The sequence below is a fragment of the Bos mutus genome, chromosome 4 (assembly GCF_027580195.1).
Source record: "Bos mutus isolate GX-2022 chromosome 4, NWIPB_WYAK_1.1, whole genome shotgun sequence".
In the NCBI taxonomy this organism is placed as follows: domain Eukaryota; kingdom Metazoa; phylum Chordata; class Mammalia; order Artiodactyla; family Bovidae; genus Bos; species Bos mutus.
In genome coordinates this window covers 30069148-30141236 of record NC_091620.1, presented here as the reverse complement: position 1 = coordinate 30141236, position 72089 = coordinate 30069148, and the positions used below count along the sequence as shown (strand labels likewise).

The 72089-nt window shown below is 40.2% G+C and overlaps 1 protein-coding gene and 1 pseudogene across 1 annotated transcript; one reads left to right on the top strand and one right to left on the bottom strand.

Annotated features, from left to right (window-relative positions):
- The first annotated feature begins 5600 nt into the window (after positions 1-5600).
- Positions 5601-6622, top strand: LOC102276197 (large ribosomal subunit protein uL22-like; annotated as a pseudogene).
- Positions 6623-30484: 23862 nt separating this feature from the next.
- Positions 30485-49093, bottom strand: GPR37 (G protein-coupled receptor 37). The gene is made up of 2 exons (XM_005901121.3): positions 47064-49093; positions 30485-31832 (listed from the first exon to the last, which is right to left on the bottom strand). Exons 1-2 carry the CDS (start codon positions 48084-48086, stop codon positions 31014-31016), a joined length of 1842 nt encoding a protein of 613 aa, XP_005901183.1. The 5' UTR covers positions 48087-49093; the 3' UTR covers positions 30485-31013.
- Positions 49094-72089: the final 22996 nt, after the last annotated feature.

Sequence of the window (72089 nt, the reverse complement as noted above, 5' to 3'; positions counted from 1 at the left end):
AGCAGCCTTAGTCAGTTCATTCTGCCAGAACAAATAATCATAGACTGGGTTACTTAAACAAAGAACGTTTATTTCTCACAGTTCTGGAGGTTGTAAGTTTGGGATTATGGAGCCCACAAGGTCAGGTTCTGGTGAGTGTTCTCACCTACATTGCAGATGGCTGACTTCTCACTGTACCCTCACATAGCAGAAGGATAAGTGAGCTATATCTCTGGCCCCTTCATATGAGAACACTAGTTCCATTCATGAGAGCTTCACTCTCATGACCTAGGTATCTTGCAATGGCCCCCACCTCCAAACACCATCACACTGGGGTAAGGGTTGTGCTGTGCTGTGCTCAGTCGTGTCCAACTCTGTGACCCTATGGACTGTAGCCCTACAGGCTCCTCTGTCCATGGGATTTTCCAGGCAAGAATGGGTTGCCATTTCCTTCTCCAGAGGATCTTCCCCATCCAGGGATCGAACCCAAGTCTCTACACCTCCTGCATTGGCAGGCAGATTCTTTACCACTGAGCCACCTGGGAAGGGTTAGGGTGTAGATACGTGGTCTGTAACCCAACTGTCGATCCATGAGAGCAGCAGAGACAAAAATGTTCACAGAGAAAAAACAAAGGAAAAATGTGAGTTACAACAAAGCCACTGGAGCAAAAATGTTGACTTATGTTCCTACATACAGAGGATAAGAAGGAATTGAGTTAGCCAAGAAGGAAATGGAGAGATGGCTTTTAGAGTTGACCCTGGGTTGAAGGACAAGGGAAAAATGATTTGGAATGTTCTTTGTGTGGAATTCAGAGTGAGAAGCAATTAGTTCAGTTTTGTTTTGTTTTGCTTTTCATTGAAGCTGGGTTTGTAGGTGTACAATAATAGTTTTATTTCAAATTAGTTGTTTCACTGGGAACCCAGTCAGAAAAGGGCCTTTGCTTTCTATCAAACACTGGTTACTAAAGGAAGCAGACTAGTGGGATGAAAATGAAATTCATAACAACCAAGAATTCAGAAATCTAGTTTAACCTCTGCAACAGTACCATCAACCTACATGCATATACTTTGAATACCAACAGGTTCCCCACCGATTCATTCTTATTCATGAAAGGCTAAATATGTGATATTCTGAAGACACTCCTGGGAGTTGGTGAGAGGAAGTTGAGGGAAAATATGGAAAACTACTATTGTGCTGCTTCTCAAAATTTCCTATCTTCATTCTGGATACATGGGGGTAATTATACTCCTCAGGAGTATATTTAGCCTTTCATGAGTTCGATCCCTGGGTCAGGAAGATCCCCTGAAGAAGGGATTGGCTACCCACTCTAGTATTCTTGCCTAGAGAATCCTATGAACAGAGGAGCCTGGTGGGCTGCAGTCCATGGGGTGGCAAAGAGTTGGACATAACTGAGCAACTAACACTTTCACTTTCACCTTAAGCTTAGAAGCGGCCATATGACTTAGTTTTGAAAACAGAATATGAACACGGGTGATGTATTCAAGCCAGGGTACAACAATACGTGAAACATGAACTTACAGATGTGCAAGCTTGTTTTAGAAAAGGCAGAGGAACCAGAGATCAAATTGCCAACATCCGCTGGATCATTAAAAAAGCAAGAGAGTTCCTGGAAAACATCTATTTCTGCTTCATTGACTATGCCAAAGCCTTTGTGTGGATCACAATAAACTGTGAAGAATTCTGAAAGAGATGGGAATACCAGACCACCTGACCTGCCTCTTGAGAAATCTGTATGCAGGTCAGGAAGCAACAGTTAGAACTGGACATGGAACAACAGACTGGTTCCAGATAGGAAAAGGAGTCTGTCAAGGCTTTCTATTGTCACCTTGCTTATTTAACTTATATGCAGAGTACATCATGAGAAACCTGGGCTGGATGAATCACAAGCTGGAATCAAGATTGCCAGGAGAAATATCAATAACCTCAGATATGCAGATGACACCACCCTTATGGCAGAAAGTGAAGAAAAACTCAAGAGCCTCTTGATGAAAGTGAAAGAGGAGAGTGGAAAAGTTGGCTTAAAGCTCAACATTCAGAAAACAAAGATCATGGCATCCGGTCCCATCACTTCATGGCAAATAGATGGGGAAACAATGAAAACAATGAGAGACTTTATCTTTTTGGCTCCAAAATCACTGCAGATGGTGATTTAATTTCAATTACATGAAATTAAAAGATGCTTACTCCTTGGAAGGAAAGTTATGACCAAGTTAGATGGCATATTAAAAAGCAGAGACATTACTTTTCCAACAAAGGTCCGTCTAGTCAAAGCTATGGTTTTTCCAGTAGTCATGTATGGATGTTAGAGTTGGACTATAAAGAAAGCTGAGTGCCAAAGAATTGATGCTTTTGAACGGTGGTGTTGGAGAAGACTCTTGAGAGTCCCTTGGACTGCAAGAAGATCCAACCAGTCCATCCTAAAGGAGATCAGTCCTGAGTCTTCATTGGAAGGATTGATACTGAAGCTGAAACTCCAATACTTTGGCCACCTGATGCAAAGAGCTGACTTATTTGAAAAGACCCTAATGGTGGGAAAGATTGAAGGTGGGAGGAGAAGGGGACAACAGAGAATGAGATGGTTGGATGGCATCACCAACTCAATGGACGTGAATTTGAGTACACTCCTGGAGTTGGTGATGGACAGGGAGGCCTGGAGTACCACAGTCCATGGCGTCACAGAGTCGGACATGACTGAGCAATTGAACTGAACTGACAGGTGACATGTGTCTTCTTTGGGCAGACACATTTAATTGCCATTGGAGACATTTCAGAACTTTCTTCCTTGGCTGCTGTAATCATGGTAGCATGGGTTGATATGGAGATGGAACGCTGAACCATCACATGGAGGACAAGAACCTGGGTGGAGTCACGAGATGTATAGTGCACTTTGAACAGGGTTTAAACCTTTGTTTTGAGCCCACTAACATTTGGAAGTAAGTTGTTTATTGCTGCACCATAACCTAGTCTATCTTGACTAATACAAACTCCAACTTCCCTGAAGACTTGGAATAAACAAAACAAATGCCTTAATACATTGGTATCAAAATCAGTGGACAATTAAGTTAGCAGGGAGCTTTATGTTAGAATAAAGGAATTTGTAACTTTATCACCAAAGTTTACAATTTTTATTAGTTTAATATTTTCAGTAAAACATACCACTCCTTGAAACTATCGACTGAAAGATGAGTGTGTCCAGTAAGATTATTTATAAAGCAATGCTCTACTGACTGCATCATTTCATACACTCGCCCATTTCTTCTTAGCAATTTTCTTTGAATTGCAAATATTTTAAAAGAATGCCAGTTTAGCCATGACCTTAGGAAGATTTCTTACCTGCCTTTTAATTTAGATGTAAAATAGGGTTGCATCTTTATCTTCTGCCTTGAAGTCATTTCATAGGATTTCTTTTGAAATACTTTTGCTATAGATCTGGAGTTAAGAGGATAAATAGGTGAGATAGTAAATATTTTCAGCTTTGTGGCTCATATGATCTCTGTTGCAACTCAATTCTGTTGTAGCACGAAAGCTTCCATAGACAATACACACAAACCAATAAGTGTGTCTCTTTACAAATACAAGCAGCAGGCTGATTTTGGCCCATGAGCTGTAGTTTGCCAAATCTTGCTTTAGATGTTATTTCCAATTCAAGTCACATCCATGTAATTCCATATTATCAGCTATCATGATAGCATGACTATATTAATTTGGAAACTATATTAATGAAATCAACATTCCATCTGGCAACTTATCTGATGTTCTTACAATCATGAAATAAAATACGTACCCTATTTAGGCTCTGGGCTTAATATCCTTTAAAAAAAAATTTTATTTTAGTTTCTTATTTCTTTTTTTTACATCTAGCTCTGCAATACTAGTTCTGTCGGGCTAGATGTAAAAACGAAAGGAGAACTAAAATAAACGTTATATCTTTGTAGGATTTTCAAAAGCCTATTATTTCCTCATGTTACAGTTGAAATGAATTTTTTTAATGGAAACATTTATTTTTTGTTCCTTACAAATACCAAGAGATAAAAATCTTAGTGAGATAAAGGAAAGAAAATGATGATAGTAGCCACTGCAGAATAGAAATGGATCTGTAAAGTTGTTTTCAGAAAATGAAATCATGACTGACATGATCTAACATCTTTCCACCGGGGTGACACTAACCTGTGCCAAATTAGGTCTTTGTTTATTAGTTCAAAATAAAACAATCACTAAAATGCTGCATATACAGGAGACTGTTGGAAAGAAAAGGAAGAGAAAGAAATTATAATACATATATACCTGAATCTCCTAGGAGGAAAACAAAACAATTTTATTCTTTCTAATTTCAGTCTCAAATTAATTTATTTTAATATCATGCATTTTGAACTACTAGGGCAAAGAAGCAAACAAGGAAGGTGGCTATGGCAAATGAATTCAAACCTATAGTAAAATAAGGAAATGAATTATGATAAGACCCAAGGCTATTTTTGTTCCTTGCTTCAAATACCATGGCATAGTGGGGAGATATATGTATCATACAATAGTTCAATGTTTCGGTGAGCACATCTAGAACACTAATTAAAATCAATTTTATTGGCATATAAAAGATGTGTATATGAGCTCTGTCTTTTAATGGACTTGGTTAGTTTGCTCCTGTATATACTCCTTAATATACTAGTCAGTTAGTTTCTAAAGAAAGTGGGGTAAGTTCTCCTCTTGACTGCTTCATTGTTCACTCGGGATGTATAACCAAGGACAAGACCTTATTGAAAGGGAGGAAAATTGATTGATGCCGACTGGAGTGATTCAGGCATGAAATAGATTGCAGTGCATCCCTGTGTCCCACCAGAGCGTGCTTCTGTGTTCAGGTGCCTCTGACTGCGGTATAACTGCCAGGTAGCTGGAGCTGTCACGGAGACGCTGGACAGGACTGAACACTGAAAGTCGAATGGCCAAGAGAGGTGCACATAGACAAACTGGATCAAAGGGGGCTCTGTCAGTGCAAACTGTATGAGCTTGTATAAATCATTTAATCATTTGGAGTTTTGGCCTTCTCAACTCTTAGGCTGAGCTAGATGAAACTGCCAACACTTGACTGTCTAAATCTATGAAATTGACAATTTCATGACTCATGATCTGTGGCTACGTCATTCTATGGCTGTGATCGAATGAAACGTTTCTATAAACTTCTAGGTATAGTATAAATGCATTTATAATTTTTTATTCTTCTTCTGAGTAAAATTATTGACTATAAGGTATTATTTAATGATAATTACAATTTACCATTTTAATTCATTGATTTATTAGACAATTAATAATTGATCATTTAACATTTGTCATTAAAGAAATACAAATTGCACCAAACAGTAATTTATTCAGTCATGTGTATATATCTTGGGATCCTAAAGTTTACTTTGTCACTCATAGAGCATTTGCCAATAGTCATAACGTTGGGTTGGACATGTTCTGCCCAACAATATGCTCTGCTGACATACAGTCTTAGTGCACATATTTGATACGTGTCTTATTCCAGGCTACCTTTCATTTACAACTGTAGTATAATGATATTGGCAAATTCCATCAAGACGTTCCAACAGTCCCACTTGTGAGCTCCATGTCCATCAACGAGCATGCAGGTGTAGAGCAGAGCTCCACTGTGACTTGGAATAGACTTCTATCTTGTATCTCATACATGCGTATGCTCCAGTAAAACCCAATGGTGCAACTCTGAAATACTCAAAATATGTTTGCTTAAAAAATACACATCCAGAGCTTTTCCAGTAAGCAACCTGATAACATGTGCTAAGTCACTTCAGTTGTGTTCAACACTTTGCGAACCCACCAGACTCCTCTGTCCATGGGATTCTCCAGGCAAGAATACTGGAGTGGGATGCCATACCCTCCTTCACAGGATCTGCCCAACCCAGGAACTGAACCCACATCTCTATGTCTGACGCATTGGCAGGCAGGTTCTTTACCACTAGCGCCACCTGGGAAGCAGCCCGAGGTGACCTCTAAAAATAGTGTGCTATTCATTTGACCCAAAAACCCCCACCAAATCATGCAATTCAAGAGGTTCAATCTTCATGTTCACCTGAAGAACACTTGTGAAACCATCCTGGCCATTAAGGGTATGCATATCCAGAAAGCTACCAAGTATCTGAAGGATGTCACTTTAAAGAAGCAATGTGTACCATTTCATCATTGCAGTGGTGCAGTTGGTAGGTAAGCCAAGGCTAAACTGGTGCTGGATAAAGGGCTGGTGGCCCAAAGAGTGCTGAATTTTTACTGCACGTGCTCAAAAATGCAGACAGTAATGCTGAATTTAAGGGCTTAGATATCGATTCTCTGGGCACTGGGCACATCCTGGTGAACAAAGCTCTCGAGATGCACCGCAGGACTTACAGAGCTCATGGTCGGATCAGTCCCTACATGAGCTCTCCCTGCCACATTGAGACTTTCCTTATTGAAAAAGAACAGATTGTTCCTAAACCGGAAGAGGTTGAACAGAAGAAAAAGATACCCCAGAAGAAACTGGAGAAACAAAAACTTATGGCCCAGGAAAAAAATGCCACAAAGAATAAATGCAAATTAAAAAAAATGCACATCCAGAAAGTTATTGAACTCTTTAACTAAGTGTGTATGTTTACAGTATTATAAAACCTGTCAGTTTTGGTCAGTTAGTTATTCATTTGATTTGTTCTCAAGACAATAAACCCAGGGTGAGAGTTGAGCGTTCACACAGGGAGAAGACAGAAATCTAACAGCAGAAAATGGTCACTCTGGGGTTATTAAGGAACCTCAAATGGGTAATTTTAGAACTGGAGAAACAAAGCATAATTCATAATGAGATGTGACAGACGTGCTGATAATGTTTACGAGTACTATTAAACCACTTAAGCAATCAGCTTCCATTGCAATGTGACAAGTGTATTTATGTGGCTGCAGTGCACCTCCTACTCAGATTTCTCAAAATGTTATTTAGATACTCTATTAAATTAAGAACACTCAAGACACCCATTTAAAGTTGGAAGTACACTTGACCCTTTTCTTCTTTTATATGCGGAGTTTACTGAAGGTGACATCTGTGAAAGAGGCTGAAAACCTCAACAGTTTCAACCCTACACTGATTACAAACTAGAGGATGCAACATATATATATATATAATATATATTACACATATATATTACACTTTCTTTCTCATCTACCCTGTAGGTTGCAAATTGTTCTCCTTGAAGTAATTGGAGATATAACTCGGACCTTGGTAAATTTTCTGAAGCTTTGAGATCTACTGGAAACGATGTCATTGTTACTGTTCAGTCACTAAGTCATGTCTGACTCTTTGTGACCCCATGGGCTGCAGCATGCCAGGCTTCTCTGTTCTCCACTATCTGTCAGAGTTTACTCAAACTCATGTCCATTGAGTCGGTCCATGCTATCTAACCATCTCATCCTCTGTCGCCCCCCTCTCCTTTTGCCCTCAATCTTTCCCAGCACCAGTCTTTTCCAAAGAGTTGGCTCTTTGCATCAGGTGGCCAAAGTATTGGAGATTCAGTTTCAGCATCAGTCCTCCCAATGAATATTCAAGGTTGATTTCCTTTAGGACTGACTGGTTTGATCTCCTTGCAGCCCAAGGGACTCTCAAGAGTCTTCTCCAGCACCACAATTGGAAATTATGCTAAGACCAAAAATCATGACAAACATTCAATAGGAGAAAAATGTTCACCAGCACAACTTCCCCGCTGATAGCTTCGTCTTGTCTCTTGGTAAACACCACCTACCCTTTAGAGTCCCAGGGTCCTTCTCATGCCTTAAGCAGCCATTGTCCTGAGTGGGTCTTTGGTCTCCATTTTTAATTTTACTCATTATTTTACAATTATTTTATTGTTTTAAAGTAATGGTAACTAACAGAATAAAGCACGTTTCTCTTGGTGATAATTACACTGTGTCTTCAGAAGAAAGTCCATAAGGGTGACTAATGATGTAACTTTTAAGTACCTTAATAATTTGATGAGAAGATATTTACAGGTAGATATCTATGAATTTTCAAGGTACCCTGTTGACACGGTCTTATATTTCTGCTTTATTAAGGGTCACTCCTATTATAAATCAAGAAGCATTTATTCTGTGACCAGTAGTAAGCTAGGTTCTGTGAAGCAACGCAGCATAAGATAAAGCTCTGCTGAAAAAGATGTCTAATATTCTTTGACCCTTCTAGATACTGCAGTGTCATTTGGAAATGCCCAGCTATTGGCAGAAAATTGCCCAGAAGCTAAATCTTGCAGTTTGCAAAAATCTAAGCCTTGGGTGTTTATCACTGTATAAAAATCCAGCAGAGATCTTATTCAGAAAGCAGAAGTTCCCCAGAATAGCTTCACAGAGAGAAGCCCAACAAAGAAGGAAGGAAGGAAATGTCATAAAAGAAAAACCAAACATAATACTGTGTCTCTTATCCCAGCTGTCAACTCAACAAGTATTTTGTGGCGTGATCATGTGAAGAGTCTTGGGGAATGGGGACAGAGTTCTGGTTTTCTCCTTTTTCCAAGGGCCACGTGCAGGCACCCTCTTCAGCCTGGGTGTCCGGAGGTAGTTAAGCTTCGTAGTCTAAGCCTGAGGAATAGGTACAGTAATGTGTCATTGCCTGAATAAAATTCTTCCCAAAGCTCTTCTTGCCTTCTCCCCAACACCTCTCCTCTATAATTGAATCCATGCTAATATGAACAGCTATGAATGGTAGCATGGGTGAGAAGTTAATGTAGAAATTGCAGCAACCCATGTAGTGCACAACTATGAGCAAAGAGAACTTATTTACCGACCACGTAGTTATGGGCTGATAACCTTTTTGGAATAGAAATGGCAAACAGACCACCATGTGGCAAATTTAACCAACAAATGGGTTTTATTCGACCTGCCCAGTGTTAAATTACAAAGTATTTTTTTAAACCTTTTGTGGCCCTAGTGGTAAAGAACCCACCTGCCATGCAGGTAGACATAAGAGACCCAGGTTCGATCCCTAAATTGGGAAGATCCCCTGGAGATGGAAATGGCAACCACTCCAATATTGGAAATGGTGAAGGTCAGGGAAGCCTGGCATGCTGCAGTCCATGGGGTCTCAAAGGGTTAGACACAACTGAGCAAAAGAACAGGAACAACAACAACTCCAGTATTCTTGCCTGGATAATCCCATGGACAGAAAAGCCTGGTGGGCTGGAGTCCACAGGGTTATACAGAGTCAGACACGATTAAAATAACTTAGCACACACACAAACTTTTTGAGTTCTATGCAAACTAACTTCATCTAAGGATCAGGATTTCCAGTTCTTTCAAAAATCATGTGGTCTGATCAGCCAGGGCCTGCATTTCCCCTCCTTACTACATTGGCTGGAACAAAGTATCAGGTGCCCTCTGGGGTCAGTCACATTCTCCCCAAATTGCTGCCAGCAATTCTTATTGGTTTCATGACAATGGACCACTTTTCTAGCACTTGCAGGTATTTGAGATTACGCTGCCCAATGGGACTCTTATGTGCCTTTGAGCATCATCCAGTTCTAGTGTCTTGCTTGAGTATCTCGAAAGAACACTGGCTCTAAACCTATCATCACTGCCTACTTGGACTAGCCTCCCCAGTGGTAGGGCTGGTTCTTGTCTAGGCACTACTTTGGGAAGGAATGAGAGAGACGGTTACTGGTGTTTCTGCACATGATGGCTACCCATTCCAGTGTTCTTGCCTGGAGAATCCCACGGACAGAGGAGCCTGACAGGCTACAGTCCAGGGGCTCGAAAAGGGTAGAACACCACTGAGCGACTAACACTTTCACTTTAACTGCACATGAAGTGCTTAGCTGGTTGGCTTAAAACTCTGAATGTTCAGGCCTATGTGGATCAGCCTCCCATGGGGTAAATCTTTCTCCCATACAAAAGCTAGTTAATGTTTGATGTGTCAGGCACAGATGGTTGAGTTTTATTTAAGTGATGACTATTATAATAGCAATGACTACTTTTTGAACACTAGGTCCCAACCATCTCATACTTTTTATCTCATTTAATTTCCCCAACAAACCTAGAAGGTTATATAGTGAATATCTTTTATATTTAACTGCCCACCACCCTTCTACCTTCACTTGGTAATAATATCCTGCTTCCTTTGAGAAAATTGCCCACCATTTTCCAGAACCTATTACGGCAATCTTAGGAGGGCTGTATTAATGTGTATTCAGTTGCTCAGGCTTTTCTGACTCTTTTGACCCCATGGACAGTAGCCCACCAGTCTTCTCTGCCTTTGGAATTTTCCAGGCAAGAACACTTAAGTAGGTTGCCATTTCCTACTCCATGGAATCTTCCTGACCCAAGGAACCCCATGTTTTTTGCATCTTCTGAATTAGCAGGCAGTTTGTTTACCACTGTGCCACCTGGGAAGCCCCGTCAATCACAGTATTCTCCCATAAGCCACAAAGTGGGCATATTATCCAACCAGAGTCAGTAAGGCTGTCTTGAAGATTTTGAATCTTAGTAGAATGCTGCTAGTGCAGAAAGGAGTTTGCTCAGATTCATCTCGATGGTATTTCCCTTCAGAAAAGACCTTATATTAGTTCCTAATCTGGATCCCAAGCTTCCCAAATGAAACAGCAGTAAAACATCTGTCTGCCAATGCAGGAGGCACAAGTTTGGTTCCTGGGTCCTGAAGATTCCCTGGAAAAGGAAATGGCAGCCAATTCCAGTATTTTTGCCTGGGAAATCCCATGATTAGAGGAGCCTTGTGGGTTACCGTGCATGGAGTCTCAAAAGAGTTGGACACAACTTAGGGACTCAACAACAACAACAAATCTGGATCCCAGAGCTACCGTGGTACCTTTATTTTCAGATATAAGCACCTCTATTCTTTCAATAAATTTCTTTTTTCACTTAAATTAACTGGAGAATTCTTGCATCGCTGTAAGCCTTTGCGTTATTATGAGACAACTGATTTGCAAAAAAAACATCAGTTGCATTCTTCAGAAGGGCAAATCCGTGACATAGTTAGAAAGGTATACAATATACGATTAAAACTGTCAACAGTTGAATACCAAGTCGGGCCACTTACTAGCTGTTTTAATCATGAACAAGCTATTTCATTTCCTTAAAGCTCAGTTTTGTTAGTTGTAAAATGGGAAGAGTAATATTGTCTCAGTTATGTTAGTTGTAAAATGGGGATAGTAATACTGCAATGCTCATTGTTGCAAGAAATCATTTATGTAATACACACATGATGAGTATTTTTAAATTACTGTAGTATTAGTTATATATTCTTGCCACCTCTTCTTCATCTGTTCTGCTTCTGTTAGGTCCTTGCCATTTCTGTCCTTTAATGTGCCCATTGCATGAAGTGTTCCCTTGGTATCTCAATTTTCTTAAAGAGATCTCTACTCTTTCTCATTCTATTGTTTTCCTCTATTTCTTTGCGTTGTTTACTTAAGAAGGCTTTCTTATTTCTCCTTGCTATTCTCTGAAACTCTGCACTCAGTTGGGTATATTTTTCCTTTCCTCTTTTGCCTTTCACATCTTTTTTCTCAGCTATTTTCACTTATGTTCTTATCATTACTTTCATTATTCGAAGATTCATCCAAATAGGTCAAGCCCTGGTAGGCTTTTTCAAAAGGATTTAAACTAGTGTTTACTACTAAGTTTTCATTATGTATTTTCCTCCTTGAGTGACAGAATGCTTTTTTTCCCTTTTCTCACTGCTAATTTTCATGGCCATGAAGTTTTATATCTGCCATGTATATAGAACTGAGCCAGTAAGTATTTGAACTGAGAGAATGGTTTATTGAGAGAACAGTGTTATAATCTCATAAAGAAATTGATAGGCTAAATTAGTAAATTTTGTTCTAAATTTTATATAAAGAACATTTGCAGGAGAAAATAGTATTTGTTCACATTTTAAACTCAGGAAACAATGAATAAAGAGGAAAGAGAAGTAATGAAGGAATGAAGGAAGGGAAGAAGGAAGGAAGGAAGGGAGTGAAGAGAAAAAAATAAAATAGGAATCACTTAAGCTGAAACTTTCACAACAGAGTAGAATATGATTTAGTTAGCAATGTACCCAATTTAAGATAAGAGTGTGATTTACTTTAAAAAGCTAGTTCCTTTAGGCTACTTTAGTAGCTTCTCTGGTGGCTCAGTTGGTAAAGAATCTACCTACAATATAGGAGACCTAGGTTGATCCCTGGGTCAGGAAGATCCCCTTGAGAAGGAAATGGCAACCCAATCCAGTTTTCTTGCCTGGGAAATCCTATGGACAGAGGAGCCTGGTGGGCTACAGTCTATGGGTGGCAAGAGTCGGACATGACTTAGCGACTAAACCACCACCACACTATCTATGGTGTAAAATGTGAATTAAAAAGGCTTACAATTTATTTTATTTACTAAAACCTAGCCTGAAATGCTGGGATATTGTGTTCATTTTGGGATATCACATTTAAAGTACGTTGATAAGTCAGAGTGTATCCATAGGAATTTTAAATAAAGAAAAGAGGGCGTCAAAGTAACAGAGTTCAAGAGTATGAAGAGCTGTCATGTAACACTGTTTACACTATTCACATGCAGTGAGTAGTGTTAGAGTGAATGAATGGGCTTGCTCAAAGCAGGTTTATACTTTCTATGACAAAATAATTAAGTGATTAGATCTGCCTTTTTACACAGTGTGAAAGTTTGTATTTTCCAAAATAGCACAGGAATATTTCTGGTCTCATATATTCCCCAAACCCAAAACCTTTAGTTTCCCTAAAGCTGAAACTCCAGTACTTTGGCCACCTCATGCGAAGAGTTGACTCATTGGAAAAGACTCTGATGCTGGGAGGGATTGCAGGCAGGAGGAGAAGGGGACGACAGAGGATGAGATGGCTGGATGGCATCACTGACTCGATGGAAGTGAGTCTCAGTGAACTCCGGGAGTTGGTGATGGACAGGGAGGCCTGGCGTGCTGCGATTCATGGGGTCGCAAAAAGTCGGACACAACTGAGCGACTGATCTGATTCCCCAAACCCATATTCTGATGCAGAACTTCCACTCCCCATTAGGCTGTTGTTGCTGTTCAGTTGCTAAGTCCTGTCTGGTTCCTCTGTCCTCCACTATCTCCCGGAGTCTGCTCAAATTCATGTCCTTTGAGTCGGTGATGCTATCTAACCATCTCATCCTCCGCCACTCTCTTCTCCTTTTGCCTTCAATCTTTCCCAGCATCAGGGTCTTATCCAATGAATTGGCTCTTTGCATCAGGTGGCCAAAATATTGGAGCTTCAGCAAGAGTCCTTCCAATGAATGCTTAGGGTCGATTTCCCATCAGGAGATGGAGTCTATGTCCCCAGTCCTTGAATTTGGGCAGACTTGAGGCTGCTCCAGCCCAGAAAGTTACACTGATTTCTGAGGCTGGATTATAAAAAAGATGTATCTTCCATCAGGCTTCCCTGGTGACTCAGTGGTTAAAAGATAAAATCTGCCTGCAAAGCAGGAGACTTGGGTTCAATCCCTGGGTCATGAAGATCCCCTGGAGGAGGAAATGGCAACCCACTCCAGCATCTTTGCCTGGAAAATTCTATGGACAGAAGGGAGCCTGGCAGACTGCAGTCCATAAACAGTCCACAAACAGTTGGATGTGATGTGTGTATGCATGTGCACGCACACACCTTCCATCCAGCTCCACTTGGGACATTGGCCCTCAGAAACCAGACTCTCCATTGCGAAGAAGCTCAGATCACATAAAGAGGTCACAAGTCACAAGTCGGTGTTCAGCCCACAGCCCTAGCTGACATCTTAGCCAACAGCCAGCATCAACCACCTCATGTGTGAATGAGTGATCCTCCAGATCACTTCTGCCCCCACCCTTTGAGTCTTCCAGCTGAAGCTCAGACATCCTAGAACAGAGACAAGCCACATTTAAAAGAATACAGAGAAAGAAATTTCAACATTAAGGTGAGCCCTGATATTAAGTCTTCAGAAGCATCGAATTGCTCAGATTTGCAATTCTTTTCCTAACTCTTTTGTATCCATTTCAAACATAAATTTGTCCTGACCCCCTCCATTTCAGCTGCCCGAAGAAGTAATAGGAAGGCTAGAAAATGAATGAAGAATTGGAAATTACACATTGAAGCCCATTGCCTCTGTGAGCTCCACATGGGGTTCTGAAGAGCCAGGAGCTGTTTGGGAGCAACAACTCAAGCAGCAAAATTTTAGGTCATTCAATAAACTAGTCTCCTTTACAATGCCTGACAAGAGTGTTTCTAGAGAATTAGGACAAAATGGGACTCTTGTATACAGTTTCAATTTGATTTTAAATTTACCCAGACTTAATAAAATTCTATACTGAGGTTGCCCTGCTGTTCCTCCCATTTTTTAAGCAACACATTGAATTCCAATGGAAAAAAAATTATTCAGTTTGAGAGATTTGATGTTTATTCTCTTCTGTGTAATTGATATTGACTACTGTGGCAAGATTTACTTTCTTGTTAATAAATCAAAATAACACATAATTTTTCTCAGACATCTAATTAGAAGCTGCTGCTTCTAAGTCACTTCAGTCGTGTCCGACTCTGTACAACCCCATAGACGGCAGCCCACCAGGCTCCCCTGTCCCTGGGATTCTCCAGGCAAGAACACTGGAGTGGGTTGCCATTTCCTTCTCCAATGCATGAAAGTGAAAAGTGAAAGTGAAGTCGCTCAGTCGTGTCTGACTCTCAACGACCCCATGGACTGCAGCCTTCCAGGCTCCTCCATCCATGGGATTTTCCAGGCAAGAGCAGACATGTTATTCTAAGAGAACATAAAAAAAAAAAATGAACTTCCTGGACAACAGATTGAAGGTTTAAATGCCTACCTTTATGGTCATTATTTTCAGAATATTTATTTTTAAACTATCATACTTTGTTTTTTTGTGGGGAAAAACCATGAATTTAAAATATCAAGTGTTAAAATCTAATTTAACTCTAAGCATTATATAACTTCAATCTTGTTAAAATTTTGTTTGAATCATAAGGTAAGACTCCAGCCAGTAAAACTTTTGATAATTTTTAATCTTCCTCAGCCAGCTCACAAAAATATCAATATTGGATTGTAAGTAGCAAAAATAGTTTAAAATTAAGCTTAAAATCATAGTCAACAGAAAATTATTAGGGAACTTAGATGAATGGATAATTTGCATGAGGAAACAAAAACTACAGAAACTAATGAGTATTTTTTGCAATATTTTACTAGTGTGTTTTGTGAAATATGTTGGAGCTGATTATGTACTTTCATTATTAAAGATTTTTAAAATATCTGCACTTCCTCTTTACTCCTTTAAATATATGATTACAATTTCTATCCTCTCACTTGACTAAAAACGTTTGGAAACCAGTGATCTCTGATGTTAATAATAATCCCTTTTATTCCTAAGTAATGTTTTCCTCTCATTATTTCCTTACTGCCTTGTTAATTATCAGTTTTTGTGGTTTAAAAGTTTTTCCCTAAGGAAAATGAAACAAAGAGGAGGAAGAATTTAGCTGGAAAGTATAATTTTTTGGTTTTCTTTTACCAAATGATGTTGACCTAGTTTTATGATACCCACTTTGAAAATTATAGCAAAAACAAATTCCTTAGTTTCCTGAAATATCAGAAGGAAGCACACTGATACTTCTGTTTATGGTACTGCATTCTTTATATATTATATCTAATAATTTATTTGATTGCTTTACTTAAATCAAACATTAAAAATGGTTGTACAGTGCACCATTCATATCTGCAGGCTCTGCATCCATGATTTTGCAGATCAAAAAGATTTTTTTTTTAATTCCAGATGGTTCAAAAAAGCAAAACTTGAATTTGTCTCACACCAGTAACTGTTTACATAGCATTTATGCTGTATTTACAATTATTAACATAGCATTTGAGCTTCTCAGGTGACACAGTGATAAAGAATTTGCCTACCAATATAGGAGACACAAGAGATGTGGGTTCTATCCTTGTGTTGAGAAGATCTCCTGCAGTAAGAAATGGCAGCCCACCATGGTAATCTTGCCTGAAAAATTCCATAGCCAGAGGAGCCTAGCAGGCCACAGTCCATCGGGTCATGAAGAGTCGGACATGACTGAGCATAGCACAGCACACAGTAGTTACATTTTATTAGGTATTGTAAGGGGCCTTCTCTGGTAGGTCAGGTGGTAAAGAATCCGCCTACAAAGCAGGAGACTCCAGTTTGATTCCCGGGTCAGGAAAATCCCCTGGAGAAGGGAGAGACTACCCACTCGAGTATTCTTGGGCTTTCCTGGTGGCTCAGACAGTAAACAATCTGCCTGCAATGTGGGAGACCTGGGTTCGATCCCTGGGTTGGGAAGATCCCCTGGAGGAGGGCATGGCAACCCACTCCAGTATTCATGCCTGGAGAATCCCAGTGAAGAGAGGAGCCTGGAGGGCTACAGTCCATGGGGTCGCAAAGAGTCGGACACAACTGAGCAACTGAGCACAGCACAGTACAGGTATTGTAAGTAATCTAGCGATGATTTAAAGTATATGGTAGTATACACACAGGTTATAAGCAAATAATCCTTTATAATGATGTAGTATTTACATAAGGGACTTGAGCATTCTGAGATATTGATACCTGAGGGGTCCTGGAATCATCTCCTGTGGATACTGAGGGTGACTCTATGAAAAGAAACATAGTCACCATTCTTAGAAAAGTGTCTATGTCAATATCTTTTGTTTGATATCTATTTTTCTCTCCTTTGACTGGAAATGTGTTCTCTCTGGGGCTCTTTTAGTCTCATGCTAGTGGTGAAAAGAATATCCTTCTACCTGAGGTTATATAATATGACAAATACCACAGATTTTATTTAATCAACTCTCATTCTTCTGAGTTGGTCCTGGCAGAATTTTGATTTAAGTGTATTAAAAAGAAGAGACATCACTTTGCTGACAAAGGCCCATATAGTCAAAGCTATGGTTTTTCCAGTAGTCATGTACGGATGTGAGAGTTGGACCATAAAGAAGGCTGAGCACCAAAGAATTGATGCTTTTGAAATTGTGGTACTGGAGAAGAGTCTTGACAGTCCCTTGGACAGCAAGGAGATCAAGCCAGTCAATCCTAAAAGAAATCAACCCTGAATATTCATTGGAAGGACTGATGCTGAAGTTGAAGCTCCAATACTTTGACCACTTGATGTGAAGGGCTGACTCATTAGAAAAGACCCTGATGCTGGGAAAGACTGAGGGCAAAAGGAGAAGGGGGCGGCAGAGGATGAGATGGTTAGATGTCATCACTGACTCAATGGACCTGAGTTTAAGCAAGCTCCTGGAGATAGTGGAGGACAGGGAAGCTTGTTATGCTGCAGTTCATGTGGTCACAAAGAGTCAAACGTGACTTAGCAACTGGACAACAACAACAATGTTTATTTTGCTTTTGGTACCATTTCCTTACATTTGGAAATAAACTTCTCCTAATGTCTAAGTCTAGGAATTCACTATCTTTGTATTCATTTCCTCTCTTACCCAAATCTGTTTCTGAGAAAATATCTGTACACTTACTTAAATATTATATATTAACCTCTTCTGGAAGTAGTTCCCTGGTGGCTTAGATGGTAAAGCATCTGCCTACAATGTGGGAGACCCAGGTTTGATCCCTGGGTTTGGAAGATCCTCTGGAGAAGGAAATGGCAACCCACTCCAGTACTCTTGCCTGGAAAATCCCATGGACGGAGGAGTGTTGTGGGCTACAGTATATGGGGTCTCAAAGAGTCAGACATGACTGAGCGACTTTACTTCACTTCTGGAAGTATCTGCATTTTAAGATTTATAAAGATTTAAAAGTTTATAAAATTTTAAATTGCAGATAATAAAATAGGAGAAGTGAATAGGATGGTAAATGTGATGAAATATGTTTACTGGAACCCTTCTACCTAATCCAAAAGCTAGATTTATAAATAGCAATCATAGTCATGAGCCACTATGTAAACTTCGTTACGTTACAGGAATTGACTTAGGTGCTGTTACTCTAAAAAGAGAGAAGGTGGGAGAATGAGACCCTTTGGAACACAGAAGCATTTCACACTGAGTGTGGTCCATGCCAAGAGCAACAGTAAACCATCAATTTACATGAAAAGTCTTGAGACATGTGTTAGTGAGTTTTCTTACACTTATAAGTAAGAAAATGCAGTTAGATCACCTGTGAGGAGGGAAATTGATTGCATGTTGAGTTATGCAGGAAGATAGAACAGCTTCATGAGCCCAGAATTTTTCTGAGTATTGATGTTCACAAAAACTCTGATGGACAAAGAGCTTGTGCATTGATCTGAGCTTAAGTGACCAGATCATCGATTTATTTACCCAGAAAATACATAGCCCAAATGGAAGATTCGATTGGGTCCCAGTTGCCCTATTCAACTCTGGATTATCCTTCCTGGGAAAGTTTATGTTGGGCCAGTTCAGCGGGGATGTACTTCTGCTGCATCAATAATACTACTTAGGTTTGTCTTTGTGACAATCCTTCATGTTCTGCTAAAAAGTTGGACTAATATATTCCCTACATGTTTCAAAAATCATGGTATAACTTAAACTAAAATGAACCACCTGGATATATGTTGTTAGGATTCTTCAGGTAAAAATAATATAATATTCAACTGCAACCAGCTGATACACAAAGGGAGATATAATGGCTCAAGTTACTGCCAAGTCTAGAGAAAGTGTGTACACTTAAATGAGTATTACACAATTTCTCTGCTTTGTATCCCAGCCCTGCTGCTGTCTCATATTAACTTTGTACTCAGGTTGGCCTTCTTTAGGAGAGCTGCAGTAGGTTCTGGTCATAACTCACAAATAAAACTATCCAGAATAAAGTCATTTTACTCACAGTTGAACAAAAATCTGGGTGTCATAGGCAAAATACTGACCTTCTCCAATCATGTCTGTGTTCTCATCTTTAGAATCTGTGAATGTTATCTTATGTGGTAGAGAGACTTTGCAAATGTCTTTAAAGTTATGGATGTTAAAATGGGAAATTATCTTGGATTGATCAAATGGACCCAGTCTCATAAATTGTGTCCTTAAAAGCAGAGAATCTTTCCCAGCTGTACTCAGAGGAAGATATGACCACAGAAGAATGGTCAGAGTTCTGCAGGGCTCCTGTCTTTGAAGACTGAGGAAAGCATGTGTCATAAGCTGAAGAATACAGTCAGCCACCGGGAACTGGAAAAGACAAGGAAAGGAATTCTCCCTTAGAATCCCCAGAAAGGAGTTTACCCCTGCCAGCACTATGACCTTAGCCCAGTGATGCTGTTGTTCAGTTACCAAGTCATGACCTACTCTTCGCAACCCCATGGACTGCAGCACACCAGGCTTCCCTGTCCCTCACCATCTCGCAGACTTTGCCCAAGTTCATGTCCATTGCATCGATGATGCTATCCAACCATCTCATCCTCTGTTGCCCTCTTCTCCTTCTGCCATTCAATGGTATCCGCCAGCCCAATGATACAGGTGTCTGATTTCTGGCCTACAGACCTGTAACGGAATAAACTCATATTGCATAAGCTGTTAAATTCATGGTAATTTTGTTACAATAGCCGTAGAACTAACACACTGAGTTAGGACATGTAGATTGGACATGTTTAGATCCGCTGCTGAACAAGTGACAGGGATGAGGGAAATACCATTAGCTGATTGACTGAGGCATGAATTAAGTTACCAAAGTATTCTGGAGAGAAAGATAGGATAAGATTTAAAAAAGAATAAGAATCAATGAGCCTACTTTAAATGTCACGTTGCACTTGAAAATATGTGGGTTGTTTTCAAATATCTTTTGATATTGATTTCTAACATAATTCTACAGTGATAACACAACAAACTCTGTAGGATTTTAACACCTTTGGACCATGAAATTTTTACACCATGTTTTATGTCCCTGGATATGTTCCAGTGTATCCTAGTTTATAGTCTATGGGAACTTGAATAGGATTTGTATCCTACTGTTGTGTGAAAATTGTAGAAATCTTAATTATGTTGAATTGGTTCATAGTGCTTTTCAGGTCTACTATGTCCTTCTACTTCTCTGTATATTCATTTTACTAGTTTTTGAGAGTTTTATACTGAAACTCTAGCTAAAAATCTTATTTTTTTCTACTTAAAAAAGAATTGTAATATACAGTGGAACTATATGCAACTTTTTCTGTTTTTTCCAAGTCTCCTGTAATTGTGTTATCCTACTTTTATAATTTAAAAAAAGTAAAAAAATGAAAGAGACAATGAACCTTTAGAGCTGGGAGAAGTGATCCACATGATCCATAGCTGTCCCACAATGGAGAACAGAGTATGTGTGGGCTGTCTACAACATGTACAATAGTGCACTGACCTCAGATGGGATGTGAAACTGTGAGATTCCTTTAAGACTCCAAGGTCTGTTCAGCTCCAAGGTTACTCAAAAATGTGATTTCTTCTTTTCTTTCTAAGAGGGATATGGATTGATTTTTCTTCCATGTCTTACAACTCCTCTTGATCAATGTATTTTTAATGTCTAAGAAGATTGTAATTTGTCACAGGACCTGTCTGAAATTAGATGAGTGATGTTTAATGCTTGGAAAATGCTTGCTCAGTGCCTAATGGAGGAAAAAATGATTCAGTGGAAGAAAAATAAGGCCAGGGCAAAAGTATGACCAACTGTTTATGGAGGTATGATGTTTTTATTACCTAGCTAGATCATAATATAAAATCATAAACTCATGAAAAAGTATTGTAGCAACCCATTTAAATGAATCATATAATCCTTAGTTCACTGAGGTCTTTCAAGACTTCCTTACGTGTATTAACAAAGACCTGTTTTCCAACTTTTCCATTTCTGGAATACAGTAAATACTATACATATTTGCTGTTATTGATGCTATTTTTATCTCTATAATGAGTATCTACAGTATATGGGATGGCTCAGAGTTTCTTCCAGAGTAACCCTGAGGTATAGGGAAGACCTATATGCTGAAGGTAAAATTAATGTTAATCCTAAATAGAAAGTAATAGATGATTTCTTAGACATGCAGAACAGTAAGCTTGGCTAGAAACAGCATTCAATTGAATAAATGAAAACAGAAGTAAACTTTTGTAGATTATCTATCACTTTCCAAAGGAAAGAATCTGAGGGACATGGGCATCTCAGTTGTGAAAGGACTTTGCCCAGGCATTGCCATGACCGAGAGGGACTAGCCATCCAGACCTATCATTTCTCCTCACCTACCAAGCAGCCACACGGTGGTTACTAATGCAAATTCTCAGGTCTTTAATAGTAGGACACAGCATCAGGGACCTTGTGTATACATCCTGAAATATACAAAGTAACTGATACTCTATCACATCTCAACCCAGGTCACATTGTCCCTGGTTTATGGTGAGAGAGTCCAAGGCCATGAAACAGACTTTGCACTTTGGGAAATTCATCTCTATAGGGTCTCTTTCTGGATGGCACTCAAAAAAAAAAAAAAGTCTATAGTTTGCTACATAAATTATTTTGGAGATATAGCCTATGGGAAAATGTGTACAAAATTAGATAAATAACTAATTAAAATATACATACCCTATCAGGTGTAAGATGGATGAGAAGTTTTGTAGCACAGGGAGCCCAGTCTAGCCCTCCGTGATGACCTGGAGGGATGGGATGGGGGAGGAGGGAAGCGCCAGAGGGAGGGGATGTATGTATAATTATGGCTATATGCATTGTTGTATGACAGAAACCAACACAACCTTGTAAAAAATTTTTTTTAATTTTATAAAAACATTGAAAAAATAAAAACTCCCCTGGGATAATATTTTTAGTTGAGTTGTCTGTATGTATTCTGTAATTTTAGGATTGAATGTTTCTTTTTACATTCCAAACTTCACAAAACATGGTAAACTATGGAGAGTGACTATGCCTCTGTATTTTTCAAACTATTTCAGAAATAATGCCAGACTGGGGTTCTCAATCTGCTTATCTGGCATCACTCCAGAGCTTCCCTGGGACACTTGAAAGTATAGGGAGTGGGGATGACAAGAAAGGAGCGTTCTCTTGTCACAGCTACTAGGAGATATTACTGGTATCTAGGTCCTAAGGCGTCAGGTATACTACACACGCTGCAATATTGGGAAAGTCACACACAGCAAAGAACAAAGAGCTGTCTTGTCCTAAACGCCAATTCTATTTCTGTAGAGAAACAGTGCTCCTAGTCGCTTATGATGTAAGGACTGCTGCAGACCTTCTGAGATTACGATTTAAAACAAAAAGACACTAGGGGTTTAGGTGCATTTACTGCAGCTAGATCAGGAAACAGTATGACCAGTTTAAGTCTCCATTTCTGTATCATTGTATATAACTGTATGTTTGTGATGGGGTGGGGTGGGCTGGCTTTGTGTGAATTTCTTTACTCTCCAAAAGACCCTAACAATAAAAATTAGTTTTTCTCATTTTTCAGTGACTGGAGACTGATGACATAGTCCTTGGGTCTGGAGGAAATGAAGATCTTGTAAACTTTCTAGCTAGCTTTTTAAATTGTATTTATTTGTTAATTGGAGGACAATTGCTTTACAATGTTGTGTTGGTCTCTGCCTTACAACAACACAAATCAGCCATAATTATAGATACATCTCTTCCCTCCTGAGCCTACCTCCCCTCCACCCAACCCACCCTTCTTGGTCATCACAGTGTCAGGCTGGGCTGCCTGTGTTACACAATAACCTCTCATTACCTGTTTTACACCTGATACTGTATATATGCCAATGCTACTTTCTCAGTTTGTCCCACCCTCCCTCCCCAACTGTCCGCAGGTCCATTCTCTAATAGGTTCATCAGTACTATTTTTCTAGATTCCATATCTATGTGTTAATATACGATATTTGTTTTCTCTTTCTGACTGACTTCACTCTATTCTAGGTTCATCTACCTCAGTACAACTTTTGATAAATCAAAGCGGCCAAATCAGATAACTTGACCACAGGAAATTGCAGCCCTGCAAGCAAAGTCACGGTTCTAACTCAGCTTCATCCGAGTCAGTCATTCTGTGTTTCTCATTAATCACAGAACCCTTCTTTCCACTCGACTTAATCCTCCAGAGGTGACAGTTTAGGGGAAACCTCTGAACACCCATGCATTTTCTCAGCCAGATTACAAAGTCCAGCATTATATGCACACTTTGCGATGTAGAAATAGGTCACCGTACAAATAGGGGCTGATCAGATATCAGAGGGAGCTGACCATTGAAACAAAGGCATTCATTCCAGGACCGCTGCAGCTGCATCTCACAGGCCTACCCTACACAAAGACTCTTCAGCAAAAACCCTTTATGAGTGAGGTTTGAACAATCACACAATCAGTGGGCATGACAACATCCCATCTTTTTTTTAAACTCGGTGACCAAAGATCAGTTCCAACCAGTGAACTTTGTAATTGTTGCAAATGCCCTGTATATGCCTGGCTTGTCCTGCCCACAGGTTTTCAGGAGATAAAAGTTAAGTCAGAAACAAAGTTTTATGGAAGTCAATGAAGCCTTTTTAAGAAACATGAGTGAGATTTTTTCATCTCTTTCCAACAGAAAAAAAAAGAAAAAGTTAAATTTCTGTTCAGCAACCTCAAAATCAGCAAAACAAAGAAAAATATTCCATCCCCCAAACCTAACAAAAGGCCCATTTACTCTCTGACACCCTGGGTGGACTTTCAAGCACACTTCTCCAACAATCACTGTATTATGCCCATAGAATAATGCCAACCTGTGATGTGGGGTTTGTGCAATCAATTTGGAATTCAGAGTAAACCAAGACCAAATGATGCCCCAATACCAAGTCATTAAGGCTAAGCCAAACATAGGGAAACAAACCAAAAATAAGTCTTCTTTCCAGGAGTAGAAATTGTTGCTATTGTTTTTCAGTCGCTAAATCGTGTCCCACTCTTTGTGACCCCATGGATGGCAGCATACCCGGCTTCCCTGTCCTTCCCGTTCTCATGAAGTTTGCTCAAACTCATGTCCATCGAGTTGGTGATGCCATCCAACCATCTCATCCTTTGTCGCCCCTTTCTACTCTTGCCCTCAATCTTTCCCAGCATCAGGGTCTTTTCCAATGAGTCAGCTCTTCGCATCAGGTGGCCAAAGTAGTGAAGGCAGAATTAAAAGTTAATATAAGGGAATTCTGCCCACAGGACAAGAACATATTCTCAAAATGAAAGAAAACATGACCCACATGATTTTCAGCACTGTAAGTGTGATTCTTGATGTCCTTCCTGTTCATACATGGACAATTCACAAAAGAACATATTTGTCATCACAAACTGTTCTTAATAGCTTTGGGCTTCCCACATAGCTCAGTTGGTAGAGAATCTGCCTGCAATTCTGGAGACCTGGGTTCTATTCCTGGGTTGGGAAGATCCCCTGAAGAAGGAAATGGCAACACACTCCAGTATTCTTGCCTGGAGAATTCCATGGACAGAGGAGCCTGGCGGGCTACAGTCCTTGGGATCACATGAGTCGGACATGACTTAGCACTTTCTTTCGTAATAGCTTTAAACCTGAATCATGAAATGTCCATGTGATAGAAGCAAGCTTTAGAGAGTTTGTAAATGTATCTACATGTTTAGAACATGTTTTTAAACAAAACCATGGATGTGTTTTTGAATGACTAAAGCACATTATCATACCTCCCAACATAACTTCCCCATTATTGAAATGCCTCCTGATTTAGGTCACTGTTCCACTGCCTCAAAAGTATTGGTGATCAGAGCCTACTCTTCTCAGTGAACAGAATTAGAAACAATAACAAAATCAGGAATAAAGTCATTAGTGTAAGAAGAAGGATAAGAAAAATATGACTATGGTATTTTCATGAACTCCTTTGAAAGCGTCCCTCATAACCATCCCAATTTATTCTAGACATCCCAAATGTCCTCTGCTCTCTCTTTCTCTCACTCTTTTTCTCTCTCCCTTTCTTTTTCTCTTCAGAGTTACTGTTCCCTTAAATTTCCAAATTCTGTCTGTAGCAAACTTTCAAATTTTATCAAGTTCATCATATTTTATTTGATTAGGGAAAAGAAATCCTAATAGACCTAAGTGTCTAAACACAATATCAATTCAAAGACAAATAAAAGGAATAAAATTACAAAAGTTACCCCTTCCCAAGTGGTACAGTGGTGAAGAATCCACCTGCCAATGCAGGAGCCACTGGAGACCCAGGTTCTGTTCCTGGGTTGGGAAAATACCCTGGAGGAGGAAATGGCAACCTGCTCCAGGATTTCTGACTGGAATATTCCACGGACAGAAGAGCCTGACAGACTACAGTCATAGGGTCACAAAGAGTTGGACACAACCCAGCACACACACTACACACACACAAACACACCCATACTTAAATTTGGTGTAAATATCTAAAGAGTAAAACAAACCAGTCACATCTCTGTCTATATAGCAAGGCATTCAACTCAGAAGGTTTCTATGGATTTCACAGAATGTATTTCATATGAATTATTTATATCTCCTAAAACTTGAATAAAAATATTTAATTCAGTTTGTGGAATTGACAGCAGTTGAAGTAATAGGAAATGAAAATGTCATTTAACAGTTATGCAATTGATTAAAGTATTACTGGTTCAAGAGAATGATCACTTTGAGATTGATTACCATACTATTTTGTAAAATCAATCTTTAAATTCTGAGCACTGGAGCCAAAAGATTGCTAATTCTCTGTAAGTTTATAAATGCAATGGACAATTATTGATTTAACACCAGAGGAATCAAAGTGTTTCATTTGATCTTTGTAGGAATCAAAGATCTCATAACTTGATAATAATGATCTCCTACTTATACCAATATGATTTCTCCAATTAATGACTAATTATCCTATTTCATATTGCAATATTTGGGGTGAAAGTGTGGAAACACAATTCAGTGAAATATAATGAAAAATCAAGACTCAGAATTGTGAGGCTGTTATGTTAAATATAAAAGGAAGTCAGTTTTCTAATCACAATGATAAGTAGTCCCCCATGAACCACAGAAGGGCAGTCTCACATTGATGAAGTGAAGTTATTTTACCTACATATAACCAAAACCCTTTGTGGATGAACAGCAATTTGTTTCATACAAACTCTGGTCTCATACTTGCCTTTGCTTTCAGCACGCCAGGCTTCTTGGTCCATCTTGGTTCCTGGGCTTGCTCTGTCTGTGTCCGTGTATGTGTGTGTGTGTGTGTGTGTGTGTGTGTGTGTATGTGTGTGAGCTCACATGCACACTCAGTTGCTCAGTGGTGTCCAACTCTTTGCAACTCCATGGACTGTAGCCTGCCAGGCTCCTCTGCTGCACTCAATATGCCAGCAAATTTGGAGAACTCAGCAATGGCCACAGGACTGGAAAAGGTCAATTTTCATTCCAACCCCAAAGAAAGGCAATGCCAAAGAATGCTCAAACTACCACACAGTTGCACCCATCTCACATGCCAGTAAAGTAATGCTTAAAATTCTCCAAGCCAGGCTTCAGCAGTACGTAAACTATGAACTTCCAGATGTTCAAGCTGGTTTTAGAAAAGGCAGAGGAACCAGAGACCAAATTGCCAACATCCGCTGGATCATCAAAAAAGCAAGAGAGTTCCAGAAAAACATCTATTTCTGCTTTATTGACTATGCCAAAGACTTTGACTGTGTGGATCACAATAAACTGTGGAAAATTCTGAAAGAAATGGGAATACCAGACCACCTGACCTGCCTCTTGAGAAACCTATATGCAGGTCAGGAAGCAACAGTTAGAACTGGACATGGAACAACAGACTGGTTCCAAATAGGAAAAGGAATACATCAAGGCTGTATATTGTCTCCCTGCTTATTTAACTTATATGCAGAGTACATCATGAGAAACGCTGGGCTGGAAGAAGCACAAGCTGGAATTAAGATTGCCAGGAGAAATATCAATAACCTCAGATATGCAGATGATACCACCCTTGTGGCAGAAAGTGAAGAGGAACTAAAAAGCCTCTTGATGAAAGTGAAAGAGGATGGTGAAAAAGTTGGCTTAAAACTCAACATTCAGAAAATGAAGATCATGGCATCTGGTCCTATCACTTCATGGCAAATAGATGGGAAAACAGTGGAAACAGTGGCAGACTTTATTTTGGGGGCTCCAAAATCACTGCAGATGGTGATTGCAGCCATGAAATTAAAAGACGCTTACTCCTTGGAAGGAGAGTTATGACCAACCTAGATAGCATACTCAAAAGCAGAGACATTACTTTGCTAACAAAGGTCCGTCTAGTCAAGGCTATGGTTTTTCCAGTAGTCATGTATAGATGTGAGAGTTGGACGGTGAAGACAGCTGAGCGCTGAAGAATTGATGCTTTTGAATTGTGGTGTTGGAGAAGACTCTTGAGAGTCCATTGGACTGCAAGGAGGTCCAACCAGTCCATTCTAAAGGAGATCAGTCCTGGGTGTTCTTTGGAAGGTATGATGCTAAAGCTGAAACTCCAGTACTTTGGCCACCTCATGCAAAGAGTTGACTCATTGGAAAAGACTCTGATGCTGGGAGGGATTGGGGGCAGGAAGAGAAGGGGACAACAGAGGATGAGATGGCTGGATGGCATCACTGACTCGATGGACATGAGTTTGAATCAACTCCAGAAGTTGGTGAAGGACAGGGAGGCCTGGTGTGCTGCAATTCATGGGGTCGCAATGAGTCAGACACGACTGAGCGACTGAACTGAACTAAATGTACATATTGTATTAATATGAGAGTATGGGGAAGAGGGGCTTCCCTGGTGGCTCAGTGATAAAGAATACTCCTGCCAATGCAGGAGATGTGGCTTTGATCCCTGGGTTGGGAAGATCCCCAGAGAAAGAAATGGCAACCCACTCCAGCATTTCTGCCAGGGAAATCCCATGGACAGAGGAGCCTGGCAGGCTACAGTCCATAGGATCGCAAAAAAGCCGGACACAACTTAGGGACTGAAAAACAACATGGGGGAGGGGGAGGGCAAGGCCTCTCACGTGAACACAAAATATTTTGAATGCCAAAAACATAAAGCTAATACCCTTTAATAATATGTTTTAAACACAAATTTTCACCAGGATTTTCCATGAGGCTTCTGTTCACACATAGTATAGGAACCTAACGGGACTGTTTATTTGTTCTTCAGTCACAGGCCAGGATGCCTTCCTCTATTCCTCTGTTATCTCTCTCTTCCTGAAGTGTTCAATTCTCCCACTGTCTTTCATCAGGTCCTTCTGAAAGCCTACCCCTCCAGTCAAAGCCTACCCCTCCAGTCATCCTATAGAGTCATTTGTGATTTCCTCTCATCTGAGGCATTCTCTCTCAATTATCCTAGAACTTTACACCTTCCTAAAGGCAATGGCACCCCACTCTAGTACTCTTGCCTGGAAAATCCCATGGGCAGAGGAGCCTGGTAGGCTGCAGTCCATGGGGTCGCAAAGAGTCGGACACGACTGAGTGACTTCACTTTCACTTCTCACTTTCATGCATTGGAGAAGGAAATGGCAACCCACACCAGTGTTCTTGCCTGGAGAATCCCAGGGATGGGGAGCCTGGTAGGCTGCCATCTATGGGGTCACACAGAGTCAGACATGACTGAAGTGACTTAGCAGCAGCAGCAGCAACCAGTCCCAGCAGATATCATATCTGTTTATATATGTGTCTTATTCCTTTCTTCTCAGCCCACCCCTACCTGTTTTTATAAGGTCTGACACTAAGTTTTATTTATGTTTATTTATTGCAGATTATAGCACAGAATCTTTTCTATACCACATGCTCGATCAGTTTCTTGATTTATTGTTGTTGTTGTTCAGTCACTAAGTCATGTCCGACCCTTTGCAATCCCCTGGACTGCAGCATGCCAGGCTTCCCTGTCCTTCACCATCTCCAGGAGTCTGCTCAAACTCATGTCTGTGGAGTTGGTGATGTCATCCTACCATCTCATCCTCTGTCATCCCCTTCTCCTCCTGCCTTCAATCTTTTCCAGCATCAGGTCTTTTCCAGTGAGTCGGTTCTTCAACTAAATACCATGAGACACACTGTGGAATGATAATTGTTGATCTGCTCGGCAGCCAAAACCCAGTTCAGGCATCCTCATTTCCAAAGACCTATTACAGGGATCTGTAAGAGGAACAATGGTGCCTTGTTTTTATTCTTCCTCAAATTCTTTGAAATACAGACAGTAGGGGGGAAAATCCCTTTGTAGAGTCCTGGACTGGGGAAAAGGATATATTCTGGGCACTATCATTTAGTTAATCTGGGTTTCATGCAGAAAACGAGTGGACTGAACTAAGTACTTTTAATTTTACTAGCACTAAAGTTGAATGATTTAAATAGCATTTAGTCAAGAAGAAAAAATGTGCTACTCGGTTATATTAAATAGTACAGAAACTGACAAGCAGAAAACACACAGGGCAGTTTCCAGCCAGAAAGCTGGCTTCCCCTATATGACTTTTCTGAGGACAGCAACATGACAATCACACTGCGTCACTCAGGTCACTGCCTCTGCCATCTGACTAGGGATGTGTCCCATGTGGCAGGCATTTTACACAACTGCTTTTACTTCAACTCCTTCAGGCATTCATATAATTCAAATGGAGAGGACTAGTTTTTTTTGTTGGGAGTTTACAGAATATCAATTTAAAGGTAGTACTTGAATATTTAAGTGTTTTAATCAAGATGTATATTAATTTAATTATTCCACCATACTGTAATTTATTAAAGAAATTAAGCCACACAGATTTAACCAAGTTCATTTTTTAAAAGGGGAAAAATAAGAATTCAAAGTGCTTCACATAGAATTCATGGTGCTTCAGAGGTCAGTGTTTAGATGAAATAGATGACAAATACATTGTTTTTTCATCTTTGGTTCCACTTATAATTCCTCATGGGAAAACCTGTAGCTCTATATGCTGGTTAAGAGGTAATTTTTTTTTTTTAAGATAGTTTCTTTCTACTCTGCTGTCTATTTATTCATATTTTATAAATATTTGGATGTAATTTGCATCTCTATCTGAATATTAAAAATACTTTTTTGAAACATATAATATAGTTTTATGAATCATACATATAAATAGTACTGTTAGGAAAACTTCTTTGTAACATAATGGTTTCCAATCTTAAAGCAAAATAGTCAACTGAGTGAAAGTCATTCAGTCGTGCCCAATTCTTTGCAAGCCCATGGACTATACAGTCCAGGGAATTCTCTAGGTCAGGATACTGAAGTGGGTAGCCTTTTGCTTCTCCAGGGGATCTTCCCAACCCAGGGATCGAATCCAGGTCTCCCACATTGCAGGTGAATTCTTTACCAGCTGAGTCACGAGGGAAGCTCAAGAATACTGGAGTGGGTAGCCTATCCTTTCTCCAGGGGATCTTCCCGACCCAGGAATCAAACCGGGGTCTCCTGCATTGCAGGCGGATTCTTTATCAACTGAGCTATCAGAGAAGCCTTAAAGGAAAATAGAATTTATAAAACAATAAGGTCAATTTTAAATCGTGCATAAAACCAGTACTTGTGTATTTAAAGCAATTAAAATATTTATTGAACCTTGGTTAAAAGTAGATTGACAATGAGGTTAAAGAATAAAGTGTCATTTATTTGGTGCTACTTGGTGAGTGCTTCTTAACTACAACTCATCTCACAAAACCACATACAATATACTTTCAATCACAACTCAAACAGAAAATAGCCTACGAAATCACATGGCTATAACCAATATACAGTGATTATATTTTTTAAAAGAATGAAAGTAAGTTAGCAATTAATTAAGGTGCAGTCACTTTTTTTCAAATAAAATATTAGCACCATACCAGATAAAATGATCTAAAATTATGGGCCTCCCATACTTCTTAAATAACTAAATATAAACTTCTTTTTCAAAGCACAAATATTAATTTGCAAAATCAGTTCTACCAGTAGTTAATATTTCTCTCTTTTTTTTTCGTTTGCATTTTTTTCCCAGTAAGGAAAAATAGGAGTAAAAACTTTCACAGGGTATGAAAATCAAACAAACAAACAAAAAAGAAAGCTAAGCCAACCCAAGGCTGTGCTCACTCCTTCAGCAATGAGTTCCAACAGAAGCAAATGTGGACATTTCCCGGCGTATGGTACTGAAGGGTGAGAGCTCCAGTTCTGTGGTGTATTCGTTGTCATTGTCATCACTGGTCACCGTGGACGACTTCTGAATGCACTCGTCACAGCAGCAGCAGCAGCAGTCCATAAAGGCCCGACTGAAGGGTTTGCAGAGACAGAAGAGGAGGACAGGGGTGACACAGGACTTAAAGAACAGAAGGAACTGGCTGATGATATTTAGAAGGTCCATTGTCTGCTGGGAAACCCCTGTGGCCATGTAAGCAGTCACAATGTTGCAAATGTTTTCAGGAATAATGCAAAATCCATATAAAATGGTCAAAGCCACGACTGTACAGTTCATCTGGCTTTCTAGCTGAATCTGTCGCTTATTCCCCCGGGTACAGGCTTTCTCGGCTTTGCGGATTTTCCTTGCAGTCACTAGAGAGCAGGTGATGGTGAAAAGCGTGGGCAAACAGAAGTAACAGCCGAAATACCACCAGAGTCTAGCGCTGTCGTAGGTGAGGGCTAAGACATAGATGGTGTCGGGGAGGTCGGGGGAGATCTTGATGACGCAGCGCTCAGCAGGCGCTTGCCCGCTCAAGCCCAGGTCCTCCTTACTCAACTGGCGGAGCACCACTTCTGGCAGGGCTAGCAGGAGAGCGCCCACCCATATCACAGCAAGTTTGGCGGTTGTGGAAGAACAGTTTTCTATCATTTCATAGTACATCTGGACGTTGGTGGCCGCCCGGAAGCGGTCTATACACAGAGCGCATAAAGTGAAGGTAGTGACTCCCAGAGAAGCAACCTGCAGGAGGAACATAGAATATGTTTATCCTGGGTCATCTCTGAAAGATCAAAACATTAGGCAATAAATACAGATAGATGGGCGAAAAGTACCCCTCAAAAGAAAAGAACAATTTCCTGGAATCAGGCGTGGGTAACTGTTGTTGGTGACTTCTGATAAATCATGGTAAGGACAACAAATAAAAATAGAAGAAAAAAAAAGAAGAAATATAGTCGTTCTGGGTCATGGAGCCAAAAAATATTAAAGCTGGAAGGATGCATAAAGATCAGCTACGTTATAGACAACCAAAAGAGGTAAGGCGGTTCTCAAAGTCACAAGATAAGCAGAGTAATCATCTGAGAGCACCAAATTTACTCCACTGTTTGGGGTGAAATTAAAGTAATTTAATGTTTAATAAATGAAGTCATTATTTATATATTTAAACAAGGACAATGGATAGGAGGTAAAATGTTCCTGAAGGTTCAGATAAAACAGGAGACTAACAGAAAATCCCTTAAGTGAATGGGCTGCTTTGGGGTATACCCCAAATACCTACATTCAAATGGGCTTCCCAGGTGGCACTAATGGTAAAGAACCCACTGCCAATGCAGGAGATGTGGTTCCACCCCTGGGTTGGGAAGATCCCCTGGAGGTGGGCAAGGCAACCCCCTCTAGTATTGTATTCTTGCCTGGAGAACCCTATGGACAGAGCAGCCTAGAGGGCTACGATCTTCAGGGTCACAAAGAGTCAAACACAACTGAAGTGATTTAGCATGCACGCACACATGCACACACACACATGTGTGTGTGTATATATATATATAATTAATATACATTAATGTCTAAATTTTTAGGACTCTAAAGGACCATGTTGACAAAAGGAAAACCATTCGTCCTAACAATTTCAGCACTCAAAATATTAATTGTTTACTTACTACATTTAAGCTGTCATTCTCCCTAGAAAAATAGAAACTTGCCTTGTGGATTCTATGAATTCCAATGGCAAATAGCCTTCCTTCTTATACACCACATATTATTGTCTACTAGTTCTCATATGGAAAATAAGGATACTGCATGCATGTCCTGATTACTCTCATAACTATTGGTAGAGACAGTCTGAAAGTGAGATAAAATGAGGGGTTACCTGTATGAAAAGCAAAAATGAAAGAAAATAGGAATAATAAAGTCTACATCAGAGCAAATCAAGAGGTCATGGTTAAACTTATAACCACAGTTCTTTTACTACAAAATCTCCATGAAGTTTTCCATAAACATCAGCATAAACATCAATCTAATATGCCTGAGTCATCTCTACATTTACCTTTTTAAAATTAATTTTCAACTTAATGAGTTGTTCACCTTATTAGAAATATATTTTTCATTTATGCTAGAGACTCAAAATAATTCTAAAATTGAAGTCCACACTGTGCAACTGTCCTAAGAACAGATTGTATTTTATGTCAGTACTTTTTTTTAATATCACATTTTGGAAATCTAAGAAGAATGTGTCATTTTCTAAAGGAAGGTCTGCATCAAACAGTATTATTTGGAAATTGCTGTATTTTCTTGTACAGATTTTTGGAGGTTTTAATGTATATATTAGCTCTGCAAGTGTTTTGAGTCATCTCTCTATAAGATTGAGAGAGAAAATATATAAATTTTTTTGTAACAAAAAAACAAAAAAAATTCTCAGGCTATCAAATGTACAAGAGTCCTCAGCAAGACTTTCTGCACCATCTTCACTGAGGCAAAGCATGTGCATATTTCCTTGTCACCCTGTTTCCACGGTCAGTCCAAAAATACAAAGCTGCAAAAGTTTATGCTCGGCAGCCTTTTAAAATAATGAATAACATTTCTATTAAAAGGACAACTTGGCAATATGAAAATACTAGACTCTGAGAAGAAGCAGCCTCTTAGAGGCTCACAAAATCTATTTGCTTGGTAATTTTCTATCATTACTTACAGAGAATACACAATACACAAGAGACAGTATCTTCTCCCGATTGAGCTCCATCATTTTAAATCTAGAGATTTAAAATCTGAACCAATTACTACAGGAGCTATCATGTGCATACCTATCTCAAATCTGTTAGAAAGCATTTAATGTGCGGTAACAGCAAAGAGCAAATGAATGTAGGTGGACAGATACTAAAACAGGTGTGTTAAATTATCAGCTCCTTGGATACCGTAAACTTTGCTGCATTTTCATTCTTAATGAAAAGATGTTCACTGCTTCAAAAAGAAAAAAAAAGGGGGGGGGGTGTTTATAGATTCTGTATAACTCATCTAAAAAAGAAAAAATTAAGGCAAATTTTAAGCAGGATTTACATGTGCCTCGATTTTTTTTTCACTCAGGAATCCTTCCACATTTTATTTTATTTGAAGATGCTCAGTTCTTCCACCATACTCCTGAGAGCTGCAGTACTGAGTACTTCAAACATATTTGATGTGTAGTGCTCTTGACAAACCACGGATTATGGGAAACTTCTCAGTTGTCATACACAAATTTCAGGAAATTCCTGCATATAGCCTTCTACTTTCAAATTGTTCTTCTCTCTGATAAAATTCTCTGCAATTAGGATCCAGCTGAAATGAGGTAAACCATCCAGGAAGGTCACAAGAACTACAGAGAGTTGTTAAAAGAACCGCTGAGACAAACACCTCCCCAAATACAGACAGCACTTACTACGCAGTTGCCAAGAGCAACTGCATCCCAAATGCCAGTCCCAGATAGCTACTCTCTCCTGCTGCCACTGCCTGCAGTGTTATTACTCCAAATATTTTTCTATAAATTCACTTATGCACTTGAAACATGATGTGAAACAGCGAGAAAGGAGTACTTTCCCAAGTTATTTACAGGAGGCTGTAAACCTTTGTAGAGAACTAACTGCATGCCACAGAAATACATGGATAAAAATCAGTTGGAGAAGGAGTGGTGGGCTAATTTCTGTTTACTCAGATATGGAATCTATCCATGTAATTAGAATTGCTAAATGTTGGGGTAACATTTGGCCATGAAAAGATTTCTATCACAATTTTTAAATATACTTGTTTACATACAGCTCATTAGAAATTCTACCAAGATGAATGGTGCAATTATATACAATTATAAAACTGTATCATGAAGGCTGGATCTGTCTGAATTTAATGACCATATCTGATTGCTAAAATTCCATATCACTAGAAATATGCTCTTGGGAGTAAAGCTCTAAGCGTTAGCTTAGATGGTTAGTTCTTTGAAGCATATTCTGAGAGATGGAATGCATGAGATGCAATCTCTTATTAATTAAACTGCAACAGGAGGAATAATTAACATCAACAAAAGCAGAAATTTAAACACTTTGAATGGACAAGATGGTTAATTCCGAGAATCAAGATCAAAGGAAAGTTGGAAGCAGAAATCTTTAACTATTTGGGAAAATAATATGTCATTTTGAGGGGATTGGCATCAAAATACAGGCACTAGAGAATCGGAATAAACAACTCTGAAATCTTTTCACCAGCCATGTTCTGCTCTTCTTTGTGTCCTGGAAGAAGAACAACAGCAAATGTTGCTGCCCAGTCACCATCTAGAACAGTGAGGCTGTGGGCAGCTGTGGTCACCTGCGGTCACCTGCAGTGCTGCTTCAAGGGACCGTAGAGGCACAGGGCAAGTGGAGACCCTCATGTGGGAAAGCAGCAGTTCAATGCACAAGAGTTCTCCCTACCATTTAAGGGTCTAACTCAATACAAACAGCCAGCTGAGAGGAAACTACTGTCTTCAGCTAGTACTATTTTAAATCCCTGTTCATTCAAAATGATGTGAAGAAGGAGCACATGGATATGTTATGAAAAACAGTCATCTACGAAAATCCTGTGGTAGCTATAGCTCCACTTCTCAGAAGCTTCCTGCAAACAGGCAAAAAAGAAACCTTTATGAATGAGGTCAAGCTGCGAAAGTTTAACTCATACCAAATAAATAGTATATTTTGTTAAACCCTCTGATAGACATCAGTGATAACACTGATGGGGAAAGAAAAGACAGATGGACTTCCAAGCAAAAATTCTTTCATATGACATTGAACCCACATGTTTAACTATAGTGAAGCAACTGGAATACACTGATTTTTATAAAACAGGAACATTTCTAACCAAAGTCATGACACTGTACTCTCGCCTAACTTACATTTTACCTCAGAAAGACAAGTGCATCTATTTATGGGCTGTCCTTTGTACACAAGTAACCCTCAAAACAAGGGCATCATTGTTAAGAAAACCCATTCATTTGGGCCATGAATGATAACCCATTATAAGTCCATGGTTAGAGACCTAACAATCAGTCAGGAAAAAAAGCAGGAGCACAAGGTAGAGTTTCCTGTGAAACTCTAAATGGCTTGAGCTTGTGTCTCTGGCTTCCTCTTGGATTTTCCATAACGCATCTCCTCGAAACTCTCAGGGCAACTTCCCCACCAGAGACACTTTTTTGAGCAACAGTGTAGAAACCATGTTTTTCAAAGCCACTGTTTATCATCACTGTTTATCAAAGCCACTTTATTCATCACTATCAACGTGATGGCCTTTATCAAAAGGTCTTCATTTTGGAGCACATGCTAATCACGATCCTGCGGCAGCGACACACTTGTATTAGTGTTCCCAAACCAAAATACAGAGTGAGTAGGAGAGATGTGTCTCAGTCCTGGCAAGGACACATAGGCCTCTGAAATGAAACAAAGCCCTTCACAGGCACTCTTCCACAGTCAAAAAAAGGGCTTCTTACTTTTGTCAAAATCACTGAGATTTAATCTGATACAACTGCATATTATACGTATCTATTTATTTCAATTGTACCCAGCCTATTTCATCTTTACATGGTACCCAGTGTCAGGGAAAGAAGTTTCAAGGTATCAACTATCATTATTGCTGCATTCTCAACTTTACACCCTCATTTTTAAACTTGGTAACATGTTCTTACTAAGTTAAAAAAAAATGGAGACTATTTAAAAGTCAACATATCATCCTAAAATTCGTATTTATCCTTTTACTTTTATCATTCCCACCTTGACATTCCTAACAATTGCAACTTTTGACTTCTGTAGAAGTACATTCCTTTGCAGTTAGAAAAAAATCATTTTGCTACAACTTATCTAAAATGTTATAATTTAAATATAACTATACCAATGCTTATTGGTTAAAAAAAAAAATTGCAACTAAAGCAAGATTAACATCATTTGTCCTAAAATGTAAGCCATCTATTGGAATCAACAGTTCTTAAGGAATTTATGCATTCTAAATTTATTCTCAATAATTAGAAATTCATTTCAAAGTGTTTGCCACAAGCCCAAAGTCTAGATTTCAACTCTTAATATTATAATGTTCTTTCTAATCAATCTTAAAATGAACTGGAATTTCTGTTTTTCACCTAGGGGTTCTGATGAGTTTCCAAAGACCTATAACAAATTTTCACCTGTTTTTTCTTGTGAATAATGACATTGCACCATTGCATATGGTCCTGTTGTTGTTGTTCTGTTGCTAAGTGGTGTCTGACTCTTTGTGACCCCATGGACTGCAGAATGCCAGGATTCCCCTGCCCTTCACTATCTCTCAGAGTTTTCTCAAACTCATGTCCATTGAGTCTGTGATGCCATCCAACCATCTCATCCTCTGTTGCTCCCTTCTTCTCCTGCCCTCAATCTTTCCCAGCATCAGGATCTTTTCCAACGAGTCAGCTCTTTTGCATCAGGTGGCCAAAGTATTGGAGCTTCAGTTTCGGCATCAGTCCTTCCATTGAATAGTCAGGGTTGATTTCCTTTAGGATTGACTGGTTTGATCTCCTTGCTGTCCATGGGACTCCTTGGATAGCAAGCAGTCCCTGGCACATGGTGGTGAACCTAAACTAAAGACAAAATCAGAACTGGCCTCATCCATTTGTTGTTAGGTAATTATGATTTGAAGGACATTGAGAGACCATATTTAAAGACACAATTTCTCTGTTCCTAACCAAAATCCCATTCTGGGTAATAGGTTAAGGAAGTAGTACTCTTTCTTTATTCATCCTTCTTTTAAAAGACATGTATCTCTAAATGTCACATCTTACTGTGAATTAGTTAACAGATGCTTTTCCTATATGAGAGAAATTTGAACCAAGGAGAAGCATCAGAGGTAGGAGGAAAGTTCCCTGAAGGCAGGAAGTGATGAGAAGGGAGTGAAAAATGGCAGCCCCGAGTACAGTCATAGACCTAATTGAAATGACTCATTGTAGGCTAGGATCAAATCAGTGACCTTGGCCTCCTTCATGCTGTGAACCACTCAAGTGTGCTGATAGATCACATTGAAAACCATCATAAATTCACAAGCTGAAAGTATTCTATCTCAAGAATAAGTCTGGAACTGTGATTATATCCGGTTTTTATGGAAGTTTTATGGAAAGTGTCTGTACCGACTTTGCAAATAGAAAGAGCCCATATTTGAGGTTGTAGCAATTCCATTCTCCACTTCACCTTGAAATTTTCGAAGAGATCATCTCTTCTGGCACAAAGAATACCATTCTCATAAGGACACCTAAAAGTTAGTCTTGGCAACAAGGTTGAGTTAATTATGGGACTCTGGCAGGTCAATTCGTGGTAAGAAATATGACAGAAGATCTCTGGAGGATGGGTGCAGAAGTGCAGTGTCAGAGACAAACCTCAGTGCACAGCGGTGTACACATTCTTCTCCCTCCTTGGTCCACATCCCAGACTCAGAGCCCTGTGCTTCCAATGGGATACCATTAAACCTAGGACTGTAGCCTGCCAGGCTCATTTGTTCATGGGATTTCCCAAGCAAGAATACTGGAATGGGTTGCTGTTTCTTTCTCCAAGGGATCTTCCCAACCCAGGGATCTAACCCAAGTCTCCTGCCTTGGAGGTGGATTCATTACCACGGAGCCACCAGGGAAACCCTACAATTCACAGGAAGAGCATTAAAGGTGGGACTTCTCTCATGGCCCATGTAGTACAAGGGTGGAGGACAAGTCAGAGCCTTACTTGCTCAGTCTTGGGTAGACTCAGAAGCTCAGATCTATTTTGCTTTCACATAAATATTTACTTCTTTTTCGCTGTTGAGGGATATTTTGTTGATATAACCAGATACTTTGAAAGCCCTCAAAAACTGAGGGTAAGTCCTAAAGTTGATTGTGGGCTTGAGGGATGACTCCAGTTCTCCATGCTTCCATTTTCCCTGGCTCTATAATAAGGTGTAAAGTATCTCTCTTGTCAGACTTTCTTCCCAGGTCCTCTAAGGTCAAACTAAACAGTTGGTATGTTTAAGAGATTTTCGGAAGAAAAGGACATCATTTAACATTCTGCTATTGCACTGCTACATAAACCATTCATTTAAGTACAATTTTAAAAACTCGATTTACTTAATGTCTTTATGACTAATAAGGATGACTAATTCCAACTCGGAAATGGTTATCTCAGGCATTGTATTTCCAAATAATAATTTAACATTTAACAATATTTAGAATAATTCTGTATTCTAAATGAAATGTCTAGGACAGTCATATCTGCTGAAATATCTCATACACCTCATATCCTAAGACAAATTGAAAAAGCAAGAAAGCAAGAATTAATAGTTGTAGCTTTTCACCATGGCTCTGCTGCTGCTGCTGCTAAGTCACTTCAGTCGTGTCTGACTCTGTGCGACCCCATAGACGGCAGCCCACCAGGCTCCCCTGTCCCTGGGATTCTCCAGGCAAGAACACTGGAGTGGGTTGCCATTTCCTTCTCCAGTGCATGAAAGAGAAAAGTGAAGGTGAAGTCGCTCAGTCGTGTCTGACTCTCAGTGACCCCATGGAATGCAGCCCACCAGGCACCTCCATCCATGGATTTTCCAGGCAAGAGTACTGGGGTGCCAAAGAGTGGGGTGCCATTGCCTTCTCACCATGGCTCTAGGCTGTACATATGTATGAAAACTAACAGTAAGAATATGATTGAAAAGGAATGAAAGGGAACATAGTTTTCAGTTGAATTTTTTCATCTTTGGAGAGAGGAAGAGCAGTTGTGAGATGACTGATTCCAGGGCCATTCCTGAGCCTCCATGACAGCTTGTTTAAGCCCCTCTTATCGTATTATCATACTGTATAGCATGTGGTTTCACTTGTCTATAATAGCAGTAACACATCTATGTTACTGAACTCTGCAAACTTTTTCCTCTCTATCCCTCCTGTTCCCTCCTAATTTAGTGCCTAGCATAGAAGAAAAGCCCAATAAATGTTTAATGAATGAATGGATAGTAAATAAATGAATGAATAATGACATCTATGGAAGAGGACTATAGAAAATAATGAATTATTTAAGCTGCTCTTTAGTCCTTATTGGGTGCTAGTGTTTTGTGAATAATTATTAAAAGCTGAAAGCCAACTGATATCTCTAGGAGGCAAGTAAAAAAACCTATATTTTTGTTTCTACTTCATTGGCAAGCTTTACAAAAGGAAAGCATTCTTATAATCAATAGTTAAGGAAAGTATTTGAATTTCACATTTGATTATTATAAAACTTTCATTCCTCATGTGTATTAAAAAGCAGAAACATCACTTTGCCAACAAAGGTACATATAGTCAAAGCTGTGACATGTCATGTATGTAGTCATGTACAGATGTGAGAGTTGGACCATATAGAAGGTTGACACCTGAAGAATTGATGCTTTTGAACTGTGGTGCTAAAGACTCTTGAGAGTCCCTTGGACTGCAAGGAGATCCAACCAGTCAATCCTAAAGAAATCAACCTTGAATAGTCATTGGAAGGACTGATACTGAAGTTGAAGCTGAAGCTCCAATGCATTGGCTACCTGATGTGAAGAACTGACTTACTGGAAAAGACCCTGATGCTGGGAAAGATTGAAGGCAGGAGGAGAAGGGGACAACCAAGGATGAGATGGTTGGATGGCATCACAGACTCAATGGACATGAGTTTGAGCAAACTCTGGGAGACAGTGAAGGACAGGAAAGCCAGGAGTGCTGCAGTCCATGGGGTCACAAAGAGTCAGACATGACTTAGCAACTGAACAACAACATTTCTCAGGTGGAACCCAAGTTCAATAAACTTCATTGTACACCGTTCATGAATAGTTATACATAGGCGCACACTCTATTTTTTTTTTCTTTTCTGGTTAACTCTTTGGAGTTATCAGCCAAATATTTCTCTTGCATGGGAATGTGAAAATTATTATAAAGGATTAATAGGAAGTCATACAATATTTGTTAAGTACCATTCTCATTCAGTGTGTTTATTTTCCCTGAGAACATTATTAGTAACTTTCAAATGGCTCTCAAAACTGTGTTCTTCCACTTAAAAGTCCATTAGTATAACTAATTCTTCTCCAGGGGATTTTCCCTACCCAGAGATCTAACCTGTGTCTCCTGCCTTGGCAGGCAGATTCTTTACCTCTGAGCCACCACAGAAGCCCACTGGCAACCCACTCCAGTATTCTTACCTGGGAAATCCAGAGGACAGAGGAGCCTGGTGGGCTACAGTCCATGGGGTCGCAAAGAGTCAGAAATGACCTAGCGACTAAACAAACCAATGTCTAATGCACTCCTCAAGCAAAGTTACTATCTCCTGTGATCAGCATGTTAGTACTTTAATGTAGGAGTTCTAGGGAAATCTGTGTAGAATAGCATACCTGTATGGAGCCTGGTGGGCTGCCGTCTATGGGGTTGCACAGAGTCGGACACGACTGAAGTGACTTAGCAGTAGCAATGGCAATATAAGGGCTTCCCAGGTGGTGCTAGTGGTAAAGAACATGCCTGCCAATGCAGCAGACATAAGAGATGGGAGTTCGATCCCTGGGTCAGGAAGATCATCTGGATGAGGGCATAGCAACCCACTCTGTATTCTTGCCTGGAGAATTCCAAGGACAGAACAGCCTGGCAGGCTACAGTCCATGGGGTCACAAAGAGTCAGACAGGACTTAGCAACTGAACAACAACAACAAGGATTCTCTCATAGCTTCCCTGGTGGCTCAGTGGTAAAGAATCTGTCTGCCAGTGCAGAAGAGGAGGGTTCCATCCCCAGCTTGGGAAGATCCCCTGGAGGAGATGGCAACCCACGCTAGTACTCTAGTATTCTAGCCTGGGAAATCCCATGGACATAGAAGCCTGGCAAAAGAGTCAGACACAACTTAGCAACTAAAAAACAACATATTATTCAAAACCTCCAACTGACATCCAAAGAGAAATATACATTTAGCAGCAGATCTGGATCAGATGATATACTTCCATCTGGTCGGCTTTCATCAAGTAATGAGCAAAGGGCTGTTCCAGTTGCCACATTCAATGCCTGAGTTATTTGGCTTTAAGCACTTGTTATATCTTTTTTGCCTTTTCATAGTGTTCATGAGGTTTTCTCAAGGCAAGAATATTGGGGACGACAGAGGATGAGATGGTTGGATGGCATCACCGACTTCAATGGACATGAGTTTGAGCAAGCTTCATTGCTCAAACTCCATTGAGTTGGTGATGGACAGGGAAGCCTGGTGTGCTGCAGTCCATGGGGTCACAAAAAACTGGACACAACTGAGCGACTGAACTGAACTGAACTGAACTGAAGCATTTGTTAGATCCCTAGAAAATGGTACGGTAGGGATCTCTTCTGCCATCCTCCTACTGCAGTCCACACCCAGACCTCCATATGCAAGCAGCACATACATTCTCTCTCCACAAACAACTATTGCTTGGAGTATAGTGTTTTTTTGTTTTGTTTTGTTTTTTTCTGGTGACTTTCTGATAAACCAGTTTAAAATGATGTATGTGTTAGGATGGCCACCATCCACCCAGACTTCCTTCTCTCCTGTCCCCTTTTCCTACCATTCCATCTACCCTTGGTCTGTATGGGACTTATCACTAGACCACAAAGACTTCATAATCCTGGAACAGAAAGAGAGAAATTATCAACTACATATGTTCCCACTATGATCCCACTCACAGTAACATTAAATATAATAGAATTCCTTTTCTAGAGATAGACTCTGGAAGCTCAGTGTTCTCCTTACACTTTATGTCAACACTCTGAAATAAAGAAGAGTTGAATGCAAATTGCAAAGACCTATTCTTTCTGCTGAAGAAACACCTACTTTTCTATGCAAACAGAGTGAAGTCACTCAGTTGTGTCAGACTCTTTACGACCCCATGGACTGTAGCCTACCAGTCCCCTCTGTCCATGGGATTTTCCAGGCAATAGTATTGGAGTGGATTGCCATTTCTTTCTCCAGGGGATCTTTCCAACCCAGGGATCGAACCTGGGTCTCCCGCATTGTAGACAGATGCTTTACCGTCTGAACCACCAGGAAAGTCAAACAGAATTCTCCCCTAAATTCTTCTACCTCCTTCTGCTGCTACTGCTGCTAAGTCGCTTCAGTCGTGTCCGATTCTGTGAGACCCGAGACGGCAGCCCATCAGGCTCCCCCGTCCGTGGGATTCTCCAGGGCAAGAACACTGGAGTGGGTTGCCATTTCCTTCTCCAATGCATGAAAGTGAAAAGTGAAAGTGAAGTCGCTCAGTCATGTCCGACCCTCAGCAACCCCATGGACTGCAGCCTACCAGGCTCCTCAGTCCATGGGAGTTTCCAGGCAAGAGTACTGGAGTGGGGTGCCATTGCCTTCTCCAACTTAAGATGATGCTAATACTCAAGCTCAAGAAGAAAGAACTATAGTAGAGAAGGAAATGAAGGCAAAAGAGAAGGTAGAGAAAATCTGTAAAGATCAATCAAAATGAATTGTGGTTAAAATTTTAAAATAAACACATTGAAAAAGGCAAAAACAACTACTAGAAAAATGGTAGCTCAGACATTATAAATCAATAGAGAGTGTGTGATGGGAAAAGAATAGCCAACAAATAAGATAAATATAAAAAAGTAAAAAGTAAAGAAAGGATCAAATCTAGATAATAAAAGGAGATGAAATGTCAAATAATTTTCAGAGTCTTGCAGCCAAGAAGAAAAAGATTCATAATGAAGGCAAATTGTGGAAAAAGTTTTAAAAAATATTTGTAATGTGCTCCCCAATCTAAGACAATTTGTAGTTGTTAAGAACATAAAGTACAACCTATGTATATGTATTTGATTATTAAGATAATCATCTTTGGCACATTTAAAAGTGCAGTTGTCCCAAATTATTGCAACTTTAAAAAATTTAATGAGCTACCAACGAGGGAATTTACTGTCAGTTTATGGGAAGGAAGATGAAATTTAAAAATATAAAAAGCCATAAATTTCATCATAAAACAAATGATGTCAACTAGGTTTATTGTTTTTTTCCTGTCTGTTGGGTTCAAAAGTTTTTTTAAAAGATAACGAGGAGCAGAAAAAGAAAACAGTTACTGGACACTGTTTTGCCTCATAGATTTTTGCCTAATAACCAAATATCAACATTAAGGGTTGAGACGAAGGGTCTGCTTGCCATTGACTAGTGTATATATTTAGGAGGGTCATTTCTCTTCTCTGAGTGTCATGTTTCATCTTTAAAATGAGGGGATTCAGTTAGAATGTTACCTGGTTCTAATTCAACATGATAATTCAAAGGTCAATGTAGTGGATGCTATTGTTCCCACACACATTGCTTCTCCACCCCAGAGTCCTTTAAGGAATCAAATGCTGACTTCCCAGCTGCTGGGACTATTGGTAGTTGATGGCTCTTAGCTGCATTCCTCTATAGGATTGCCCTTGACCAAAGAGATGCACCCAGCTCAAGGTTATGCCCCCTGCCTGGGAGCAACTTGTATCCAGTGACAGGTCCATAAGGGCTGGGTCCTCTTGCCTACATTCAGGACATTCCTGTAGAACCATCCCAGCCTGTGGGGATGGTAGAGCCTGTAGAGCTCCTGTGTTGTCTGTTGAAGTCTTTGTGACATCTGCATCACAGTTCAACGTCCCTGTTTTTTCCCAGAAACCCAACATGGAATAGGCATTAGATCCCTCTTACTTCTGTGAAAAGAGCAATACCTCTTAGAGGCAGAAATGCTTTATTCTGAAATTTGGATTGTATTTCTTGCACTCATAATCAGGAACTGTGGAGCTAATACTACTGTCTGATCACAGTAGTGATCATTTTCATAGAAAATGATGAAATATTATAGAATTATTTCAGAAGAACAGGATTAAGTATGAGTATAGAAACGCTAAATCTTAAGGTCTTTATTCATTACTCTAACAGTGAAATGTATATTATAGTTTAATTTTTCAAGAAAAAAATGAATGAATCTTTACTTCAAGCCTTTGCTTCTCTAGAGGAAAAAAAAAAGCTCTGTACCAAAAACTAAAAAAACAGAAAGGGCTATGAAGAAGGAGAAAATACAAAGTAAAAAATAACAATAATTGCTATTCTTAAGGAGATGAGAATTAAATTTAAAAACTGAATACAAATGAAAAAATATGTATTTTCTAAAATCCTCAGAATTAGAAAGAGAAAGAAAATTAAAACACATACATAATAAATACCATCACTCGAAACTCATAGGTCTCATAAAACTCACCAAAATTTGATTATTCTTTTCTGATTTTGAATTAAATTATTTTAAAGTTTGTGTGTGTGTTTTTTTAAAGAACTTTAGTATTTTTTTTTTCTTTCCCAGTTTCTTTTTTCTGTCCTCTTTATTGTTTTCCCTCTTCTGTATGAAGATTTTATCCTGTCCAGTACATTTAAAACAAGCCAATATGCTTTCCTCTTCTTGGAAGTAACTCTGCTATTTACTTATGAGTTTACTTTTGTCTCTTTTCTGCATATGTCAATTTCTTCTGCACTATTTAAACAATCAGAGAAAACTTACATTGAAATTGACCTTGAAAAGATGACTGGTAGACACATATTCTCTTCATAAATTTAACTTCCTTCTCTGCAATTCAAAAATGAGCTGTCTTCCAAATAAATTAGATGTTTCGGAGCTGCTTGGAGCTTGGCAACAAGAGAAATCCTAGATCTTGGTAAAGCAGCAACAGCTGATTTAGCAAGCATGCAATGATCCTGCAGCTGATCCCTGCCAGAATAGCAGAGGGTCTTATTTACAGCTTCTTGCCTTGGTCCTTCTAAGTAGGTACTGTTTTCTGTTTACTTTTCCCCTAGCTCTGGGCCCTGGAACAATGCTGAACATAGTGTCACTGGCCCTGGTGCCAGACAGGATCAGGGGCTCTGGAATATTTACAGTTTCTCTTCTGCTTCCATAAATGAAATGGGCAGTCTGAATGGAGGAAATCAAGGGCCAGCTGGCTAAAAACACAACTGGCAACAAAGCACTTGGGCTCCATCCAAGAGCTGGTGTTTAAAGAGAAGCCATTTAAAGAGCAAATTCCAACTACCATAATAACGGTTAAGGACACTAGCTGTAGGATGTTACAGTAAAATTTTACTCAAAGATTCTCATTTCCAAACTTCAGAACCTATTAAGTGTCCCCTACGTCTTAAGAAAATTTCTAGTCTTAGAAAAGTAGTCACTCCATCACACCCTAACAAATGTCAAATATATACTATATATTTTGAGAATGTTCATTAAATTCTGTGCCATGAGGTTCAAAGTGTTATTTTTGCTTAAGGTCATTCATACAAAATAAATAAAATGGTTACAAAATTGAGGAATGAAAACAGAGGGACAGAAATGACATAAGAATATAAGAATTCAGATAGGATAGCATGGCAGACAGCCAGACCCTAAAACTAATTTGGGAAGTTACTAATGTATTGAAGCAAGTGACAAACAAAGAAAAGTAGATTTCCTCTGTTAAACAAAATATTACTCATTTTTTTATATTTAAGGAAAGAATTTAATAATATTCTTGGGGAATAAATCATATTGGAGCACTAGAAACCTAGTAGATAAATGATATAGGACTTTGGCTCTAATAATGACAGTCAAGGACTGATTGTTTATTAACCCTAGAATCTGACAGTCTCCAAATACACACACACACACACACACACACACACACACACACACACACCATAAAACACCATATTCAGAGAAATACGTTTAAAACCTAAACAATCCTATGTATAATGAGATCATAGTTATTTCCCAATTCAGGAGCAGATGAGTTTGAAGGTGACCGGACAAAGCCTGCTCAGGTCCGCCCCCCACACCCAGTGTATAAATGCCAATGCATATACATGATTGGCAAGAGAAATGGGGGAGAGACTCAGGAAAAGCGCAGGGGTTCAGCAGCCAGGTAGGTGTGTGGAGCAGCAGTCCTGATGCTATAAATCCCGGAAATGAATAAAGCCAGTAGCTCGAGACCCCCTGGACGGCATTACCTCTATATAGGGCACGATCTTGCAGGAGAAGTCCTCCAGCAGCCACTTCTTGGTCAGTTCATGAAAGATGACCAGCGGAAGGCAGAAGAAGATGATGAGAAAGTCCCAGAAGGCCAGGTTGGCCAAGAGGGAGTTGGAGATGCTCCGCATGTAGTAGTTGTGACACACGATGCACATCACTGCCAGGTTGCCAATGATGCCGGTCCCGAAGATCACCACGGACAAACACATGACCGCATAGGCTCCGTACGACTCCTGGGTGAGCGGGTAGAACGGGTTCTTCAGTCGCAAGCGTGGGTGCGTGCTGTTCCCCCGCCGGGGACCCCCACGTTCATGAACTCCTTCAAGGGAGGACCCATTCTGAGCCAGCGCCCTGCCAGGGGGTGCAATTGTCCGCCCTTCGTACCCCGACGGCCCATGGACCGTCTTGGGTTGGGGGTCATGGTGAGAACCTTGGAGTTTCCCAGCTCTCCTTGGCCAATAATAAAGGTCGCTGGCTCCGGGTTCTTTCCTTGCACTCTGCTCCTGGCTACGCCCAGAAAGGCCAGCGCCTCTGGAACCCTTCTTCTCCTCTGAGGTGTGAAGGAAGAACTGGAGAGCCGTGGGGTTCCCTCTCCCCAAAGTTTCAGGGGGCTCCTGACCCCGGGCACCTTTCCACCTCCAGGCTCCAGGTGGCCTAGCCGGTGGTCCCGAGGGCTCAGCTGCCAACGCCTCCGCCCCTCTGCCCACACCTGGGTCACCGCCGGGACCGGCCGGTAGGTCCCACGGGGGCGCCGAGCGCACCACTGCCTCCTGCTCCTCCTCCCTGGGCTCACGAGTTGGCAGAAGGTCTCCTGCAGAATCTCCTGGTCCCCAAGCGTCCCTGCTGCGACGCTGGATCAGTGTAGGTGAACATCTTTCTCCCAGACAATTTTCCTTCCTGGGCGCAAGGGCGGACCCGAGGGCAGGAGAAGCGGACACCTTGAGCAATAGCAAAAGCAGCAGCCGCGAGGTGCGGGCGACAGGTGCGCCCGCGGCCCGCATGGCTGGGCGAGGGCGCACCCAGCAGCAGCGGCTCCTGCTTAGGACCGACACCTGCTGCCTAAGTTGCCGCTGAGAGTTAGGCACATGTCACATACTAACCCCCGCCCCGGCAGCGGGGGACGGGAGATTACGGGGATGTTGGGGGATGGGTCTTGGGGTCACAACCCTCCCCCTCTACGATCCTTCCTTGTTTGGCGTCCTGAGCATTTCTCAGTCAAATCCAACCCGGGCGCTACGTATCCCCAAGGTTCAGGGAGGGACTCGCTGCTCCGAGTGGCTGACCTTGAAAACTTGCAACCAACACCTGCTTGATGATTAATGTTGCGACTGGGAGAAGCCCGGACGAAGCCCCGCGCTCCTCCCTGCCTTTTGGGTGGTTGCCTTCTCGGTAACAGTTGCTCCGCCTATTTACATCCTTTCGAGGCGGCTCTATCCAGCGGCAAGCCGAGGTCGCTGAAGGGAAAAAAAAACAAGTTGCCCTCCTTCGGATTCCTAGGAGCCACAGTCCCGTTCCCGCTCGCTGGAAACAGGTTGCTAGCTGCCAGACGCCGCTCAGATGTGCCTAGGAAACTCTGCCCCACCTAACCCCGGCAACCCGAGGCTGCTGCTGACCGGGAGGCGAGGGTTTGGAAACCCGCGGCCACTGCCGAAGTTGTTTCTCCTCTTGCTCAAAGTTGACCAGGGGGCGGCGCGGGCTGCTGGGCGGCGCGTCCCCGCGGAGAAGGGAATCGGTGGTGGAGGTGGGGTGGGGAGGGCTGGCGCTGCTCCTCGGTGGACGGGGCCGGCGGCCGCAGGAGCTCGTTGCGGCGACGGCGGGCACAGCCCGGGCGGAGACTGTGGTGCCTGGAACCGCCGCGGGCGAGGCGGTGCATGGCTGGGAAGGGGGGAGGTGGCCCGGCCTCTCCCCGCCGCTCCAGCCGCGGCGCGCACCCGCGAAATCCAGTGCTCCGCTCCTCGCCTCCTCCCCTTCCTCAGCCTCCTGCGAGAGATTCTGGTTTGTGGGGAGACGGGATCCCCTGGTGGCTTACGACTCACTAAACCCACACACGTTTCATTCAAGCCCTTTGTAGCGGCTTTCACACGTAGGAGCTGGAAGCGGCGAGGGAACAAGGGCGGAGACGCGGAGTCTGCGCGGCTCGAGGCTAGGGATGGGCGGGACATGTTAATTCCCCAGATGTCTAAGCCAGCCAGACCGGTCCCAGAGCCAGGTTGCGGGAAGAGAGAGGGGAGAGACCCATGCGTTCGCTTCCAATCGGCTGTGGCCCCTGAGCTTGTTCAGGCCCGGGTCCCGGAGGGAGTGGTAAGGTGAGGCGTTCACCTCTTTAGGTATTCCCAAGAACTGAGGACGGGAAAGAAAAGATGCTCAGAAGCTTCCATCACAGACAATGAGCAGTTTGGGGAGTGGGACGCAGAACGGGGATGCTCAGGATGCCCCATGATCTTTAACCATTCTACCTTTAATACCCTGGGCTTCCCAGGTGGCGTTACTGGTAAAGAACCCGCCTGCCGGTGCAGAAGACAGAAGAAATACAGGTTTGATCCCTGGGTTGGGAAGATCCCCTGGAGAAGGAAATGGTAACCCACGCCAGTATTCTTGCCTGGTCTCAAACAGTTGGATGCGACTGAGCGACTAACACCCTTTTAATACTTTAGGAGGCATCCTACCAGGGGTGACAATGGAACCACTTAGAGCACAATGAAAGTACTTTTGTTTGATGAAGCAGAGGGAGATGACAGGTAGGGGGAAATTAACTTAGAACTGTCAGCCTGGCTGACCAGGCCTTTCCAGCCTTTATACTATAAAATCCCACACTCTGGCCACTGCTGTCAGGGTATAGCTAATTCAACAGACAAATATCAGACAATTTGATTAAGAGAGAGCAAGTGATAGAGGAAGAAATAAACACATTTTGGAAAAGGAACATCCAGGGACTTCCTTGGTGGTCCAGTGGTTAAGGCTCTGCTTCCAATGCAGTGAGTGCAGGGTTCCATTCTTGGTCAGGAAACTAAGAGCCAACAAAGCCAAAAAGTAGAAGATGGAAAAACATCTAGAGAGACAGGAGAAAAACACAATGAGAAATAATGCCAATGGTGGTAGGTAGAATAATGGCCCTCCAAGAGATATCCACATCATAATTCCTAATACTTGTGAGAATATTACCTTCCCTGGCAAAAGGAACTTTGCAAGTGTGCTTCAGTTAAAGATCTTGAGATGGGGAGAAGATCATGGATTATCCAAGTGAGTCCATTGAAATCACAAGGGCCAGTACAAAAGGGAGGCAGGAGGGTCTGAATGAAGTGAGACCCTAAACTAAAGTAATGCTGGAGATCTCCAGAAACTGTAAAAAGCAAGAAATAGTCCCTGCCTGATCATTTTAGACTACTGACCTCTAGAATGATAAGATAATGAATTTGTGTTTTTTTGAACCACTTTAAGCCACCTGTCAATTAATACAATTAATTATACAATGGAGTTTCTGGGGAGAGTACAAAAAGATATTTTCTTGTTGAACTTGAATTCCTCGCTATGGGTAGAGGTAGAAATTTGTGACACATTAATGTGGTCTAATGTAAGGATATAAAAATAGCTCACATGTATAACCCAGACTTAAAACTAATGAGATGTTGTGAGGGGAGGCAGTATCTCTGGCTTTATTTTGGCAACTTTATTTTTCTTGTTCACAACCAACCTGAACTGCCCCCTCTTGATTTTTTTTTTAAATGAAATACTACAGTTAAAGTAGAAGATTTGTCCCACTCTATTCCCATCACTCTGTCACCCAAGGTGACTAATATTCTGAAGTTGATGTGTTCCATTTCATCCATATATTTTATACTTTTATGATAGATCATATATGATTTATCATATGGTTTTGCATGCTTTTTAAGAGTTACACAAATGGTGCATAGAATAGTTGAGACATTGAATTTTGTTCTTTTCCTCTTACATTCATAATTCTGAGATTCAGCCTTATCTATACATGTAAGTCTAATTTGTCCTTGTTATGAGTATGCTCTAATTAATTTTTTCATTCCTATATTGGTTAACATTTGTGCTGTCTCCATTCTTTTTACTCTTAAACACAAGCATAGAAGTTTCCTTGTGCCCACATGCAAGAGCTCCTCTAGCGTTTATACTTAGGCATGATATTGGTTTGGTCATGTTTGGATTTTTCTGTACCATCTTACAGAAAAACCTGAACAAACTTTTAGGCTGGCTTAATGTTTCAGGCTCATAGGGCATTAACACCATCAGCTTTCTCCTCCAAGAGAAGGATATGAAAGCCCCCGCTTTCTTCCCATCCCCTCAAAAAGTTGTTTGCATATTGTCTTTCTCACTCATTGTTGCCTGTCCAGTGGAGATTAAATGCATTTCATTGCTACTATAATTTGCAGTCCTATACTTATTTATGAGGTTGAGCATCTTCCACATTTTACTGGTACCTGGATTTTGTCTTTTGTGACATTCCTGAGACCATCCTAGAACAATGGGTCTTACTACTACTGTACCACAGTCTGCTTCCAACTTGTGGCTTGATTTTTAGTTTGCTGATGGTGTCCTTATTGGTTCAGAAATGTAAAACATTTAGAAATACTAATCATTATTGTCTTTTATACTTTTGCTTCTTGAGTTTTGCTTATTAAATCTTTCCTACTCCGATGTCATAATCACATCTTTCCCAACATTCTTTTCAAAGTTTTCACTATTTAGTTTTCATACTGAGGTCTTTAATATGAAATATATTTTATATATAATATGAAGAGAGATACATAATTTTATTTTTATCTTTATGAGTTGTCGGGGTTCCCCAGGGGCTCAGTGGTAAGAATTTGCCTGCAAGGGAGGAGACATGGGTTCTATTCCTGGGTTGGGAAGATCCCCTGGAGGAAGGCATTGCAACTCACTCCAGTATTCTTGCCTGGAATATCCCATGGACAGAGGAGCCTGGTAGGCTATAGTCAATATGGTCACAAAGAGTCAGACATGATGGAAGCAACTGAGCCCACAAGCATATGAATTGTGAGTTTCAGTACCATTTACTGACTAGCCCACCACTCCTACCATTTGTAATGAGAATTCCTCTTATTTAACAAACTCCACATAATTTTTTTAAATGGTAATAGTCACAATTTATCTGTTTCTATACTTTCTATTTTAGAAAAATAGATCAGAAAAGATTTTGGCTAATCATTGTCTGTTTACATCAGAGATAGTTTATCTGTGTAAGAACTGATTTGAACATGGATTTTTCTGTGTCAGCATTCCACAGAGTTTATAATATACAATAGTGACTTTATATACAAAAGAGAACATGTAAATTATCACCTGTCTTGGCATTTCTATACAGTCTATTACACTTCACTTAGTGTTTTGTGTGCTAAAATAAGGCACATTACAAAATAAGGGAAATTACTATTTCAGGTTCTAAGATACATCACTTAACAATACAAGTTTTACTCAGCACCCAATGCGCTTTAGTAATTTTTATTTTCTTTTATTTGGCTTCAAATAGGACAATTCAAAAGGACCACTTTCTAAAAGAAATTATAACATGCAACCAACAGATTATTATGCTCTGAGAGTCAAACTATGTCTTTTTACAAACTGTTGTTGCAAACTCTGTCCCTAAATTACACATTGTTCATTTAGAAGCCTCTATTAACTACGTGCTCCATCCTGCCCTGTGCCCTATTGAGAGCCCAACTAAAACTGATGAATGGGAACAAATTGTACTGTTTGGGATAAAACACCAATATGATTGAAAATCAATGAAAATCTTGAAAATCAATTATCAGTGTAAACATATTTCAATTTTAAATGAATCAACAATAATAAAAATAGTCCTTTAACAGAAAAAAATGTAGCTGCTGGGCTACATAAAATATGTTTAAAAAAACTACTCTATATTGCATGATCAAGTTTTTTTTTGATTGGAAAGAAACTTATATGTAGAAAAGGATAATACTGAAGAGTCATTGACACATATATAAATAAATGCTTTAACCTTTCTCAGCTCTTTAGAAGTAAATTCTCTGTGAAATTCAGTCCCACCTTTTGGTGAAAATTCATTGAGACTCAGAAGTTCTTGGCTGGCACCTAGTCAAGGTGATATGTTAATAGCAAGAGACCCAATCACTTTGGGCTTTTGTCCTCTATAACTTCTCAAATAGTATATTTTCCCTAGCAATTACATCATACTAGTTTTAAATCCTGTAAATAATCATAATAGGCAGAACTTTTCAACAGTTATTCAAAGTCTGCCACTGTTTCCACTGTTTTCCCATCTATTTCCCATGAAGTGATAGGACCAGATTCCATGATCTTCATTTTCTGAATGTTGAGCTTTAAGCCAACTTTTTCACTCTCCTCTTTCACCTTCATCAAGAGGCTTTTTAGTACCTCTTCACTTTCTGTCATAAGGGTGGTGTCATCTGCATATCTGAGGTTATTGATATTTCTCCCAGCAATCTTGATTCCAGCTTGTGCTTTTTCCAGCCCAGCGTTTCTCATGATGTACTCTGCATATAAGTTAAATAAGCAGGGTGACAATATACAGCCTTGACAGACTCCTTTTCCTATTTGGAACCAGTCTGATGTTCATGTCCAGTTCTAACTGTTGCTTCCTGACCTGCATATAGGTTTCTCAAGAGGCAGGTCAGCTGATCTGGTATTCCCATCTCTTGAAGAATTTTCCACAGTTTATTGTGATCCACACAGTCAAAGGCTTTGGCATAGTCAATAAAGCAGAAATAGATGTTTTTCTGGAACTCTCATGCTTTTTCCATGATCCAGCAGATGTTGGCAATTTGATCTCTGGTTCCTCTGCCTTTTCTAAAACCAGCTTGAACATCTGGAAGTTCACGGTTCACGTATTGCTGAAGCCTGGCTTGGAGAATTTTGAGCATTACTTTACTAGCGTGTAAGATGAGTGCAATTGTGCTGTAGTTTGAACATTCTTTGGCATTGCCTTTCTTTGGGATTGGAATGAAAACTGACCTTTTCTAGTCCTGTGGCCACTGCTGAGTTTTCCAAATTTGCTGGCATATTGAGTGCAGCACTTTCACAGCATCATCTTTCAGGATTTGAAATAGCTCCACTGGAATTCCATCAGCTCCACTAGCTTCCTAATGCTTCCTAAGCATTAGTAATGCTTCCTAAGGCCCACTTGACTTCACACTCCAGGATGTTTGGCTCTAGGTGAGTGATCACACCATCGTGATTATCTTGGTTGTGAAGATCTTTTTTGTACAGTTCTTCTGTGTATTCTTGCCATCTCTTCTTAATATCTTCTGCTTCTGTTAGGTCCATACCATTTCTTTATCATCTATCAGTGCATAAATATGGAATCTAGAAAAATGGTATACAGATGAACCTGTTTGCAGGGCAGGAATTGAGGTGCAGATGTAGAGAATGGACTTGTTGACACAGAGGGGAAGAATGGGGGAGAACAAATTGAGAGAGTAGCATTAATATATACACACTACCATGTATAAAATAGATAGCTAGTGGGAACTTGCTGTATAGCACAGGGGGCTCAGCTCAGTGCTCTGTGATGACCTAGAAGAGTGAGATGGGGAGTAGATAGGAGGGAGGCTCCAGAAAGAGTATATATATGTATACATATGGCCGATTCATGTTGTTGTTCAGCAGAAACTAACACAACATTGTAAAGTGGTTATCCTCCAACTAAAAGTAAAAATTTTTTAAATACCTTAAAATACTACGAAATTTGAGTTTTTAGCTGACTGGAATGTAATTTTTCTATACAAAGTCAGTAAAGAAGAGCACGCATTTCGACATGAAAAGTGAAACACTGAGATCGTTAGAAGGATTTTTTTTTAAGAATGCATCATTGATTTGGCTCTCTTGCCAAGCTATTAAATGTTAGCTCCAGCAAAGAAATCGATTCAATGGATTCATCTAAGCCTTGAATCTTGCCACTTTTAGCCGTTATTTTCATGACTAGTCATTGAAATGCAAGTGGTGCCAAAACTAGGTTTGCTTTGTGAGAGTCATAAAACTCTACCCCAAAGATTAGTTAACAAAGAAGAAACAATGGACTTTTCTAGTATAATCTTTATGATATATTTCACTTTTTTTAGAAGGAGGTCTGCTTTATATTTATTTTTAACAGTATTTGGAGAGGGTGGGATTGGGTATTATCACTACAACAAATTGGTTTGATAACATACATATTTTGAATGGTCAAATTAATAAAATGTTAAGATGTGGCCCAATGTCATCAAATTTGGACACTTGAGGCTACGATTTCTTTGTTGTTGTCTTTCAGTTGCTAGGTCATGTGCAACTCTTTGTGACCCCCATGGACTGCAGCACAGGTTTTCCTATCCTTCAATATCTCCCAGAGTTTGCTCAAACTCATATCCATTGAGTCGGTGATGCCATCCAACCATGTCATTATTTGTTGTCCCCTTTTCCTCCTGACCTCAGTCCTTCCCAGCATCAGGGTCTTTTCCAATGAGTCAGCTCTTTGCAACAGGTGGCCAAAGTATTAGAGCTTCAGCATCAGTCCCTCCAAGGATTATTCAGGACTAATTTCCTTTAGGATTAGCTGGCTTGTTCTCCTTGCTGTCCAAGGGACTCTCAAGAGTCTTCTCCAGCACCAGAATTTGAAAGCATCAGTTCTTCAGTGCTCAGCTTTATTTATGGTCCAACTAGTTCCTTAGTGTTTTGCATTTTCAGGTCCACCTGTTCATGAACTCAGTCTCCTTCCCTGAGCATCCACTTTTACGAGAGGGGAAGGCTTTTATTTCTACTTCAGATCAGAAATAAGCCAATTATCTCCTCTTGTAATCAAGAAAGGACATTTAAGTGATAATATGACCCAGGCCCCTTGCAGTGGTCTACTCTCTGTCTAAGAGGGACTCCCCATGGTGATCCCTTTTAGGCAATGTAGTCTGGGATAGTTTCCCTGGATTGGACTTCATAGAAGAATCTTACTTATAAAAATAAGAGAATTTGGCTGCTAAAAAGAACTTAGAGATGAATAATCCAATACAACCTCTTCATTTTTAGAAATAAGGCAACCGTGGCCAAAGTGGGTGAGGTTATTTGCCCTATGCTGCTGCTACTGCTGCTAAGTCGCTTCAATCATGTCGACTCTGCGACCCCATAGACGGCAGCCCACCAGGATCCCCCATCCCCGGGATTCTCCAGGCAAGAACACTGGAGTGGGTTGACATTTCCTTCTGCAGTGCATGAAAGTAAAAAGTGAAGTGAAGTTGCTCAGTCCTGTCCAACTCTTTTCGACCCTATGGACTGCAGCCTACCAGGCTCCTCCATCCATGGGATTTTCCAGGCCCTACATCATGGACTAAAAACAAAGTTCTTTGAAAATGAAGAGAAAGGGCCACCAGTCAGTGGTTCAGAGAGGCTTCCTGAAGGAGGTGGATGATAATAGGGTAGAATGGTAAGAGTTAGTTACTTAAGTGGAGGAGGAAGTACCCTGTAAGCAGAGGGGCAGACTCCAGCCAAGATGAGGAGAAGAGAAAAAGAATGAAGTGTACAGAACAAGCAGTTCAGTGTTGCTAGGAACAGAATATGAGGATTTTTGTTCTTAAAAAAGAGCTTGAAAAAAGTGAAAGTATTAGTCACCAAGTCATGTCTGATTCTTTGCAACCTCATGGACTATAGCCCATCAGGCTCCTCTATCCATGGATTTCTCCAGGCAAGAATACTGGATTGGGCTGCCATTCCCTTCTCTAGGGGATCTTCCCAACCCAGGGATCAAACCCAGGTATCCTGCATTGCAGGCAGATTCTTTACTGTCTGAGCCACAAGGGATAATTAAAAAAGAGCTTAATGTCGATTTTATGAAGAACACATAATTATAATACTTAGGCATATTTGACTCAGAGATCTACTTACTCTGTGATATCTAAATATATATATTTATCTTTCATTTATTCAACAGTACTTGGGCTTCCCTGGTGGTGCAGCAGATAAAAATTTGCCTGCCAGTGCAGGGGACATGGGTTCAATCCCTGGTCCGAGAAGATCCCACCTGCCTCAGGGCAACTAAGCCCATGCACCACAATTACTGAGCCCTTGTACCCTAGAGTTTGTTCTCCACAAGAGAAGCCACCACAGTGAGAAGCTCGCTCACTGCCAGAAAGAGTAGCCCCCGCTCACCACAACTAGGGAAAAGCTTGCGTACAGCAACGAAGACCCAGCACAACCAAAAATATAAATTAAAAAAAAAAGACAATACTTATTGCTTACCTCCTCTGCACCAAGAATGGTGCTTTGTGTGCTAGATGTATTGTTGTTGCTGTTGAGTCACCAAGTCGTGTCCGACTCTTTGTGACCCCATGGACTGTAGCCTGCCAGGCTTTTCTGTCCATGGAATTCTCAAGGCAAGAATACTGGAGTGGGTTACCATTTCCTTCTCCATGGGATCTTCCCGACCCAGGGATTGGACCCATGTCCCCTGCTTTGCAGGCAGATTCTTTACCACTACTGCTGCTGCTGCTGCTAAGTCGCTTCAGTCGTGTCCAACTCTGTGCGACCCCATAGACGGCAGCCCAACAGGCTCCTCTGTCCCTGGGATTCTCCAGGCAAGAATACTGGAGTGGGTTGCCATTTCCTTCTCCAGAGGATCTTTCCAACCCAGGGATCAAACCTGTGTCTCTTTTGTCTCCTGCATTGACAGATGAGTTCTTTACCACTAGTGCCACCTGGGAAGCCCATAACTATTTTTAGTGCTCACTAATTCAACAAATATTCAGATTGTTATGCCCAAGACAGTGCAGTGTGCTTCCATGTACATTCAGTTCAGTTCAGTTCAGTAGCTCAGTCGTGTCCGACTCTTTGCGACCCCATGAATCGCAGATTTTATATAATGGAAGCTCAATATGCCTATTGTCCTAGGTTTAGAGAAGGTTGTGTTTGGTGGTTTTAAACCAAGAAATATTAAATAGTCTATGTAAAAGGTGAAATGAAATAATATAGGTAAAAAATTATCTGATGAAATCACCTTTCCCTGAAAAAATAGGGGGGCAAATGCATTAACTTTAAAAATTGGCAAGAAAAATAAGAAAATAAAAATGACAAGAGAAATTCTCAGGAATTAAGTTAAAGGTTGTTTTAATCTTTAATCAATATCCTGAAAATTCTTCCTTTTTTTTTTTTTTACTAAAACCTGTACATTGAAACAAAGCCTGACATATTTTCTCACTGCATGTCTGCAGCAGTGCGTGGCTGCTAATGACAGCATTTGCTCAGAGTCTTCCCTGTAGGAGATCTACAGCCTTTGAGGTGGAGAATTTTCTGTAACAGCAGACCTGCCACAGCTGATCTGTCAGGGGGAGTCAGACAGGCATTCTGCTCCCCAAGGACAACAAGAAAATAAACAAAAATTGAGCAAAATGCAAATATTTTCATCAAAGGCACTTGGCAAATGCTTCTCCAAGGAATCAAAAGAGGGGCAGGGACAAATTGCACTTCATTCATGGAAATCTTTACATTTCAATATTCCAAACATAAATTAAACCCTCTATTAACGTCTTCTGACATTCAATTGCACTAATACATGAGCTTGAAATCTGGCCAACATTACACACTTTCACACACTGCTTTGTATGTACTTTTTTACCCCTTTTACAGGTATTTATCAAGCTCCTAGGGCTTCCCTTGTGGCTCAGATGGTAAAAATCTGCCTGAATGTAGGAGACCCGGGTTTTATCCCTGGGTCAGGAAGATCTCCTGGAGAAGGGCATGGCTACCCACTCCAGTATTCTTGCCTGGAGGATTCTATGGACAGAGGAATCTGGCAGGCTACAGTCCATGGGGTCACAAAGAGTCAGACACAACTGAGCAACTAACACTTTGACTTTCATCAAGCTTGTACTACTCCAAAACACAGTGCTGGGCTCTGAGGAGATGTAATGATGAACAGAAATGGACAAAGACTCTCCCTCACCAACCCCACATTCTAATGGTGATGGGGAGGCAGGTATTGAGGTATTTGCACAAGCAGATGTGAAATTGCAGTGGAGATGAATCTGATTGTGAGCTGTGTGATGTTTAGATTCTATGGTTGGAGTACTGTTGCAAATCCTGAAGGTCAAAGAAAACTTCTACAAAGACATTGTGAAGAATTCCTAGAAGTTAACTACTCAACAGAGGAATTCCTAGAAGTTAACCACTCAACAGATGTTCTTCTGTTAGAGCATCCATGTCTTAAAGGCATGGGGGCAGGAGAGGGTATAATCAGTTGAGACACTAGACAGAGGTCACTGTGGCTAAAGCAGGCAGTGCCAAGGCATTGTGGAATGCTATGGGGCTAAAGAGCTGTGATGGAACCAGATCCTGAAAGACCTCTATAGGCACGGTAAAGGGATTTGTCTCTATCCTGAGAGATAATATAAAGTCAACAGAGGACTTCCCCTGTGGTCCATTGGTTAAGACTCCACCCTTACAATGCAGGAGTTGCAGGTTCTATCCCTGGTTAGGGAACTAAAGTCCTGAATGCAGCAAAAAACAAACAAATGAAAGAGCAAAGAAAAAATATTAAAAAAAATAAAGCCAATGGAACACTTCAGTTTTGTGTGTCCATGAGGGCTGTGTATTTGCTGGTAGTGAGGTGTTATGCTATTTGAGTAGCATGGCATGATCAGATTTGCATTCATACTCTATACTTTGATCACTTCCTAATTTTACCAACAGACTATAGTCCTTCGTAACAGTTTCTTTACATTGTAAGAGAAATTGGAGTTGAATATAAAGTGGTTTTATATCTTAGCTTAGTTGCTCAGTCATGTCTGACACTTTGCGACCCCATGGACTGTAGCCTGGCAGGCTCCTCTGTCCATGGAATTCTCCAGGCAAGAATACTGGAGTGAGTAGCCATTCCCTTCTCCAGGAGATCTTCCCAACCCAGGGATCTAATCCAGGTTGCCTGCATTGCAGGCAGATTCTTTACCATCTGAGCCACCAGGGAAGCCCAAGAATACTGGAGTGGGTAGCCTATCTTTCTGCAGGGGATCTTCCCAACCCAGGAATCAAACCTACTGCATCGTAGGTGGATTCTTTACCTGATGAGCTACCAGGGTTTTACATTTAGATTGTGGAAAACACAAATATAGCATTGTATGTAAAGAAAATATTAAAGCAGTATACGTAAAAACACTATCACAATCTTAACATGTTTTCATTTGTAATGTAATGCAATTGAATGGCTTTCTAATGTATGATTTGCATTCAAAAATAGTATAGTTTGCTATTCCTAACATGAAGAAATTACAGAGAAAGCTCATTTTGACTAAAACCAATTTAATAATTGAATAATCATGCATGCTGTTTAAGCATGCATGCTGTTCCTGAAAAAAAAGAATGAATAAAATACATAACCACCAACATTAGTTACATTCAAAGATGAAGTGTTTGTTTACGGGAAACTCAGGATATAATAAATATACAAGAGGTTGGGAATATAAAAAATCTGAATGTACCCTAAGTACAGTATATTAAACAATCATATACAGAATAAAATAATAATAATAATAATAGTTTACTGTTATGAGTGACTTCAGCAATAAAGAGAACCCAGCCTACGGCACATTATCCTTTTTTTGCCATTTTAGTAATATAGCAATATAACCAATATTATTCATGTCACAGAATTCTAGTTTTTAATTGATTGGGTGCCCATCATGGGCTGGGTACTTTAAAAGTTTCCATATAGAATCTTTGTGAGCTAGTTGTTTGCAGGATGGACCCTCCTAGAGCTTGAAGCCCAGACCTGCTGAAGCCTGGGTAATAGAAGGGTAATAGAATAGGGTATAGAATAGAACAGAATAGGGTAATAGAAGCCCACTTCATCCCACCTCCATGTAAACACTCGAAAAGGTGCTAATTTTGTTTTGTTGCTAGTTATTTGCACCTAGTCAGGAGGCAGGCATCTAGCCAGTCTCCAGGCTCATACCAGTAGTAGGGTATTAACAAACCCTTGAAAATGGGAAAGGAAGCATCTCCCACCTAGAGGGATCCTCACTCCCTTCAGGCAGCAGCCTGTGAAGCTGCATAATCTCACTGGAATGCTGGGAAGTATAAAAAGCCATAAGGTCACTGAAACCTCACTGCATAAACCTCTGCTTTATGTAACTCTTCTCTGTTCTTCCCATCGCTGTAAATTTCCTTACCATTTGCGGCTAAAACTTTCTTTCTGCTAATTATTACATTCATTTTAGAAATGCAGACACAGAGGCTCTGAGCATTATAGTAACTCATCCAGATTAACAAGCAACAGCGTTGATGTCCCGATAACACAGCCAAGGTCTTTGTGATGTAACTATTGGAAAAGGTCAGGGAGGCTGATGGAACAGTTATAGGACAAGCACTGTGAGAAAAAAAAAGGGGGGGAATGTTTCATAAATGTGTACCTGTGATACTGAATGGAGAGAATTTAGGTTGTTCCTTTTCATGTTATACATACAAATCATATGATCACATGAATGTATTTACTTTACCATCAAACTGTACATTCTATGAGCATGGGAAATCTGTCATATATCCATGTAAGGTCAGTATCAAGCAAATAGCCCTTGCACATCATAGTCATGCAGTACGTACTTACATTTCTAAATTTTCAAAACCCATTTGACCTGAAATATTTCATCATTTAATTAATGTGAAAAGATATAGTTTGGCATTTGGGGGATATAGAAAAGTGACGTTTCTTTGAGGGATGTTTTGGATGAGATTTACAGGTAAGTTGGTGGACTTTGAGTAAAGCAGGCTGTCCTCCATACAGTGGGTGGGCTTCATCCAATCAGTTGAAGGCCTGAATAGAACTAGAGACTGACCTCCCCCAAGCAAGAAGGAATTTTGCCAGTGGACTTCAGCTCCAACAGGTGGACCATGCTGGAAGCTAATTAGTATGCTCCTGTCTGGCAATACCTGCACCTGCTGTTCCCACCTGTACTCCAGCAGAACAGCAGAACAGCAATTAGGAAATAGTCTAAGGAGATAAAGCAATTGCTTACAACGCTTGGAGGGTAACATTTACATTGAGTTTGAGCTGGATTTTTATCAAGTATCAAATTTAAAACAATAATAAGTCCAATCAGTTTTGGCCAACCAAAGAGGCAGAGAAACATTTCTATATTAAATTTTCATCTCCAAGAGGTCAGAGGCTACGGCTACTTTTTGTTAACCAGTCATATCCCTGAAGTCCAGTTCCAAGCCTGGCTGGCACTTTAGTGGGCATTGAAAAAATGCTTATTAAATGAATGAATACATGAGTGAAGGTTGCTGTGTCCACCAGGTTTCCAACAGGCTACAGATGACACACCTGATCTAGGGTAATTTGAAGAGGGTTTATTTATCAAAAATCTAATTAAAAGATATAAATGAGGTTTTCAGCAATGAGAATCTGGTGTATTACAACTAGAGAGTAGCCCCCACTCACCACAACTAGAGAAAGCCCATGTGCAGCAACAAAAACCTAGAGCAGCAAAAAAAAAAAGAAAGATTAAAAAATAAATTTGGTGCTGGGGATGTGAACGGACAGGGCAGGAACCCAAGCTAAAGAGCTATTGGGAGTAGAGGTACCAAAACTCAGAAGCAAAGAGTGGGTCACTCTGCACAGAGCAGTGACCTTCCTCCTGCATCCTCCTAGAATTTCCATTTGCTGAGCCAGCCTGACTTGAGGGAACAGGATCTCTGCTGACGACGTTTATGCAAATTAGCCTCAAGGGGCGTGGCCGGGGAGAAGAGGGTGGAGCCTGGATCCTGAAGGGCAAACAGAAACACTGCATTGTTGTCTTAGCGGGAGGCCTGCATTGCTCTCCTGACCAGATAACCGATTAATAACAGTGCAGTGTACACACTCACACACTCACATGTGCTTGCACACCTAAACGTTGCACAGAGCCTTCTTTTAATTATTGTGCTTTGATTGCTGTTTTAAAAGAAACATTGAAACAATTAATCCTATTTTGAAATTAGAATGGGACACAATTTTATTAATTTACACATCAAATATTTTTTTAAACTACAGGTCCAATGTATATTACTCTTAATGAAGAAGGAAGAAAGGAGATAGACCAAGGGAAAGGGAGAGAAGAATAGACTAGAAAAGGCAGAGAGACAAACTAAGAAAGAGATAAAGAAAAGTGATAAAGGGGATTCATGGGTCAGGGAACTTCTAGGAAAGAACCGTGTGGGCTAGGGAGAGATTTGGCGGGTGGGGGTGGGGGCCCGCGGTGGGGGGAGGGCGGGGGCAGTGAGCCAGGTAAGGAGAGGGTGAAGATGAGGGGGAGGAGCATGGGGGCCGGGGCGGGGAGATGGCTGAGGAAGGGAGGGAAGGAGCTGTAAGACATATCCTTGGACTCAGTAACTAAATGGGTCAGTTATTAGGAGCTGTGCAAAGCTGTAGGACTGCAGGCAAACTGCTGCATTTCAAACTTGAAAAGATGTTGGGGGAAAGTGCTTTGTAAAACGTATGTATTAGTCTGGAAAAAAATATCCTTGATATTTTGACCTAAGTAATTAAGTCAAAGAAATCCATTCAGTTTGGAAATGAACAAAACATATTTTCATGGGATAGAAATATGTTTTTACATAATTTTCTTTCTTTTTAACTCAAGAAACTTGGAATTAACTTTGCCAGAAAAAAATAGCAGAGCAATATTACCCACAAACTGTTTTTCTCCTTCCTCTCTTACCCTTCTTTCCTTTACCAATTCTGTGTTTCATCATGCCTTACTGGCCAGGAGTATGTATCTGTATCTACCTAGATCTGTATCTATCGCATAGACATTAGTTTCTTTATAGCTATATGTATAGATGTATATATGTCACATATATATATAAAACATATGCTTTTATTTTTTCTAATAAACACCATATAAGTGTGAATACTTTTAACTCCTCAGATAACTTTTACATCCTGAACATTTCACAACTCCATAGCCTAAGACTCAGAGTTGGAAATAAATATCACAGTGAAACAGCTAATTAGTGACAGACCCCCAGACCCAGGGGGTCCTCACTTTCCTACTTTTTCCTCTAGGGCACAAACTGTCTCCCTAGATAAACATTTTAGTTGAAGACTAGCTAGATGTTAATTTGCCAATAAAATGCCATTTCATTCCATTTTCCTTATTTTTCTTTGAGAACATACATACCCCTTCAAATTATTTTCTGAATGTTAGAAACCTATTGAAAGATGTCATCATTTCAACATGATAACCTATGTTTATAGATGATGTTCTTCTTTCATTTATTTTTGAGAACAAATTGAAGGTGAACTATTTATCATCCTATCACAATTCTATGTCAATCCTGTTTTTATTTTCAGGGTTGAAAACTTGAAACTAAGAAATGCCCATTGATTTGCTAAAAGCAAGAGCACAGTGCTCTTTGGGCATGAATAACTAACTGGGATAAAACGATGAGCACCTCAAAGCCTCTATAATGTAGAACACATAAAACTCCTTCAGAAGAACAGGACTAAAGATTACAATTCAATTAAAAATAGACCTAAATGTTATTGGTATAGTCGCTCAGTCTTAAGGCTGGGGATGCAGGAATCTCCCTCTCACTGTTAACTGAAGTGTTTCCATGCTGTCAATAATGCTTTAAGTAAAGAAATGAAGCTCATGACAATCATAGTGAAATTTAAAGGAGGATAAAAATAATAATGCTGGAGAATTCTAACTCTTGAGTTCCCAAAACCGTTAGAACCATTCTTTAAAACTTCAACCCTCTTAAGACTGTGAACTTTTATTTTGTATTTCAAAGGCTTAAAGGATATGTGAAGGAAGGCATTCAGAAGTTAAAGTCTGCTGCATTTTCAGAGTTGTGAAATCCTCCATCTTCTAGAACCCTGTTGCTGTTGTTGTTGTCTAGTCGCTAGGTCCTGTCGGACTGTTTTAGGAGCCAATGGACTGTAGCGCTCCAAGCTCCTCTGTACATGGGCCTTCCCAGGCAAGAATACTGGAATGGGTTGCCATTTCCTCCTTCAGGGGATCTTCCCTACCCAGAGATGGAACCTGTGTCTCCTGCATTGGCAGGCCGACAGGGAAGCTCTCTAGAACCTTCCTCAGGAGTAAATGCTGCCTTCATTACCCAGGGAAATCCGGTTAGAAGGCACTCATCCAGTTAGTAAAGTTTGGCCTCAGCACATTTAAGATTGCTGGCTGGGAATTCACTAGGATGCACTAAATGGGTTGAAAATCCTCCTTTTTTATATCTTAGTGGACACTGTAACTTCAGTATTCCTCCAAAGCCATTTGGAATCTCTGAAAACCTCACCAAAACTGAGAAAGGTCCTCCCGCCCCCAGCTGTGACAGGTCTAATTCAGTTTTTCAAGGTCTCCGAACAGGACTCCGCCAAGATGCTGCTTAAATGTTTGGGGCGTTGCCTCTGATTTGGCGGGCTTCTCACACCTGACTTGCTCCTGGAGGATTAAACCAAAATACTGTGGGGAAGAGCGCCCTCGCCTGCCTTTCAGGAGAAAATGCACTGCGCCGGATTGCCATTTATGGCTTCCCGCTGCCCAACTGTTGAATTCAATCAGGAGGTTTGCATTTTAGACTGGCTAGATCTTTTTTATATTTATAGTCCTTGATTTGGAAATCCAGGTTTTACATATAAACAAATGCATAATTAAAACATCAACTATAGATCGCATGTATAAACAAAATGTGTAATTTGCACATTGATTACAAATTTTCTTCAGAAAATCAATTATTTCACATGAGGCTTTGGAATTAATAGGAATCTGTTCAGTTGTGATTTATGTGCCGTTCCAATCTGATATTGTTTTAGAGGAAATTGTGACAGTTAATCAACATGCAAATGACATGTTTATGGATGAGTTTAAATGAATTTTGACAGATGAACGACTGCCAAGTATTAAAACTTAAAGCCTTAGCCTCCTAATGAAAATGACAGAAAAGAGAAAGATCTGCCTTACCGGTAGAGATATTGAAGATCAAGAGAGTTTAATTAATACTTGGCAAATAATTTTCACTTATTGATAACAGTTGAATTATAAAGTATAAATGTTCAAAATGCTGGAAACAAGAAAACATTCTTGTATTCAAAACTTCACCTGCCTCTTTCAGCAAAATTCATTGTTGTAAGAGCCATTCTAGAGGTTTTAGACCTGTCTGCAGAATTGAAGTGAGTATATGTATAGGTAAGCGAACATTCTGTGATAGAACTTTTTTTTTTTTCAGTTCATAAATATTTGAAAATGTACTACTGTTTCTGAATCTTAATCATGAAAGTTCAACTTTCATTAGGAACTTTACAATTTTCTGAATAGTAGAAGGGAATTGTTCTGGAAAACTATAAGATTAAAAGATGAACACAAAAGTAATTAATGTTCAGTAATGTCACTCATCATTCTTCTTTATTTAATTCTCATCATTCATTTGGAAGACCCTCAAATTAATCTGAATTAACACTTACTGAGTGCTCCATAGACATTAGCTGCTGTTATGTACAAGGCACTGTGCTGATTGCATTATATTCATTATCTCCTTTTAAACCTCAGGGTTTTAAGAAAATTTAAGCAAACTAAGGTCAAGCAAGTGAAACAACTTGACCAAGCTCACATTTCAAGGAAATAGTAAAGCTAGATTTTTAACCAGGTCTTAGCTCTAGATCCCATGCACTTAACCACTACACTGTACAATTCAGACCAAAAAATTTACTATCAACTATGTTTCTCCCATAGTCCTTTGCCATTTCCTGGATATACTACTGGTTAATGAATTTTATGTGGAACTGAAGTTGGAGGTTAGGTCCAGGATAGCAACTTTGATGCCAAGAAAGAGTTCGAGAAGAAAAAATTTTACCTTTTGATGTGAAAGACAAGAGAAGATCAAAAGAGAAATAAAGAAAATAAGTGGATATGGGCAGAGATTAACAGTGAATGACAGGGCTTCAGTAAGATAGCAGGGGGTTCCCTGGTGGCTCAGCTGGTAAAGAATCCGCCTGCAATGCAGGAGACCTGGGTTCACAAGATAGGAAGTACAGAATGGAATGGGTGTTAGAAAATGCAGAATGTCAAAGGAAAAATGTACATTAAAGAAATGTAGCTATGAAGTAGAGGAGAAAAATGAACCAGTACTTGGAAAAGGGGTAATGGAAAGAACAAAGAGAAAAGAGAGGATGGGAAACTAAACTATATTTAGAATTTCTCACAGATTAGGCATTTTTAATATGTTCAATCCATTAATTTTCATATTAACTACTCTAAGCACAAAATATCTTAAAATACTTTTCTTCATTTTTACAGATGGAGGTGCTAAACATTTTGGAGCACACTTAGCTGATAGAATTTATTTATTTATTTATTTATTTTAGCTGATAGAATTTAAAGAGTCCAAACTGAAGCCCACACCTTTGATTCCAAGTGCTGACATATGTTTTAGAACAAGGAAGGAGCCAATTAATAAAGATGAATGTTGTATATGACCTTGAATGGGCATCATTCAGTTGCTCCACTGGAAATATTCTGTATATTATTTCTAATTGTAACCATTGTAGTACATATTTATTTTTAGAAAACAGGAAAAAATTTTCTAAAATTTCCTACAGTTTATTGAAAATATTTTTTCAATACTCTTTTATAATTGGAATGTATTTTTATAAGTCAGGTAATTATCATTTTTGTGCTTGTTTACTCCATCTTTTAAAGGATGGTCTATGCTTGAAATGGGCTATCAGTTCAGTTGCTCAGTCCTGTCCGACTCCTTGTGACCCCATGAAATGCAGCACGCCAGGCCTCCCTGTCCATCACCAACTTCCGGAATTCACTCAAACTCATGCCCATTGAGTCGGCGATGCCATCCAGCCATCTCATCCTCTGTCGTCCCCTTCTTCTCCTGCCCCCAATCCTTACCAGAATCAGAGTCTTTTCCAATGAGTCAACTCTTCACATCAGGTGGCCAAAGTATTGGAGTTTCAGCTTCAGCATCAGTCCTTCCAAAGAACACCCAGGACTGATCTCCAAGGGACTCTCAAGAGTCTTCTGCAACACCACAGTTCAAAAGCATCAATTCTTCGGTTCTCAGCTCTCTTCACAGTCCAACTCTCACATCCATACATGACCAGTGGAAAAACCATAGCCTTGACTAGATAGACTTTTGTTGGCAAAGTAAATGTCTCTGCTTTTGAATATGCTATCTAGGTTGGTCATAACTTTCCTTCCAAGGAGTAAGTGTCTTTTAATTTCATGGCTGCAATCACCATCTGCAGTGATTTTGGAGCCCCCAAAATAAAGTCTGCCACTGTTTCCAGTTTCTTCATCTATTTCCCATGAGGTGATGGGACCAGATGCCATGTCAATATAGGTCTCTGAATCTTTTGGGGCTGGAGGAAGAAGAGAGGGATAAATCTAGACTGTGCATTTACTCAACCAGTTAAGAGATTCAGCAGACTGGAGGAAGTGAAGAGGTGCAGACTTTTTCTTTGAAGGTGATATTTTCTGTTTTGATTGGCAATGGGAAGTTCTGTCCAGGATAAACCAAGACACGTTAAATCTGGAGGATGCATGGTATTCACTGTGACTTTAGCACCAAGTAACTTCTCAGGCTCTCCAGATGGTGAGCGTCAAGGATTTCTTCGAGATACCCACTCATGCCCAGGTACTCTTTACTGTAAGATGGCCCTTGAAATTTACCCTTCCTTCTTCTTCTACTTGCTCTACATGGAGTAGAAATTTCAGTTTCTAGAGAGTGATTTGGAGAAGGCAATGGCACCCCACTCCAGTACTGTTGCCTAGAAAATCCCATGGACGGAGGAGCCTGGTAGGCTGCAGTCCATGGGGTCGCTAGAGTCGGACACGACTGAGAGACTTCACTTTCACTTTTCACTTTCATGCATTGGAGAAGGAAATGGCAACCCACTCCAGTGTTCTTGCCTGGAGAATCCCAGGGACGGGGAAGCCTGGTGGGCTGCCCTCTATGGGGTCGCACAGAGTCGGACACGACTGAAGTGACTTAGCAGCAGCAGCAGCAGCAGCAGCAGAGAGTGATTGGAGAAGGCAATGGCACCCCACTCCAGTACTCTTGCCTGGAAAATCCCATGGACAGAGGAGCCTGGTAGGCTGCAGTCCATGGGGTCGCTAGAGTCGGACACGACTGAGCGACTTCACTTTCACTTTTCACTTTCATGCATTGGAGAAGGAAATGGCAACCCACTCCAGTGTTCTTGCCTAGAGAATCCCAGGGATGGGGGAGCCTGGTGGGCTGCCATCTATGGGGTCGCACAGGGTCAGACACGACTGAAGTGACTTAGCAGCAGCAGCAGCAGAGAGTGGTTATCACTGTTCTGTATTTAACTGCACTAGTGAAGAGTTTCTTTCTTTTCTGGTTAAATAATCCACTGGTCATTTTAATAGCAATCTTCATAGAGGGAATTAGACTTGTGAAATGTGGCCATCATAAATCTAAGTCCCTTTTGAAGGGACCATCCTTCTACAGTTTTTAAATTGAGGTATAGTTGATTTACAATGTTGTGTTAGCTTCAAGTGTACAGCAAAATGATTCAGGCACACACACACACACACACACACAATTTGTTTCCATTATAGGTTACTATAAGATATTGAATGTAATTCCCTGGGCTGTATAGAATGTCATTGTTGTTTACCTATTTTGCATATAATAGTGTGTATCTGTTAAAGCCAAACTCCTAATTTATCCCTCATCCCACCTTTCCCACTTTGGTAACCATAAACTTGTTTTCTATGTCTCTGAGTCTATTTCTGTTTTATAAATAAGTTCATTTGTATTATTATTATTTAGATTCCACAAATAAGTGATATCATCTGATATTTGTCTTTGTCTGGCTTCCTTCACTTAGTATGGAAGTCTCTAGGTCCATCCATGTTATTCATCCTCATACATTTTTAATGAAGTAAACCTTAAGCCCTTCAAAACTAGAAAATGTCTTCAGGGAAACCATCTAAGTAATTATGTTTTTGTATATTTGCACACCTAGAAGATATTTCAAATTATGCTTAAGTACATTGTATGAATGCAAGAATCAGATTATAACTGTCTTACCCATTTATTTGTTCTCAAATAAATGGATGAAATGTTTTTGTCTGATATGTAATCGTGTGTCACAATTGGACTGGGTTCTGCCTATTTAGAGATCTAAACACAGTGGGTCCTCAATACCTGTTTGCAGATCTATTGAAAGAGTAAGGAATTTTTTCCATATATTATTTAAAAGATTATTTTTAAAAATTCAGTTTAAAATATTTAAGAAGGAGGTCAAATCCTATAAAAACTAAAAAATTCTAAGCAAATATTATTTATGAAAGTTTGTTTCACGACCACGGGAAGATTACTGCTCACCTCCTTTCCATTTTGTTCCAGACTACTACTAAGAAAAAATCATTTAAATTTCCTGTGGATGGATAATCAGTAAGTTCTCCCAAATTCTGGGAATCATGTTGTTTGGAGACATGCATAAACATTGTCACAATTAATTTAAAAACCACAGACAAGGGAAAAACCACTAGGATAGCCAGGACATGGAAGCAACCTAGATGCCCATCAGCAGATGAATGGATAAGAAAGCTGTGGTACATATACACAATGGAGTATTACTCAGCCATTAAAAAGAATACATTTGAATCAGTTCTAATGAGATGGATGAAACTGGAACCTATTATACAGAGTGAAATAAGCCAGAAAGAAAAACACCAATACAGTATACTAACGCATATATATGGAATTTAGAAAGATGGTAACAATAACCCTGTGTACGAGATAGCAAAAGAGACCCCGATGTATAGATCAGTCTTATGGACTCTGTGGGAGAGGGAGAGGGTGGGGAGATTTGGGAGAATGGCATTGAAACATGTATAATATCATGTATGAAATGAGTCGCCAGTCCAGGTTCGATGCACGGTACTGGATGCTTGGGGCTGGTGCACTGGGACGACCCAGAGGGAGGGTATGGGGAGGGAGGAGGGAGGAGGGTTCAGGATGGGGAACGCAGGTATACCTGTGGCAGATTCAGTTCGATATTTGGCAAAACTAACACAATATTGTAAAGTTTAAAAATAAAATAAAATTTAAAAAAATTAAAAATAAAAAAATAAAAGCCACAGACAAACACACTTCCTGATTATACTTGCTTTCCTTCCTCAGGATTTCCATTTTTTACCTATCCTCTAAATTCTTTTCATTTTTTAATTTCCTTTTCCTCATCTCTGTATGTTTCTTTGGTCTACTAGTTTTTTTCTTCAGGCAGTTTCTCAGGTTTTCAAGCGTCATTATTTCATGTGTTTTTCCTAGTCTCCTTTCTTGATGTACTAGCTGACATTTATCCTTTTATTTTTGCTCTTTGACATTACCTGTTATTTCTATATTTTTTCGTTTTATTGAAATATAGCTGACTTACAATATTATGTTAGTTTCAGGTGTGCTATACAGTAAGTTGACATTTGAATTCGTTATGAAATGATCACCATCGTAAGTCTACTAATAACGTGCCCTGATACGAACTTTTAATATCATTGACCATATTCCTTCTGCTGTATATTCCATCTCCATGACTTAATTATTTTTATAACTGGAGGTTTATACCTCTGCTCCTCCTCTATTTTGCCCCTTCCCAGCCACCTCCCCTCTGACAACCATCCTTTTATTCTTGTATCCATGAGTCTTGTTTTCCTTTTGATTTGTTTTGTTCTTTAGATTCTACATGTAAGTGATATCATACACTATTTGTCTTTCTCTGTCTGATTTATTTTACTCAGTATAATACCTCTTAGATCCATCTATGTTGTCACAAATGGTAAGATTTAGTGTTTTTCTAATGGCTGAGTAATATTCCACTGTGTGTACAGTTACTTAGTGTGTGCATGCTCAGTTGCTTGTCATGTCCAACTCCAGGCAACTCTGTGGACTGTAGACTTCCAGGCTCGTCTGTTTATGGGATTCTCCAGGCAAGAATACTGGAGTGGGTTGCCATGCCCTCTACCAGGGGATTTTCTTGACTC

Coding starts and splice junctions, on each gene's coding strand:
- GPR37 (XM_005901121.3), bottom strand. CDS start 48,086: ATGCGGGCCGCGGGCGCACCTGTCGCCCGCACCTCGCGGCTGCTGCTT. Junction 31,833..47,063: donor AGATCGTGCCCTATATAGAG/GTAATGCCGTCC, acceptor TTCCTCCTGCAG/GTTGCTTCTCTGGGAGTCAC.